The sequence below is a fragment of the Oncorhynchus mykiss genome, chromosome 6 (genome assembly GCF_057628025.1).
Source record: "Oncorhynchus mykiss isolate SJ-2025 chromosome 6, ASM5762802v1, whole genome shotgun sequence".
NCBI lineage: Eukaryota > Metazoa > Chordata > Actinopteri > Salmoniformes > Salmonidae > Oncorhynchus > Oncorhynchus mykiss.
In genome coordinates, this window is record NC_143027.1 from 82,279,963 (window position 1) to 82,347,500 (window position 67,538).

The 67,538-nt window shown below is 43.6% G+C and overlaps 2 protein-coding genes across 4 annotated transcripts in view; both read right to left on the minus strand.

The window, feature by feature from the left end:
• Window positions 1-23,723, minus strand: part of LOC149983130 (uncharacterized) — a 32,729-nt gene extending 9,006 nt beyond the window's left edge. The window contains exons 1-3 of one of the 2 annotated variants that reach the window (XM_090239113.1): window positions 23,082-23,723; window positions 8,813-8,983; window positions 7,582-7,704 (exon numbers count right to left, since the gene is read on the minus strand). In XM_090239113.1, coding sequence (XP_090095239.1) covers window positions 7,582-7,704; window positions 8,813-8,983; window positions 23,082-23,090 — 303 coding nt within the window. In that variant the 5' untranslated portion in view covers window positions 23,091-23,723. Of the gene's footprint in view, window positions 1-7,581; window positions 7,735-8,812; window positions 8,984-23,081 lie in introns of both variants that reach the window. The other variant, XM_090239112.1, reaches the window with a different exon arrangement.
• Window positions 23,724-32,548: 8,825 nt separating this feature from the next.
• On the minus strand, window positions 32,549-58,144 carry LOC110526691 (uncharacterized). Of its 2 annotated transcripts, none has more exons than XM_090239115.1 (8): window positions 57,691-58,144; window positions 45,258-45,428; window positions 44,067-44,189; window positions 37,653-37,757; window positions 37,295-37,393; window positions 36,788-37,126; window positions 36,440-36,532; window positions 32,549-36,333 (listed from the first exon to the last, which is right to left on the minus strand). In XM_090239115.1, exons 1-8 carry the CDS (start codon window positions 57,697-57,699, stop codon window positions 34,630-34,632), a joined length of 2,643 nt encoding a protein of 880 aa, XP_090095241.1. In that variant the 5' UTR covers window positions 57,700-58,144; the 3' UTR covers window positions 32,549-34,629. The 2 variants fall into 2 exon arrangements, with proteins under 2 accessions (XP_090095241.1, XP_090095240.1); XM_090239114.1 differs by having other exon boundaries at window positions 44,067-44,219; window positions 57,691-58,108.
• Between the last annotated feature and the right edge of the window lie 9,394 nt (window positions 58,145-67,538).

A 67,538-nucleotide genomic window follows, 5' to 3' on the forward strand; every position in this document is an offset into this window, starting at 1 on the left:
TCCACCGGCCACTTCCAGGGCTTTCGAATCTCCGGAGCCCAGAATCAATAACCCGCCGTGTTACTCTGGGGAGCCCACTGAATGCCGCTCGTTCCTCACCCAGTGTGATATTGTGTTTTCTCTCCAGCCCAACACTTACTCCAGGAGCACTGCTCGTGTCGCCTACGTCATATCTCTCCTTATTGGACGGGCTCGTGAGTGGGGCACGGCAATCTGGGAGGCAAGGGCTGAGTGTACTAACCAGTATCAGGACTTTAAGGAGGAGATGATACGGGTTTTTGATCGATCTGTTTTTGGGGAGGAGGCTTCCAGGGCCCTGTCTTCCCTATGTCAAGGTAATCGATCCATAACAGACTACTCTATTGAGTTTCGCACTCTTGCTGCCTCCAGTGGCTGGAACGAGCCGGCCTTGCTCGCTCGTCTTCTGGAGGGTCTCCGCGCAGAGGTAAAGGATGAGATTCTCTCCCGGGAGGTTCCTTCCAGCGTGGATTCCTTGATTGAACTCGCTATTCGCATTGAGCGACGGGTTGATCTTCGTCACCGAGCTCGTGGAAAGGAGCTCGCGCTCTCCGTCGCCCCCCTCTCCGCATCACTACCATCTTCCTCTGCCGGCTCGGGTGCTGAGCCCATGCAGCTGGGAGGTATCCGCATCTCGACTAAGGAGAGGGAACGGAGAATCACCAACCGCCTCTGTCTCTATTGCGGTTCCGCTGGTCATTTTGTCACTTCATGTCCAGTAAAAGGCCAGAGCTCGTCAGTAAGCGGAGGGCTACTGGTGAGCGCTACTACTCCTGTCTCTCCTTCAAGATCCTGCACTACCTTGTCGGTCCATCTACGCTGGACCGGTTCGTCAGCTTCCTGCAGTGCCTTAATAGACTCTGGGGCGGAGGGCTGTTTTATGGACGAGACCTGGGCTCGGGAACATGACATTCCTCTCAGACAGTTAAAGGAGCCCACGGCCTTGTTCGCCCTGGATGGTAGTCCTCTCCCCAGGATTCAGCGTGAGACGCTACCTTTAACCCTCACTGTTTCTGGTAATCATAGTGAAACCATTTCTTTTTTAATTTTTCGTTCACCTTTTACACCTGTTGTTTTGGGCCATCCCTGGCTAGTTTGTCATAATCCTTCCATTAATTGGTCTAGTAATTCTATCCTCTCCTGGAACGTCTCTTGTCATGTGAAATGTTTAATGTCTGCTATCCCTCCTGTTTCCTCTGTCTCTTCTTCACAGGAGGAGCCTGGTGATTTGACAGGGGTGCCGGAGGAATATCACGATCTGCGCACGGTGTTCAGTCGGTCCAGGGCCACCTCTCTTCCTCCACACCGGTCGTATGATTGTAGTATTGATCTCCTTCCGGGAACCACCCCCCCCGGGGTAGACTATACTCTCTGTCGGCTCCCGAACGTAAGGCTCTCGAAGATTATTTGTCTGTAGCTCTTGACGCCGGTACCATAGTCCCCTCCTCCTCTCCCGCCGGAGCGGGGGTTTTTTTTGTCAAGAAGAAGGACGGGTCTCTGCGCCCCTGCATAGATTATCGAGGGCTGAATGACATAACAGTGAAGAATCGTTATCCGCTTCCTCTTATGTCTTCAGCCTTCGAGATCCTGCAGGGAGCCAGGTTTTTCACTAAGTTGGACCTTCGTAACGCTTACCATCTCGTGCGCATCAGGGAGGGGGACGAGTGGAAGACGGCGTTTAACACTCCGTTAGGGCACTTTGAATACCGGGTTCTTCCTTTCGGCCTCGCTAACGCTCCAGCTGTCTTTCAGGCATTAGTCAATGATGTCCTGAGAGACATGCTGAACATCTTTGTTTTCGTTTACCTTGACGATATCCTGATTTTTTCACCGTCACTCCAGATTCATGTTCAGCACGTTCGACGTGTCCTCCAGCGCCTTTTAGAGAATTGTCTTTTTGTGAAGGCTGAGAAGTGCACTTTTCATGCCTCCTCCGTCACATTTCTCGGTTCTGTTATTTCCGCTGAAGGCATTAAGATGGATCCCGCTAAGGTCCAAGCTGTCATTGATTGGCCCGTCCCTAAGTCACGCGTCGAGCTGCAGCGCTTTCTCGGCTTCGCGAACTTCTATCGTCGTTTCATCCGTAATTTCGGTCAGGTGGCAGCTCCTCTCACAGCCCTTACTTCTGTCAAGACGTGCTTTAAGTGGTCCGTTTCCGCCCAGGGAGCTTTTGATCTCCTCAAGAATCGTTTTACATCCGCTCCTATCCTTGTTACACCTGACGTCTCTAGACAGTTCGTTGTCGAGGTTGACGCGTCAGAGGTGGGCGTGGGAGCCATTCTTTCTCAGCGCTCCCTCTCTGACGACAAGGTCCACCCATGCGCGTATTTTTCTCATCGCCTGTCGCCGTCGGAACGTAACTATGATGTGGGTAACCGCGAACTGCTCGCCATCCGGTTAGCCCTAGGCGAATGGCGACAGTGGTTGGAGGGGGCGACCGTTCCTTTTGTCGTTTGGACTGACCATAGGAACCTTGAGTACATCCGTTCTGCCAAACGACTTAATGCGCGTCAGGCGCGTTGGGCGCTGTTTTTCGCTCGTTTCGAGTTCGTGATTTCTTATCGTCCGGGCTCTAAGAACACCAAGCCTGATGCTTTGTCTCGTCTCTTCAGTTCTTCAGTAGCCTCCACTGACCCCGAGGGGATTCTCCCTGAGGGGCGTGTTGTCGGGTTGACTGTCTGGGGAATTGAGAGGCAGGTAAAACAAGCGCTCACTCACACTCCGTCGCCGCGCGCTTGTCCTAGGAACCTTCTTTTCGTTCCCGTTCCTACTCGTCTGGCCGTTCTTCAGTGGGCTCACTCTGCCAAGTTAGCCGGCCACCCTGGCGTTCGGGGTACGCTTGCTTCCATTCGCCAGCGTTTTTGGTGGCCCACCCGGGAGCATGACACGCGTCGTTTCGTGGCTGCTTGTTCGGTCTGCGCGCAGACTAAGTCCGGTAACTCTCCTCCTGCCGGCCGTCTCAGGCCGCTTCCTATTCCCTCTCGACCGTGGTCTCACATCGCCTTAGATTTTGTCACCGGACTGCCTTCGTCAGCGGGGAAGACTGTTATTCTTACGGTTGTCGATAGGTTCTCTAAGGCGGCTCATTTCATTCCCCTTGCTAAGCTTCCTTCTGCTAAAGAGACGGCACAAATCATCATCGAGAATGTTTTCAGAATTCATGGCCTTCCGTCAGACGTCGTTTCGGACAGAGGTCCGCAATTCACGTCTCAATTTTGGAGGGAGTTTTGCCGTTTGATTGGGGCTTCAGTCAGTCTCTCTTCCGGCTTTCATCCCCAGTCTAACGGTCAAGCAGAACGGGCCAATCAGACTATTGGTCGCATCTTACGCAGTCTTTCTTTTCGCAACCCTGCGTCTTGGTCAGAACAGCTCCCCTGGGCAGAATACGCCCACAACTCGCTTCCTTCGTCTGCGACCGGGCTATCTCCTTTTCAGAGTAGCCTCGGGTACCAGCCTCCGCTGTTCTCATCTCAGTTCGCCGAGTCCAGCGTCCCCTCCGCTCAGGCTTTTGTCCAACGTTGCGAGCGCACCTGGAAGAGGGTCAGGTCTGCACTTTGCCGTTATAGGACGCAGACTGTGAGGGCTGCTAATAAGCGTAGAACTAAGAGTCCTAGATATTGTCGCGGTCAGAGAGTTTGGCTCTCCACTCAGAACCTTCCCCTTAAGACGGCTTCTCGCAAGTTGACCCCGCGGTTCATTGGTCCGTTCCGTATTTCTCGGGTCATTAATCCCGTCGCAGTTCGACTTCTTCTTCCGCGATACCTTCGTCGCGTCCACCCGGTCTTCCATGTCTCCTGCATCAAGCCCGTCCTTTGCGCCCCCGCTCGTCTTCCCCCCCCCCCCCCCATCCTTGTCGAGGGCGCACCCATCTACAGGGTCCGTAGAATTTTGGACATGCGTCCTCGGGGCCGTGGTCACCAGTACCTCGTTGATTGGGAGGGGTACGGTCCTGAGGAGAGGAGTTGGGTTCCCTCTCGGGACGTGCTGGACCGTGCGCTGATCGAGGATTTCCTCCGTTGCCGCCAGGTTTCCTCCTCGAGTGCGCCAGGAGGCGCTCGGTGAGTGGGGGGGTACTGTCATGTACTGTCATGTTGTGTCTTGTCTCTGTCCTTTCCCTTCACCCTGTCTCCCTCTGCTGGTCGTTGTTAGGTTACCTTTTCTCCCCCGCTTTCCCCCAGCTGTTCCTTGTCTCCTCTTGACTACCTCGTCACCCCTTCTCCCACCTGTTCCCCTTTTCCCTCTGATTAGGTCCCTATATCTCTTTCTGTTTTTGTTCCTGTCCTTGTCGGATTCTTGTTTGTTGTGTTTCATGCCTGAACCAGACTGTCGTCATGTTTGCTGTAACCATGTCTTGTCCTGTCGGAATCTGCCGGTCCGTCTGAGCCTACCTATGTTTGGTAATTAAAGAAGCTCTGTTTAAGTTAATTCGCTTTTGGGTCCTCATTCACGCACCGTAACAATTTTATCAAGTTTATTATGTTTGTTTGCACCCTGCTGACATTTTTGAGTGCATGTCAGATATATTCATACTACATACAGACCAACATAGCCTCCTGACTCTAGGAAGTGTGTCAAAACCCAGTTTAAATCCCAGTACCAGAGTCAGAACCACAGAGAACCTGACGTGTTCAGTGTTTAATGGGAGTGTACAGGCCAGCATATAGTTCAACTCCAAAAGTCTTTCCAAGCTGTTGAGGGCTGCTGCATTAAAATAAAGCTGTGGGCTAAGCAGTCTGACTCACACTCCTCTCCTGCCTGGTCACTGTATTTAGGACAGGGGAAAAAGTGACACACACACACACACACACACACACACACAGACCCCCCTTCCTCTGACATCTGCTCAAGTTGTGGCGTTGGCCAGTCTCCTCATTTGTTAGTAATACATTCTATTTCACCACTTTGGAATCTTCCACATTTCTTGAGACTTTTTCCACTGTCCTTGATCTGGGCCAAGGGGACCTCAGCTCCACCTGCACACATTCATACAGTCCTAAATGCTTTCAATATGAAATAGGCCCTCCTGTATCAGTCCATCCATTCCCTCTTGTATCAGTCCATCCATTCCCTCCTGTATCAGTCCATCCATTCCCTCCTGCATCAGTCCATCCATTCCCTCCTGCATCAGTCCATCCATTCCCTCCTGCATCAGTCCATCCATTCCCTCTTGTATCAGTCCATCCATTCCCTCCTGTATCAGTCCATCCATTCCCTCCTGTATCAGTCCATCCATTCCCTCCTGTATCAGTCCATCCATTCCCTCCTGTATCAGTCCATCCATTCCCTCCTGCATCAGTCCATCCATTCCCTCTTGTATCAGTCCATCCATTCCCTCCTGTATCAGTCCATCCATTCCCTCCTGTATCAGTCCATCCATTCCCTTACCATCTGAAATCTCCAACTTCTCAAATTCAGGGGTTATGATGAAGAGTGACCCAGAACTGTGTGTGTGTGTGTGCATGTGTGTTAATGTGTGTGTGTATCTCATAATCACACAGTCAGTAACACATAGGAGGGACTGGGGCTTTAACCTATAGGAGGGACTGGGGCTTTAACCTATAGGAGGGACTGGGGCTTTAACCCATAGGAGGGACAGGAGCTTTACCCCGATAGCTGGGACTGGGGCTTTAACCCAGAGGAGGGACTGGGGCTTTAACCCATAGGAGGGACTGGGGCTTTAAAGTATAGGAAGGACTGGGGCTTTAACCCATAGGAGGGACTGGGGCTTTAAAGTATAGGAAGGACTGGGGCTTTAACCCATTGGAGGGACTGGGGCTTTAACCCATAGGAGGGACTGGGGCTTTAACTTATAGGAGGGACAGGAGCTTTACCCCGATAGCTGGGACTGGGGCTTTAACCCATAGGAGGGACTGGGGCTTTAACCCAGAGGAGGGACTGGGGCTTTAACCCAGAGGAGGGACTGGGGCTTTAACCCATAGGAGGGACTGGGGCTTTAACCCATAACAGATGCTGGATCTGATCCATTTCCTCTGGTGATGAAGAGTTGAGGCCTACATACCAACCAGGTCTGGTTTAGCAATACACCCCTGTCATCGCTCATGGATTTCGACTGTAGTAAGCACAAGGTTGGGGTCAATTCCATTTCAATTTAGTCTCATTACTTTTGTATTGTGGACAATTGGAATGAAGTAGGATTTTCCGTTTACTTCCTGAATTTAAATGGAATTGACCTGAACCCTGCTGTTTAGCATGTTTGCCTTGAAACCAGGCAGGCAGGCAGACAGACAGACAGACAGAGACAGACAGACAGACAGACAGACAGACAGACAGACAGACAGACAGACAGACAGACTCTTCAAAGACAACCTCTTCTATGGCCGGCCTGTTAGCATACTGCATCCACCTCTGTGAAGCCTCAAGGCCTTGAAAGCCCATAATTACACTCTCTGGCCGCGTTGATAATCACTGAGCAGTGGTGCCACACTGCAGTCTCAGAGAGAGAAAGACCAAACCTGCTGACTTCAAGGGTAAGAGCTTGTCACCTTTCCAAGCGAGAAAATTGTTTTTAAAGTTTTTAAACTTTAACATTTCAGAATCTACAGTTTAGTGTCTAAAGTTTAGTTGAGTGAATTAGCACAAAGCTTTATACACACTGAAGACAAGCTGGAGACTAACTAAGATATTGAATGAAGGGTCTTAGTTATATGATACTTTAGTCCAGACCAGTTTGTCAGTTTCTTTCATACCATGGAGCAGCAAGCTTTGGACCAACTCTGACCTGGAACACCTACTGATTTTTTTCTATTTCACCTCCACTCCCACTTTTCAGAGGTCAACTTGACCTCTTGAATTAAAACAATCACTTGAGAATTGACTAAATCTCTGTGAGCTGACTATCTGACTGACCGGTCAGCATTCTTCCATGGGCCAGCGCCGGTCTACAGATTGGAGGTTGAGAAACACGTTGCCAGGACGACTGACAGTCCAACTCATTTCCCAGATCGCTCTCCTTTGTGTCCGTTAAGAAATAGCTCAAGACAAGCCTTGCTGATGATGACATCACTATGTGACAGCATCTGTCTTCTGAGTTTCAACCATAGAATGTGAGTCAGTAGAACAGACATTTCCATTCAAATTGACATTTGGAATGTTTGAATAATTGATGCATTGCACATGTATGAGGAGCTTTGTCCGTTTGATCAATTTCTCATTCTATGGTTTTCTCATCACAGGCCAACATTACATATGGCTGTTTCATTTACAGTAATGCTCCTGACATAAATGAACCTCTGGGAGTAGACCTGGGTTTTAGCTGTGCTTGATTGAGCTTTCCTGGTACAATGGAAACAATGGAACATTCCCAAAAGTGCAATCCCCGCTCATCTGGCAATCCTGGGTTTCAAATATTATTTGTTTTCTTTCAAAAACGTTAAGAGTTTGATCAAAAACTAGTCTTGGTTTTGATCAAACTCTTAACGTTTTTGAAAGAAAACAAATAATATTTGAAACCCAGGTTTGTCAAGCAAACAGACAGACCTTTTGATTCAGAGATTCAGAGACATGTCTCTCTGCTCGCTTACAAGGTTGTGAAATAGTGCTCACCTTATTCCCTGATTTGGCCGCTCGTATCAACACCAGTCTATTCTTCTTCGTGAAGGCGCTCCTCAACTCGTGACACTTATCGTAGTTTTCCAGGTCCACTTTCTCCAAGTAGGTCGCAAGGTCCTGCACCAAACAGGCAGAACGTTGTTTACTCTAAAGGGCAAATTGCACCTTTAATTAACTGACGTTCTATTCCAGAAGAACGTGTGTGTGTTTAATGTTTATAAATCTGCCAGGTGGAAATTGAAGGACTACTGAGTGTTTATGGAAATAGTTATTAAAAGTGAAAGAGAACAGTACATCATCTGACAGACATGCATACAATGCATTGATACAGGATATCATCTGACAGACATGCATAAAATGCATCGATACAGGATATCATCTGACAGACATGCATAAAATGCATTGATATAGGATATCATCTGACAGACATGCATACAATGCATTGATACAGGATATAATCTGACAGACATGCATAAAATGCATTGATACAGGCTATAATCTGACAGACATGCATAAAATGCATTGATACAGGATATAATCTGACAGACATGCATAAAATGCATTGATACAGGATATCATCTGACAGACATGCATAAAATGCATTGATACAGGCTATAATCTGACAGACATGCATAAAATGCATTGATACAGGATATCATCTGACAGACATGCATAAAATGCATTGATACAGGCTATAATCTGACAGACATGCATAAAATGCATTGATACAGGATATCATCTGACAGACATGCAATAAAATGCATTGATACAGGATATCATAATGAATGTAGTAACATCACAACATTCATTTCAGCAATTGTAGCTTTATGTTTAATATTATTATTATTTTCACTTGTGTCCTGCAGAGTTGGGGTCAATTCTATTCCAATTCCAATACTATTTTTCTAATTGCCTTTCAATAATTATTCTAGGACTGTCTGGGAGTGTTCTGAGTGAGTAGGGGAAAACTGAAAAATTGCTGTTATTGGCAGTGAGGTTTGGAACTCTCCTTCTTATTGGTCTATTAACTCATTTACCACCTGGTGATGTCACCGGGCAGGCCAAGACTCCATCCCAACTAAACAGGCTGATATTTCAGGCGGTCTTTTCAAACAGTCATTATCATAATTTCACAGTATTATTCCAACCTCATAGTGTGTAAATATATCTTAAACACAGGGACATCTGCACTGGGCCTTTAATAGTTTATAGAAATGTAGCGTACCTCATTCTCGTACACCACAAGCTCCGTCCTCTCCACCTGGATGTAGCGGTCCTTATAGCTGGCCAGGAATCTGCCTGAGGCCTTTTTCACCCAACCGGCCTTCCATGTGGACATGGTCTCTTTGGACCTGGTGGGGTCCTCGTTGGGCCTGGTGGGGTCCTCTTTCACTTCCTGGGAGGACAACAGCGGAAGGAAATCAGAGTCGCACACAGCAAACTTACACTCGAGGCTATGTCTCAATACTCTTTCCTCCTTCCCTTCATCATCACTTACAGGTGAGTGAGAGGGCAAAGTGTGTTTCCATTATGTAGGCTATGGTTATAGTATTTCCTGTATGGTATGGTCTGTTCATAATATCAGTGGTTGTTTAGGAAAAGAGACACGGAGGGAGAGCTAGTCATAAGGATTGGAACGTGGCCTAATTAAACCTAAAATGTGTCTAGTAAGTATTAGAGCATGTTTCTCTTCATACTCTTGCTACATTTCTTGTGCTGTGTCTGGCTCAAAACGAAGTGACTTTGTATGAGTTTTGTAAACGCCTGAAACCTGACTTCTCAATAGGCCCCGCTGTGGCACTGCAGAGAGCTGTGACACTCAGTAAGTCCAAGGGCACTGCAAGCTGTAGGAGAACTGACACTATAGTGGTTAATGATGACACTTGAGGCATGTGCAGCTAAGTTAACACCGACAACTCTTATTTAGTAACAGTTAATTACATTTTTACACTCCCGCTACCTCTTCCTCCTCTGCTGCTCTGTTTCTCACCTCAGAAAAACACTTATTTCTAGGCAGTTCGCTCTTTTCTCTCTCTGCTCTCAGGTGTTTTTTCTTAGTATCACATTTCAGCTTAGTATCAGTTTCCTATTCTGTACACTGAGGTCACGTAAGGAGGCCATCTTTTGTCTTTCTGTCTACATTGAGTGGAGCATGTGTACTACATCAAATGACATTACTTGATTTGGGTAAAGATACACTTAAATTAAAAAACAGCACCATACAAATCAACATGCAGAAAGTAGGTATAAAGTATTGTAAAAGTAGTAAACTTCTTCCAAGCGGCTGAAAGAAAAACATCCCCATAATAAAATATTATTTATTTACATCTCAAAACATTTGAAGTTAGGAACTGAAATACAAAAGTGAAATGATCAAATCACAAGGGGTTCTTTGAGTTGTGTTATTCGGAAAAGACTTCCCAGGGTCCGGTTTCCCAAAAGCATGTTACGTAGAGGTCGACCGATTAATCGGAATGGCCGATTAATTAAGGCCGATTTCAAGTTTTCATAACAATCGGAAATTGGTATGTTTGGACACCGACTTGGCTGATTATTATTATTATTTTTTACACCTTTATGTAACTAGGCAAGACAGTTAAGAACACATTCTTATTTTCAATGATGACCTAGGAACAGTGGGTTAACTGCCTTGTTCAGGGGCAGAACGACAGATTTTTACCTTGTCAGCTCTGGGATTCAATCTTGCAACCTTACGGTTAACTAGTCCAACGCTCTAACCACCTGACTCACGAGGAGCCCGCCTGTTACGCGAATGCAGTAAGAAGCCAAGGTAAGTTGCTAGCTAGCATTAAACTTATCTTATAAAAAACAATTAGTCAATCAATCATAATCACTAGTTAACTACACATGGTTAATGATATTACTAGTTTATCTAGTGTGTCCTGCGTTGCATATTAATTGATGCGGTGCGCATTCGCGAAAAAGAACTGTCGTTGCTCCAACGTGTACCTAACCATAAACATCAATGCCTTTCTTAAAATCAATACACAAGTATATATTTTTAAACCTGCATATTTAGTTAATATTGCCTGCTAACATGAATTTATTTTAACTAGGGAAAATGTGTCACTTCTCTTGCAACATAGTCAGGGTATATGCAGCATTTGGGCTGCCAGGCTCGTTGCAAACTGTATGAAGACTATTTCTTCCTAACAAAGACAGCCAAACGGGAGGATGATTTAACAAAAGCGCATTTGCGAAAAAAAGCACAATCGTTGCACGACTGTACCTGACCATAAACATCAATGCCTTTCTTAAAATCAATACACAGAAGTATATATTTTTAAACCTGCATATTTAGCGTAAAGAAATCCAGGATAGCAGGCAATATTAACCAGGTGAAATTGTGTCACTTCTCTTGCGTTCATTGCACACAGAGTCAGGGTATATGCAACCGTTTGGGCCGCCTGGCTTGTTGCAAACTAATTTGCCAGAATTTTACGTAATTATGACATAACATTGAAGGTTGTGCAATGTAACAGCAATATGTAGACTTATGGATGACACCCGTTAGATAAAATACGGTTCCGTATTTCACTGAAAGAATAAACGTTTGGTTTTCGAGACGATAGTTTCCGGACTCGACCATATTAATGACCTAAGGCTCGTATTTCTGTGTGTTATTATGTTATAATTAAGGCAGACTCTATTTTCTGTATACATCAATGATGTTGCTCTTTTTTTTTGTGTGTGAATTTTTTACCCCTTTTTCTCCCCAATTTCGTGCTATGCAATTGTTGTAGTAGCTACTATCTTGTCTCATTGCTACAACTCCCGTACAGGCTCAGGAGAGACGAAGGCTGAATGTCATGCATCCTCCGATACACAACCCAACCAGCCATACTGCTTCTTAACACAGCGTGCATCCAACCCGGACCAATGTGCCGGAAGCTACACCGTGCACCTAGCTCGCACCCATGGCCCGCCACAGGAGTCGCTGGTGCGCGATGAGGCAAGGAGATCCCTACCGACCAATCCCTCCCTAACCCGGACAACGCTAGGCCAATTGTGCGTCGCCCCACGGACCTCCCGGTCGCGGCCGGTTACGACAGAGCCTGGGCGCGAACCCAGGGACTCTGATGGCACAGCTGGCGCTGCAGTACAGCGCCCTTGACCACTGCGCCACCCGGGAGGCCAATGATGTTGCTTTTGCTGCTGGTGATTCTCTGATCCACCTCTACGCAGACGACACCATTCTATATACTTCTGGCCCTTCCTTGGACACTGTGTTAACTAACCTCCAGCCGAGCTTCAATGCCATACAACTCTCCTTCCGTGGCCTCCAAATGCTCTTAAACGCAAATAAAACTAAATGCATGCTATTCAAACGATCACTGCCCGCACCTACCCGCCCGTCCAGCATCACTACTCTGGACGACTCTGACTTAGAATATGTGGACAACTACAAATACCTTTGTGTCTGGTTAGACTGTAAACTCTCCTTCCAGACTCACATTAAGCATCTCCAATCCAAAATGAAATCTAGAATCGGCTTCCTATATCGCAACAAAGCGACAAAGCGAGTGAAGCAAATCCTTCACTCATGCTGCCAAACATACCCTCGTAAAACTGACCATCCTACCGATCCTCGACTTCGGTGATGTCATCTATAAAATAGCCCACAACACTCTACTCAACAAACTGGATGCAGTCTATCACAGTGCCATCCGTTTTGTCACCAAAGCCCCATACACTACCCACCATTGTGACCTGTACACTCTCGTTGGTTGGCCCTCGCATCATACTCCATGCCAAATCCATTGGCTACAGGTTATCTACAAGTCTCTGCTACGTAAAGCCTGGCCTTATCTCAGCTCACTGGTCACCATAGCAGCACCCACTCGTAGCACGCGCTCCAGCAGATATATCTCACTGGTCACCCCCAAAGCCAATTCCTCCTTTGGCCGCCTTTCCTTCCAGTTCTCTGCTGCCAATGACTGAAACGAATTACAAAAATCTCTGAAGCTGGAGACTCACATCTCCCTCACTAGCTTTAAGCACCAGCTGTCAGAGCAGCTCACAGATCACTGCACCTGTACATAGCCCATCTGTAAACAGCCTACCTACCTCATCCCCATACTGGTATTTATTTATTTATCTTGCTCCTTTGCACCCCAGTATCTCTACCTGCACATTCATCTTCTGCCAATCTACCATTCCAGTGTTTAATTGCTATATTGTAATTACTTCGCTACCATGGCCTATTTATTTCCTTAACTTACCTTTTTTGCACTCACTGTATATAGACTTTTTGTTTTCTTTTGTTCTACTGTATTATTGACTGTATGTTTTGTTTATTCCATGTGTAACTCTGTGTTGTATGTGTCGAATTGCTATGCTTTATCTTGGCCAGGTCGCAGTTGCAAATGAGAACTTGTTCTCAACTAGCCTACCTGGTTAAATAAAGGTGAAATAAAAATTAAATAAAAAAGTATATGATTTGATAGAGCAGTCTGACTGAGCGATGGTAGGCAGCAGCAGGCTCGTAAGCATTCATTCAAACAGCACTTTTGTGCGTTTTGCCAGCAGCTCTTCGCCGTGCTTCAAGTATTGTGCTGTTTATGACTTCAAGCCTATCAACTCCCGAGATTAGGCTGGTGTAACCGATGTGAAATGGCTAGCTAGTTTGAAACGCGCTACTACCGTTTCAAACGTCACTCGCTCTGAGACTTGGAGTAGTTGTTCCCCTTGCTCTGCAAGGGCCGCGGCTTTTGTGGAGCGATGGGTAATGCTGCTTCGAGGGTGGCTGTTCTCGATGTGTTCCTGGTTTGAGCCCAGGTAGGAGCGAGGAGAGGGACAGAAGCTATACTGTTACACTGGCAATACTAAAGTGCCTATAAGAACATCCAATAGTCAAAGGTATATGAAATACAAATCGTATAGAGAGAAATAGTCCTATAATTCCTATAATAACTACAACCTAAAACTTCTTACCTGGGAATATTTAAGACTCATGTTAAAAGGAACCACCAGCTTTCATATGTTCTCATGTTCTGAGCAAGGAACTTCAACTTTAGCTTTCTTACATGGCACATATTGCACTTTTACTTTCTTTTCCAAAACTTTGTTTTTGCATCATGAACATGTTTCATTATTTATTTGAGGCTAAATTGATTTTATTGATGTATTCCATTAAGTTAAAATAAGTGTTCATTCAGTATTGTTGTAATTGTCATTATTACAAATAAATGTAAAAAATCTGCCGAATAATCGGTATCGGCTTTTTTTGGTCCTCCAATAATCGGTATAGGTATCGGCGTTGAAAAATCATAGTCGGTCGACCTCTAATCTTAAGGCTAAGTTCATCGTTAGAACCTTCGTAGGAGAATCATTAAATCTTCGAGCTGATCCCAAAAGCATCGTTATTAATGTTGTACTTGAAAAAAACTCTCGCAATCTAATGCCTGCCTCAGAGCAGCTAAGATGCCTTTTTCCCTCCTGTGTCACTTTATACACAGAAGATCCCTGCTAAACATAGAATCACATGGTTTATCCGCCTCTCTATGACCGCTGATAACTTCAGAACAAAGTTGACTACAAATACAAAGTTGCCAATATATAAATATGTGGTTTTCGATGATGAGTTTATAGGATAGCTAGCAACTTGTAAAAAATGACTCATTCGTATAAGTCAGTAGTATTTTAATAGTATGTAAAAAATTATGTTTATGACTGTTGCCGTTTTAGTTAATTCAATGATAATTATTAGGTGGAAGTCGCTAGCTACAGTATAGCCTAGCTTTTAGCTAGCTAGCAAACTAGCTGCTCTGTAAGATAGCTTGACTTGCCAGAAAATTATGGAAACAAGTTGAGGAAAAAGTAACTAAACATGTTTTATTATCAACTGAAACAATATGTTTCTCCTGTCTTGAATGAAAAGGTCATATTTTGCAATCTCCCAAAATAAATGTGATCTCTGCCGAGAGACTAGGCTCTCCTCCATCTTGTCTTGCATTGGTTGTGAAACCCTATGCTCTCCGTCCAGTAGCAGAAAGAGCTTGCATGAAGCGCAATGAAATACGTCACAATGTAAATGGGGCATCAGTATCGACAAATGCCTCAACAACGCACTTAGCAAACGTTCTCTCTGATTGGTGTTTTGGGAAACGTATGTTACATCTTCAGCCATTGTAGGAAATATTCAATGTTAAAACACTTGTAAGCCTAAGTTCCATCACTATCGGGAAACTGGACAGATCTGAAGCAGAATGCCAGGGTTCTGTTCATAAGGGCACACAACAAAAATGTTGTAAAATGTTTTGCTAGGTATTCCATCCGTTTCATTCTGTTTTCTTCCATTTCTTGCTTAATGAACACCACCCTGTTGTTATATGGAGCTGTCCATACGTGGAGATACCAGTCCAGACCAGGGTATTGAGACCTGAGAAAGCTGACTACAGTTCCAGAGGATTACTGTAGAGTAGCTGTAGCACAATGCTTTCTATCACAATGCTTTTCTATGCTACTCAGTTACTACAAAACATAGTATGAAACTTCCAGCACTGAATAAGACTGGATTGCGTTTGTAATATTAACCAATGAAGAAACAACAACGTAAAACTAAAGCTCACAGCACTATCTACCTCAAACTCCTTTAGGAGACACTGCGCAGTGACTGGTCCTCATTTATTACAGAATAAAACACAAACAACTGCAGGTGCCTGTCTAAAACTCCCAGGCACTCCGAATCTATTGGAGGAAATTCCACAGGATGTCTTTTTAAAGGGTCATCGAGCTGTTTTTCCACTTTCACTGCGACAGCACTGGGAAGAGTGGCTCCGCTTTGCACACAGAGGAAAGGTACAGCTGTGAGGAGAGGAAAGGCCTAGAGAGAGAGGGGGAGTGACACAGAGAGGTTAAAGGAGTTAGAAAGAGATGAAGGGAGAAGGTTAGAGGTGATAGAGGAATGAAAGAGGAAGAGAGAGAGAAAGAGGAAGGGAAATACAGAGAAGTGGAGAGAGAGGGAGAGAGAAAGAGAGAAGGAAAGAGAGAGAAAAAGAGAGACAGATAAAAGGCAGTCATTGGTCTTCCACAGTGCATTGTCCAGAAAACAGAAACATGAGAGAGAGGGGACATGGCATGCATCGCTGTCTCTAAGTGAAAGAGGAAAGCACTGATTGGCCTTTGTCTCTCTGACACACACACACACACACACACACACACTGAAGGCCAGGCCAGTGGAAAGTGGAACACATCACAGTGTACTGTACAATGCCTGACAGTACAGCTCACCCCTGCCAATAATGCTGGGTGTGGTGCTGGATACATCTACACTGTTAGAAAAAGGGTTCCAAAATTATTCTTCAGCTGTCCTCATAGGAGAACCCTTTTTGCTTCCAGGTCAAACTATTTTGGGTTTCATGTAGAACCTTCTCTGTAAAGGGTTCTATATGGAACTCAAGGGGATTCTTCCTAGAACCAAAAAGGGTTCTTCAAAGGGTTATCCACTGAGGGAAGCCGAAGAACCATTTTAGGTTCTAGATAGCACCTTTTTTTCTCAGAGTGTACATTATAGAAGAGATATTTTGCACTACAGCAGCTGGCTTGACTCTGTGTCTTCCATTGTGCAGCTTAACATTGGCTAGCATAGTTAGCTAAAGTGAGGGAATGCTGTTAGGTGCAACATTTTAATGGACTCACGTCATACAACATTGTGGCATGTGGCAACATTAGCCATGTTGGCTAGTTAACCAAACTCAACATGCTGGTAAAAGTGCAACAGTCTCTGTTTCCTTGATTGTACAGTTATCATTGTGGCAAGTGGCAACATTAGCCATGTTGGCTAGTTATCCCAACTGAGCTTACTGGTTGGAAGCTCACAGAGCTCTGTGGTGTCGGCCATTGTTGCAAGCAACTTTAGCAGTGTTAGCTAGTTAGCCAAGCTGAACATGCCAGAAGGTGTAACAGTTCCAAACATGGATCTGCTTTTAGCTTTACCACATATCGACTCCCACAGGAAGAGATGCTTGGTTAATCAGTGGACATCCCAAAATGACATCTGATAATGACTGTCGTATGCTAGCATGTAATGACGAGTGTAACATTATGAAGTTGAAGTTTACACGGGTTTGTGCCTCTCTGAGGATGTTTGAAATAAGACGAGCAAATACACAATTAATATAAAACTGTATTGGGCCAAGCTTTGTTATTGTGTCATAAATGGATGTCTTCCAAATTCTCATTTCACATGAGAAAACCTAACCCAAAAACCAAGCCGGAGCCAAATCCAAAACCTCCCTTTTCTTATGCCTTTGCAATATCTGATTCACTTTACAACTCTTTCAACAACCATCCCAAATGGGCTGAGGCCGAGCCCTCATTTCAAGGCCTTAAAAAAGGCACACCTTAGCCGACATGTGTTCCTTATAAAGTCTCCATCTGGGATGAATTGAGTTCCATGCTGCCCTGCCCGGCTTGAACTCACCACACGTCCTAATCAACATCATCTGAGTTAACAAGGTCTCCCCTTTCCACTGGTTGACTTAGCTAGCTATTAGGGGAAGTGGGAGAGAGGAGAGAAGACACCTTAGTTTCCTTTGAGAGAGTGGGGAATAGGGGAAGTGGGAGAGAGGAGAGAAGACACCTTAGTTTCCTTTGAGAGAGTGGGGAATAGGGGAAGTGGGAGAGAGGAGAGAAGACACCTTAGTATCCTTTGAGAGAGTGGGGAATAGGGGAAGTGGGAGAGAGGAGAGAAGACACCTTAGTATCCTTTGAGAGAGTGGGGAATAGGGGAAGTGGGAGAGAGGAGAGAAGACACCTTAGCATCCTTTGAGAGAGTGGGGAATAGGGGAAGTGGGAGAGAGGAGAGAAGACACCTTAGTATCCTTTGAGAGAGTGGGGAATAGGGGAAGTGGGAGAGGTGTACTTTAACTATATGCACATCATAACAAGACTGTATATAGACATAATATGACACTTGACATTGTATTTATTCGCTTGGAACCTTCGTGAGTGTAATTTTTTATGTTAATTTTATTTGTATTGTTTATTTCACTTTTGTTTATCTATTTCACTTGCTTTGGCAATGTAAAAATATGTTTCCAGTGTCAATAAAACCCCTTAAATTGAATTGAGAGAGCGGGGTAGAGGTGAGAGAGGGAGGGAGAGGTGAGAGAGGGAGGGAGGGAGAGGTGAGAGAGGGGGGAATAGGAGAGACGTAGAGCTCTCAAAGATACTAACAAACAAGAGGAAGTCCCAAAGAAATACCCTATTGCACACACACACACACACACACACACACACACACACACACACACACACACACACACACACACACACACACACACACACACACACACACACACACACACACACACACACACACGTATCAACAACACCATCAGAGTTTCAGAGGGAACTCAGTCACACACACTTACTCACACACAACCATTGTGCAGCACAAGTCCAAATGCCGGGAAACGACGGTCAGAAATTGACTATTGTGCAGCACAAGGCTGAGCGGTGGTCAAAGAGGGTTAATTGTTTTCCTCACATAATGTGCAAGTCTGTTTCCTCAGACTGTGGTCCAGCAGGCTGACACACACCATGGCCATGCTTCCAGCAACAGCAGAACGTGACTGACAATTACAGAAGAAGTGTCGAAGAAGTGTTGGTGTCAGTGATACTGAGCCAAAAGAACCTCCCCACTGGGCACAGACGTCAGTTCAACGTCTAAGTTTGATTTACATTAGGTTGAGAAATGCCCTTACGTTGATGACTTTTTGCAAATCCAATCAGTTCATTCAACGTCATCACATTGACTTTTTTGGTTGAAATGAGGTGGAAACAACGTTGATTGAACAGTTTTTGCCCAATGGGTAGGTAGTGTTTATTGTGTGTGTGTGTGTGTGTGTGTGTGTGTGTGTGTGTGTGTGTGTGTGTGTGTGTGTGTGTGTGTGTGTGTGAGAGAGAGAGAGGGGGGGGGGACAGAAAGAAAGATAAAGTGAGGGGTTGAGAAAAACAGACAGAGAAAGAGTCAGAGATAGAAAGATAGAGTGAAGTGAGAGGATGAGGGGAGAGAGGGGAGGGGTCAGTGACAGAGTGCTAAAACAGCTGCTTGTGTATAACAGGCAGCTAGCCAGGCAGTGGCCTTCACTGAGCCGCCAGACACTGTCCAGCCACACCGGTGTATATAAACCCGGCCCACGAGGAATGGCCTGTCAACCTATTGCTGTGACTCAGAGGACTAGAATGAAGTTGCCCATAGACACTGATCTGAGGACAGTTTTGAGTTTTAAACCCTAATGATTAAGGTGAAATGTGTGGGTAGGGTAAGCTGATCCTAGATCTGCTATAGGAAATGTCTACCAAGAGAGACTGCACAGACACACAGCTGAACCCTTTCCGCCAGTCCTACCTAATAGGGTCTTTCATTTACCAATTAAGATCACATTAGTATAGCTACATATAGGGCATTCAGTGTGGTTAGTCCAGCTGTTCATATAGTTATACTGATGTGAAAACATAGTGATGGCTGACTTGATTTCCTCTCAGGGCTAGTTTCCAGGCCTAGTCCAGGACTAACAGGTCAGTTTCCATTAAACTGGCCCTTGGTCTTTACAATAAACCTTTGGAAACAATCCATGTATAGCTTGAAAATATGGTTAACACTATAAGTCATTCTTATGGACTGTTAGTCTTGGAATTCATAGTCCATCTGAATATGAGAGTGGTTCCATTTCTCCAGCCTCATCCCTCAGTTTACCAAACCAAGTGGCAGGGTCAGGCTGGTCAAATGACAGGTTGTACCTTTAACACTTCTGGGGGTGTTGGGTCAATATTTCATGTTTATGAACGTGCCCTGATTTGTTATGGGACTGCCAGGCACCCCTGTAGTATAAACCTTGACTGCATGGTGGTCCTTATCTCACCCCTGCACTCTGGTTATTAATGTAAGACTACACTAACACTACACTAACACTACACTACTGTAATAGGATAGTGCTGCTAAGGGCTAAACCTCTGTGTGCAAGGGGTTTTCTGAGGTCATTAAGAACATTTTCTTTTAAAATCAATTGCTCCACGTCAATTGTGACACAGTTGTTTAAATCAATGTTTATGTAGCTGAGAGAAGCTCCTAGAAGTACCATACCTTGCTGGGCATAGTACTTTTTTTGACCATGAATTTACATTCCATACTACTTCATCTCCCGTGACTCAGCATCTAGACTGAGAGAATCTGCCAGGACTGACTGGGATGTGGGAGATAACAGCAGCATTAGTGACTCAGCATCTAGACTGAGAGAATCTGCCAGGACTGACTGGGATGTGGGAGATAACAGCAGCATTAGTGACTCAGCATCTAGACTGAGAGAATCTGCCAGGACTGACTGGGATGTGGGAGATAACAGCAGCATTAGTGACTCAGCATCTAGACTGAGAGAATCTGCCAGGACTGACTGGGATGTGGGAGATAACAGCAGCATTAGTGACTCAGCATCTAGACTGAGAGAATCTGCCAGGACTGACTGGGATGTGGGAGATAACAGCAGCATTAGTGACTCAGCATCTAGACTGAGAGAATCTGCCAGGACTGACTGGGATGTGGGAGATAACAGCAGCATTAGTGACTCAGCATCTAGACTGAGAGAATCTGCCAGGACTGACTGGGATGTGGGAGATAACAGCAGCATTAGTGACTCAGCATCTAGACTGAGAGAATCTGCCAGGACTGACTGGGATGTGGGAGATAACAGCAGCATTAGTGACTCAGCATCTAGACTGAGAGAATCTGCCAGGACTGACTGGGATGTGGGAGATAACAGCAGCATTAGTGACTCAGCATCTAGACTGAGAGAATCTGCCAGGACTGACTGGGATGTGGGAGATAACAGCAGCATTAGTGACTCAGCATCTAGACTGAGAGAATCTGCCAGGACTGACTGGGATGTGGGAGATAACAGCAGCATTAGTGACTCAGCATCTAGACTGAGAGAATCTGCCAGGAATGACTGGGATGTGGGAGATAACAGCAGCATTAGTGACTCAGCATCTAGACTGAGAGAATCTGCCAGGACTGACTGGGATGTGGGAGATAACAGCAGCATTAGTGACTCAGCATCTAGACTGAGAGAATCTGCCAGGACTGACTGGGATGTGGGAGATAACAGCAGCATTAGTGACTCAGCATCTAGACTGAGAGAATCTGCCAGAACTGACTGGGATGTGGGAGATAACAGCAGCATTAGTGACTCAGCATCTAGACTGAGAGAATCTGCCAGGACTGACTGGGATGTGGGAGATAACAGCAGCATTAGTTCCGTTTTAAGGGTTTTGTCACTGGTTATTTGGACGTATCAGGATTGGGTGAAGGCGGTGCATAAACCGCGTCATCTTGAGAGCTTCGTGCCTGTGCCCACATGGGGGGGGGGGGGGGGGCTTTGGCTGAGAGTTTCTTGTTGCAAGGTGGAGATTTCGTTTCTGCCAGAACTCACAATTTGTAGGAACACAGAAGTTAACCATGCAGCTGACTTCTGGGTTAACAGAGATTATAGGCTACTATGACAAGAGTTTCACTGCATCGCAAGCGCGCGCGCGCGCGTGTGTGTGTGTGTGTGTGTTTGCACCAGCGTATGTATATGTGTGTGTGTGTGTGTGTGTGTGTGTGTGTGTGTGTGTGTGTGTGTGTGTGCGTCTGTGTGCGTTTGCACCAGTGTGTGTATATGTGTGTGTGCAAAAAGTTGCAAAGTAGCCAATTTTGATTGATTTACTGTTTTACTGCTCTGTTCGACTTCCTCATTCTAGTAGCAGCTTCCGGAAACTCGCCTCAATGTCATCTACGGCTTGCAACTTTGAGCTGCTATATGAGTTGTTGCACATACAGTAGGCCTGTTTATCCCATAAAGACATCTTTAAAACACACAGGTCACTGCTTGTCAGTTCAGGCCTACTCTTTTTAACGTCAGTACATTCAAACAAAAGAAGGGAAAATAGGCCTCCAGATGAAGTTTTAAAAGCAGTACATCTTCTTCTGTTCTAACTAGCCTATTTAGGATGTAGGATCATTCAGGATAGGACGAGAGCCTTACATATCAGGTGACTCAGTAGTTCTTTCAGTCTGACCCAAGCTGCATTGCATCCCCAGACAACACTGCGGTGTCAGGCCTACTGACCATGGTTGTAGGTATGGTGACTTTGTTCACATTCAATAACTGATTTGAGATCAGCTCTCCATAACACATAGGCCTACCCCAACATATTCATTAAGAGCTTGACCCAAGAGCTGACACTGGATCAGTTACTGTACCGGAGGGGTAGGCTACAGTTTATCTAAACAGTAGGCAATAATGTAGGGTCAGGGTTGGGTTACATGTTATCGGTTTGAAAAGAACTGTAACTGTAATCAGATACTTTACCAGTAAAACTATTGTAATACGATTACAGATAGTTTTGAAAAACTAGATGATTACATCTTGGATTAAATTCAGAAAGGATGTTTGTTTTCTCAATGACATTCAAATGCATTGCAATGCATCAAAGCATTGAAAAAACGCGCAAGTTTAAATTTGTTCCACCAGAGCAAGTCTGACCACAAGTTCAGAGACCACTATGATGACACACCAAATGCGTTTGATGGATCATTTTTGTCTTCTTCCAATGCCTCTCAGATTATGTTACTGAATTTGGTTAATCCAAAAATGATGTTACTGATTATAATTTTGGACAGGTAACTAGTACTGTTTTTTTATATTTATTTTTGATTGAACCTTTATTTAACTAGGCAAGTCAGTTAAGAACAAATTCTTATTTACAATGATGACCTACAACCGCGAAACCCGGATGATACTGGGCCAATTGTGTACCACCCTACTGTAACCGATTACATTTAGAAAGTAACCTACCTAACCCTGTAGGCTAAAATGTATCCACATAGCTACAATGTAGTTATTACAATGTAAAAATACAGTTATTAACCCCTCCTCCTCCTCCCCTAACATCTCCATGGCTACAGGGGCAGCAGCCAGCAACGGAGGGGTGAGAGAAACCACTGTAAATGCCCCAGTAGCAGTAGTAAGCTACCGTTGAAAGCAGCAGGTTGTCAGGTGCGTGGCTTTATCAGCTCCTGGCACCTGAGTTTGAACTGTGAAAAGTACGATGCGTTGTTGGAGCCTGTTGACGCATAGCATATCAGTTTGATGAAACACAAATTATTATTTTCTTCGCCGATACTTCAACAGGCTATATGTAGTGTGTAGTGTCCATCCAATAAACTGCGGATTGTTTTATATCTAGGCTACATTGCTCGTTTAACTCTTTTTTTTCTGACCTTGAATGATGATGAGTTTGAGACTACTTTCCTACCCCTCCGTGAGTGTTTAGATTGACCTATGTCGCCACTGAGAAAATGTAAGAATCTTTACTAAGGTTAAACTTTCATTAGACCTGTAGCCTTTATTTAATTTAAAACCAACCATAGCCGACCGAGATTCCACCAATGCCGCCCATCAGAACAATGCAATAGACTGAATACTCACGTCTTCCATGATAAAAACGAATATCCGTTATACTATGTGTGGAGGAATAACACTCGAAGGCGGCCGTTATTCTTGACAAAAAGTCAGTATTTCACTTATTTTAGACAGCAACCAACTATTATCCAACATGACTCGAATATGAGGAAGAAAATAAGGAACTGTAAAAGTTTGGACGCGGAACGGTCTTGTCTTTTTCTTTCCTCTTTCGACGCGTTCGACTCAGCTACGAAACAAGTTTGAAGAAAAAGTTTGGTTTCCGGTAAGTCCCTGAATGCCTCAGCGCGTCGATAGACAGGGTATGTCAATCGAACTGAATCCCTTAGGCGCAGTGAAGGCCGTAACAAATTGACGTAGGCTAGCCATTTTCTCAAGTGTTCACGCAGTGCAAATGTGAGTGAGCGCCTTTAAACTTCGCACTGTCTCTGTCACCAACACAGTAACCTATTGTATAACTGTGAGAAGTAAGCTTGTCCTTTGACACAATGAATGACGCCATAAAACCATCGTCCTGAACTCATGATAAAAACACAGCACTGCAAGACCAATAAAACAGATTGTATAACGCATTCCTATACAGGCGGAATAAAACACATGGAACTGTATCCTTTTTGTCATCCTCATTTGTTTGTTTTTATGAATATCAAACTACACCCACTATCCCACTGTGTTTGTCCTTAATGAAAACAATTGCACATGTCAACATTTCTGAATAGGCCTAGCCTACACTGAATCAGATGTGGTCATCACTGTAATAAAACAACAGGTTGTATGTAATAAAATGACACGTTGTTTGACGAATTACTTGACATTATGCCCTTTAACGTTCCCTGTCACGCTAACGTTTTCATTCAACCTAGAGCTGTACCACTGTGGGTTGGATAAACAGTGGATTAATTATAAACTCCAAACTTGTCTCTTCTTACTTCCTGATAGGTGTGGTGGCTGTTATTGGTTAGAGGGGATGTATTGTCTGTCACAACACTGAGCTATAAAAAACGGAGCTCCCCTGGGCGGGGCTGCAGTTTACTCTAAATGAACAGTTATCTTGCATAATTCATTTCTCAATGCTTATAGCTTAAAATAAATACATGTATTTCATGTGAAGCTGTGTGTGTGTCATACATATTGTGTGTGTGTATGTGTGTGTGTATGTGAGTGGGGGGTATGTGTGTGTGTATGTGAGTGGGGGTATGTGTGTGTGTATGTGAGTGGGGGGTATGTGTGTGTGTGTATGTGAGTGGGGGGTATGTGTGTGTGTGTATGTGAGTGGGGGGTATGTGTGTGTGTATGTGAGTGGGGGTATGTGTATGTGTATGTGAGTGGGGGGTATGTGTGTGTGTATGTGAGTGGGGGGTATGTGTGTCTGTGTATGTGAGTGGGGGGTATGTGTGTGTGTATGTGAGTGGGGGTATGTGTGTGTGTATGTGAGTGGGGGTATGTGTGTGTGTGTATGTGAGTGGGGGGTATGTGTGTGTGTATGTGAGTGGGGGGTATGTGTGTGTGTATGTGTGTGGGGGGTATGTGTGTGTGTGTATGTGAGTGGGGGGTATGTGTGTGTGTATGTGAGTGGGGGGTATGTGTGTGTATGTGAGTGGGGGTATGTGTGTGTGTGTATGTGAGTGGGGGGTATGTGTGTGTGTATGTGAGTGGGGGTATGTGTGTGTGTATGTGAGTGGGGGGTATGTGTGTGTGTATGTGAGTGGGGGGTATGTGTGTGTGTGTATGTGAGTGGGGGGTATGTGTGTGTGTATGTGACTGGGGGTATGTGTGTGTGTATGTGAGTGGGGGTATGTGTGTGTGTGTATGTGAGTGGGGGGTATGTGTGTGTGTATGTGAGTGGGGGGTATGTGTGTGTGTATGTGAGTGGGGGGTATGTGTGTGTGTGTATGTGAGTGGGGGGTATGTGTGTGTGTATGTGAGTGGGGGGTATGTGTGTGTGTATGTGAGTGGGGGTATGTGCACCCATGCATATGTGGTGCACATAAAATGTATGGTCACATTTATGTTTATGTATTTTCTTTGTATTGGGGAAGAATGCTTTAACTGAAATGTCAGTCCTCCAAGGTTTCGCGATGCCTTTATACACCTGTTGGCCAGTCGGGGGCAGTGAGACATGTTTACTTCACACTGGAACTTTTTAAAATGTTCTATTCTTATTTCTCCTTTATTTAACCAGGTAGGCTAGATTACCTTTATTTAACCAGGTAGGCTAGATCACCTTTATTTAACCAGGTAGGCTAGTTGAGAATACCTTTTATTTAACCAGGTAGGCTAGTTGAGAACACCTTTATTTTAACCAGGTAGGCTAGTTGAGAACACCTTTATTTAACCAGGTAGGCTAGTTGAGAACAAGTTCTCATTTACCACTGCGACCTGGCCAAGATAAAGCAAAGCAGTTCAACACAAACAACAGAGTTACACATGGAATAAACAAACATACAGTCAATAATACAGTAGAAAAAGTCTATATACAGCATGTGCAAATGAGGTAAGATAAGGGAGGTAAAGCAATAAATAGGCCATGGTGGCGAAGTAATTACAATATTGCAATTAAACACTGGAGTGATAGATGTGCAGAAGAGGAATGTGCATGTCGAGAGACTGGGGTGCAAAGGAGCAAGATAAATAAATAAATACAGTATGGGGATGAGGTAGTTGGATGGGCTATTTACAGATGGGCTATGTACAGGTGCAGTGATCTGTGAGCTGCTCTGACAGCTGGTGCTTAAAGTTAGTGAGGGAGATATGAGTCTCCAGCTTCAGTGATTTTTGCAGTTCATTCCAGTCATTGGCAGCAGAGAACTGGAAGGAAAGGCGGCCAAAAGAGGAATTAGCTTTGGGGGTGACCAGTGAAATATACCTGCTGGAGCGCGTGCTACGGGTGGGTGCTGCTATGGTGACCAGTGAGCTGAGATAAGGCCAGGCTTTACCTAGCAAAGACATGTAGATGACCTGGAGCCAGTGGGTATGGCGAAGAGTATGAAGCGAGAGCCAGCCAACGAGAGCATACAGGTCGCAGTGGTGGGTAGTATATGGGGCTTTAGGGACAAAACGGATGGCACTGTGATAGACTGCATCTAATTTGTTGAGTAGAGAGTTGGAGACTATTTTGTAAATGACATCGCCGAAGTCGATGGTCAGTTTTACGAGGGTATGTTTGGCAGCATGAGTGAAGGATGCTTTGTTGCGAAATAGGAAGCCAATTCTCGATTTAATTTTGGATTGGAGATGCTTAATGTGAGTCTGGAAGGAGAGGTTACAGTCTCCTAGCCAGACACCTAGGTATTTGTAGTTGTCCACAAATCAGAACCGTCCAGAGTAGTGATGCTGGACGGGCGGGTAGGTGCGGACAGCGATCGGTTGAAGAGCATGCATTTTGTTTTACTTGCATTTAAGAGCAGTTGGAGACCACGGAAGGAGAGTTGTATGGCGTTGAAGCGCGTCTGGAGGTTAGTTAACACAGTGTCCAAAGAAGGGCCAGAAGTATACAAAATGGTGTCATCTGCGTAGAGGTAGATCAGAGAATCACCAGCAGCAAGAGCTACATCATTGATGTATACAGAGAAGAGAGTCGGCCCGAGAATTGAACCCTGTGGCACCCCCATAGAGACTGCCAGACTATATGTGATCCCGCACCTGTGTGTTCTCATAATTGAAAGAACCTTTGAAAGGGATGCCATGTTCTCCTGTTTCATCATTTATCCTGTGTTACAGGTCAGTAAAGTGTCAAAATAAACAGAATACCACAATATCGTTTTGTAACTTGCCTGTTGAAGACAGAAAATGCATGTAGAGTGTAACATTAAATGATGTGGCGGTGCATTCCTGTGATCTAGAAATAAACTAATTGTTAACTCCTGAACATTTTAATTTTGAAAAAGACACTCCTGACAACATCCTAAGGGTTTAGAGAATGTAATGTTGTAACTGTGATGATTGCTAGCTTCGGTTAGCGCTATGCTAGCTTGTTCAGTCATTTTCCAATTATTAGCATGAATGTAATTTGCAATAGTCTTGTCTTTCTATTAACCCTTTTTAAACTGGGTGAATGTATTTTGAGCATGGGTATAAAGTATCTTCCAATGAGTTATACCAGTCTTTAAAGGCTTTCATGTTTTAGAGTCTCCTATGGGGCTTTAGTGGGCAACAGTCAACTACATAATCATAACATAAACAGGTGAATTAAAGTTAAGAGTAAATGTGTTTGGGGTATAAATGTAAATAATTTTAGGATGTGAATTGGATTGTAATATAATATTTTTGATGTTTATGAAAAACTATGTCAGGGATTTATGAGACAAATTATTAAATACACTTTAAACAAAAAACAAAAAAAATATTGAAATACAATGAAAAGACAGAAAAAGACGATTTGCACTTGAGAGAATTTTGAATAAAATAATTGAGGGAACCTTTGAAAGAGAAGCCACTCTCTCCTGTTTCATCATTTATCCTGTGTTACAGGAACTATTATCTGCTGCATCAGTCCCAAAACTGGGACCTGTAACACTTATGTGTTTCTGTGTTTCTCTCTCTCTGTGTGTGTGTGTGTATGTGTGTGTGTCTGTGTGTGTGTGTGTGTGTGTGTGTGTGTGTGTGTGTGTGTGTGTGTGTGTGTGTGTGTGTACATGCATGCATGTGTGTGTACGTGCTGTTACAGTTACATGCAGTGAGGCAGATTAGAAACTAAACTACACTGACATTTAATTGAACATCACCTTATTTCGAGGAAGAGGAAGTGGTGAATGGTGCATAAGGCATGCTTTCTCATTAGTGGTCCAATGTTTGCTCAATAAAGTCTGAGCACCCAAGAAGAAGACCTTGTTGGTCACATGGCCTATTTCTACTTCTAATGAAAGTATCCTTGAGCAGGGTCTCTCTCTTTCCCTTTTTTCTTACACTTTTCTCCCACTTTGAAGCTTCTTCCACTCTTCAACTCATGCACAGGACTTTATCAGGACAAGTTACACATCCACCTCTACTATCTTACCAACAACCACAACCAATATCCATCATAAAAATGAGTTTCTTCGTACATGCACAATATTTAGTGGTAGCAGTGAGAGTCATAATCAAAACAAGTAGAAACACTTGTTTAGTGAAGGCTGCATGAAGAGTGAAATGTGTAACCAAAAAGGTCATTTTTATCTATGAGCCCAGTCGCCTGTAAAACCCAACCACAGTCCTACACTCAAACACTGCTGTGAGTCTGCCCAACATGTGCCTGCATCACCAGTGAAGCACCACCCTCAGGCAGTCTTTGGGAAGTGCATTGATTTAACTCAAGCTCTCTGTCTGGTCTGGACTGGAGTAATCTGAGGGAAAAGTAGGATCGGACACTGCTCTTAGTTCAGTTGTGAGTTATCTCCCCTAATGGTTAATGAGGATAGGATCTGACAAGCATAGATGATCCTAGATCTGTGATGTGCCTAAGTCACAGGAGGTTGGTGACACCTTATTTGGGGAGGACGGGCTTGTGGTAATGGCTGGAGGGGAATGAGTGGAATGGTATCAAATACATGGTTTCCATTGGCTCCATTCCAGCTATTATTATGAAGCATTCTCCTCTCAGCAGCCTCCACTGGCCAAGTGTACCTCTAACCATAACGCTGTGTCTCAGCCAATTTCCCCAACATTAATGTGTTCACTGTCTGCTTCAAAGTCAGTGGGAGCTATCCAAATAGCTACCGAGGTAATATGGAAAATAACAAAGTACAGTGTATTCGGAAAGTATTCAGACCTCTTGACTTCTTCCACATTTTGTACAGCCTTATTCTAAAATTGATTACATAGTTTTTCCCCCTCATCAATCTACACACAATACCCCATAATGACATCACAATACCCCATAATGACATCACAATACCCCATAATGACATCACAATACCCCATAATGACAAAGCAAAACTGTTTTTTTCTTTTTGCACATGTATAAAAAATATTTAAAAAATATCACATTTACATACAGTGTCTTGCGAAAGTATTCGGCCCCCTTGAACTTTGCGACCTTTTGCCACATTTCAGGCTTCAAACATAAAGATATAAAACTGTATTTTTATTTTTTTTGTGAAGAATCAACAACAAGTGGGACACAATCATGAAGTGGAACGACATTTATTGGATATTTCAAACTTTTTTAACAAATCAAAAACTGAAAAATTGGGCGTGCAAAATTATTCAGCCCCCTTAAGTTAATACTTTGTAGCGCCACCTTTTGCTGCGATTACAGCTGTAAGTCGCTTGGGGTATGTCTCTATCAGTTTTGCACATCGAGAGACTGACATTTTTTTCCATTCCACCTTGCAAAACAGCTCGAGCTCAGTGAGGTTGGATGGAGAGCATTTGTGAACAGCAGTTTTCAGTTCTTTCCACAGATTCTCGATTGGATTCAGGTCTGGACTTTGACTCGGCCATTCTAACACCTGGATATGTTTATTTTTGAACCATTCCATTGTAGATTTTGCTTTATGTTTTGGATCATTGTCTTGTTGGAAGACAAATCTCCGTCCCAGTCTCAGGTCTTTTGCAGACTCCATCAGGTTTTCTTCTTATTATTTGGCTCCATCCATCTTCCCATCAATTTTAACCATCTTCCCTGTCCCTGCTGAAGAAAAGCAGGCCCAAACCATGATGCTGCCACCACCATGTTTGACAGTGGGGATGGTGTGTTCAGCTGTGTTGCTTTTACGCCAAACATAACGTTTTGCATTGTTGCCAAAAAGTTCCATTTTGGTTTCATCTGACCAGAGCACCTTCTTCCACATGTTTGGTGTGTCTCCCAGGTGGCTTGTGGCAAACTTTAAACAACACTTTCTTATGGATATCTTTAAGAAATGGCTTTCTTCTTGCCACTCTTCCATAAAGGCCAGATTTGTGCAATATCCGACTGATTGTTGTCCTATGGACAGAGTCTCCCACCTCAGCTGTAGATCTCTGCAGTTCATCCAGAGTGATCATGGGCCTCTTGGCTGCATCTCTGATCAGTCTTCTCCTTGTATGAGCTGAAAGTTTAGAGGGACGGCCAGGTCTTGGTAGATTTGCAGTGGTCTGATACTCCTTCCATTTCAATATTATCGCTTGCAAAGTGCTCCTTGGGATGTTTAAAGCTTGGGAAATCTTTTTGTATCCAAATCCGGCTTTAAACTTCTTCACAACAGTATCTCGGACCTGCCTGGTGTGTTCCTTGTTCTTCATGATGCTCTCTGCGCTTTTAACGGACCTCTGAGACTATCACAGTGCAGGTGCATTTATACGGAGACTTGATTACACACAGGTGGATTGTATTTATCATCATTAGTCATTTAGGTCAACATTGGATCATTCAGAGATCCTCACTGAACTTCTGGAGAGAGTTTGCTGCACTGAAAGTAAAGGGGCTGAATAATTTTGCCGCCCAATTTTTCAGTTTTTGATTTGTTAAAAAAGTTTGAAATATCCAATAAATGTCGTTCCACTTCATGATTGTGTCCCACTTGTTGTTGATTCTTCACAAAAAAATACAGTTTTATATCTTTATGTTTGAAGCCTGAAATGTGGCAAAAGGTCGCAAAGTTCAAGGGGGCCGAATACTTTCGCAAGGCACTGTACAACACAACATTACTGGGGCTAGGTGAGAGTAGATACAACACAACATTACTGGGGCTAGGTGAGGGTAGATACAACACAACATTACTGGGGCTAGGTGAGAGTAGATACAACACAACATTACTGGGGCTAGGTGAGACTAGATACAACACAACATTACTGGGGCTAGGTGAGAGTAGATACAACACAACATTACTGGGGCTAGGTGAGGGTAGATACAACACAACATTACTGGGGCTAGGTGAGAGTAGATACAACACAACATTACTGGGGCTAGGTGAGAGTAGATACAACACAACATTACTGGGGCTAGGTGAGAGTAGATACAACACAACATTACTGGGGCTAGGTGAGGGTAGATACAACACAACATTACTGGGGCTAGGTGAGGGTAGATACAACACAACATTACTGGGGCTAGGTGAGGGTAGATACAACACAACATTACTGGGGCTAGGTGAGAGTAGATACAACACAACATTACTGGGGCTAGGTGAGACTAGATACAACACAACATTACTGGGGCTAGGTGAGAGTAGATACAACACAACATTACTGGGGCTAGGTGAGACTAGATACAACACAACATTACTGGGGCTAGGTGAGAGTAGATACAACACAACATTACTGGGGCTAGGTGAGACTAGATACAACACAACATTACTGGGGCTAGGTGAGAGTAGATACAGGCATCATAGGTTCTGTACTCACTTTTACAGTAGCTCAGTAATCATACCGCCTACACTCTCAGAAAAAAGGGTTCCAAAAGGGTTCTTTGGCTGTCCCATAGATAACTCTTTTTTTGTTCCAGGTAGAACTCTTTGGGTTCTTCTGGGAAAGGGTTCTACATGGAACCCAATAGGGTTCTACCTGGAATCAAAAGGGTTCTTTGGCTGTCCCATAGATAACTCTTTTTTTGTTCCAGGTAGAACTCTTTGGGTTCTTCTGGGAAAGGGTTCTACATGGAACCCAATAGGGTTCTACCTGGAATCAAAAGGGTTCTTTCTGGAACCTAAAATGGTTCTTCAAAGGGTTCTCTTATTGGGACAGCAGAAGAACCCTTTTAGGTTCTAGATTTCTTTCTAAGAGTGTAATTCCTATTTTGCAATGTGCAGTCTGAAACCTTTTGTGAAATGGCATATAAACCTAGCCTGATTGGTATTTTCCAGAACAGAGTTAAGGTTCACATTTGCTATGCATTTGGAACTGGTGAAAAGTTTGCACCTGTTTTTATTAGATGAAACACCAAAGCTACAACAGCCAACTGTCTTCATTTATACTTGATAAATGATTCACTTTCTGAACCTTTATTCTTACCTTTTCATTTAACCTTTTATGTCCAATTCCCTATGGTAAACTTACTGTGCAATATTGATACCTGATGTAAAGTGCAAATGTTGAATAAATGGGGCCCTTAGCGGTCAGAAGGGAAGCTTGTAAAATAGGTGTGTTGTCAAATTTGATGTACATCCTGCCATTGAGATTTGGACTGGCAGAGCTTGTCTCAGACATTTTATAAAAGCCCTGAATATTATTTTAACACTTGGAAGTAGTTATTCAAGACAATTAACTTCTCAAGAAAATTATATTTTCATGAACTCCATAAACACAACCCACCTCATACATGATTACTACAACTACATAAACACAACCCACCTCATACATGATTACTACAACTCCATAAACACAACCCACCTCATACATGATTACTACAACTACATAAACACAACCCACCTCATACATGATTACTACAACTACAGTGCCTTGCGAAAGTATTCGGCCCCCTTGAACTTTGCGACCTTTTGCCACATTTCAGGCTTCAAACATAAAGATATAAAACTGTATTTTTTTGTGAAGAATCAACAACAAGTGGGACACAATCGTGAAGTGGAACAACATTTATTGGATATTTCAAACTTTTTTAACAAATCAAAAACTGAAAAATTGGGCGTGCAAAATTATTCAGCCCCCTTAAGTTAATACTTTGTAGCGCCACCTTTTGCTGCGATTACAGCTGTAAGTCGCTTGGGGTATGTCTCTATCAGTTTTGCACATCGAGAGACTGAAATTTTTTCCCATTCCTCCTTGCAAAACAGCTCGAGCTCAGTGAGGTTGGATGGAGAGCATTTGTGAACAGCAGTTTTCAGTTCTTTCCACAGATTCTCGATTGGATTCAGGTCTGGACTTTGACTTGGCCATTCTAACACCTGGATATGTTTATTTTTTAACCATTCCATTGTAGATTTTGCTTTATGTTTTGGATCATTGTCTTGTTGGAAGACAAATCTCCGTCCCAGTCTCAGGTCTTTTGCAGACTCCATCAGGTTTTCTTCCAGAATGGTCCTGTATTTGGCTCCATCCATCTTCCCATCAATTTTAACCATCTTCCCTGTCCATGCTGAAGAAAATCAGGCCCAAACCATGATGCTGCCACCACCATGTTTGACAGTGGGGATGGTGTGTTCAGCTGTGTTGCTTTTACGCCAAACATAACGTTTTGCATTGTTGCCAAAAAGTTCAATTTTGGTTTCATCTGACCAGAGCACCTTCTTCCACATGTTTGGTGTGTCTCCCAGGTGGCTTGTGGCAAACTTTACCCGACACTTTTTATGGATATCTTTAAGAAATGGCTTTCTTCTTGCCACTCTTCCATAAAGGCCAGATTTGTGCAATATACGACTGATTGTTGTCCTATGGACAGAGTCTCCCACCTCAGCTGTAGATCTCTGCAGTTCATCCAGAGTGATCATGGGCCTCTTGGCTGCATCTCTGATCAGTCTTCTCCTTGTATGAGCTGAAAGTTTAGAGGGACGGCCAGGTCTTGGTAGATTTGCAGTGGTCTGATACTCCTTCCATTTCAATATTATCGCTTGCACAGTGCTCCTTGGGATGTTTAAAGCTTGGGAAATCTTTTTGTATCTAAATCCGGCTTTAAACTTCTTCACAACAGTATCTCGGACCTGCCTGGTGTGTTCCTTGTTCTTCATGATGCTCTCTGCGCTTTTAACGGACCTCTGAGACTATCACAGTGCAGGTGCATTTATACAGAGACTTGATTACACACAGGTGGATTGTATTTATCATCATTAGTCATTTAGGTCAACATTGGATCATTCAGAGATCCTCACTGAACTTCTGGAGAGAGTTTGCTGCACTGAAAGTAAAGGGGCTGAATAATTTTGCACGCCCAATTTTTCAGTTTTTGATTTGTTAAAAAAGTTTTAAATATCCAATAAATGTTGTTCCACTTCATGATTGTGTCCCACTTGTTGTTGATTCTTCACAAAAAAATACAGTTTTATATCTTTATGTTTGAAGCCTGAAATGTGGCAAAAGGTCGCAAAGTTCAAGGGGGCCGAATACTTTCGCAAGGCACTGTACATAAACACAACCCACCTCATACATGATTACTACAACTACATAAACATGATTACTACAACTACATAAACATGATTACTACAACTACATAAACATGATTACTACAACTACATAAACATGATTACTACAACTACATAAACATGATTACTTCAAATGTCATCATGGTTTGATTGGCAAGGATTACAGAGGAAACCAATCTGTATCCATTCAAAACGTGGATTACAAAAAGTTGCAAGCTCTTCCGACATCCCCTAAGACTTAGGTCATTTTGAAGCATCCTTAAACGTATCATTAAAAAGTTTGATCGGGGGTTGTAAGTATTCAAGTAAATATCCTTGGGAAAGTGATGATGATCAATGTGGAATGTAAAAATACATTTTTAAGTACAAAAAGTACAATCAACCTCCATTTGCAGGAGAAAAGTGAAAGTTGAAAAAATTGCACTTAGCTAAATCTCAGCAGAACACTTGCATAAATATGCTGCATAGTCAGCCAGAATAAGAAAACACCTGTCGTCCTTCCAAGCTACTACTTTCCATCACCCTTAATCAATACATTTTCCCTAATTCTCCTTCATATTTAACAATCACCAGCTGTTTCTCTTGGCAGTATTCTCAGAATGTTTTGAGTCTTTTATACGCTTGGCCTGCCTGAGGAACTGGTCTGCTTTCCTCAGCTTCTCCATGGCTCTGGCTAGCAGCTCCTCCGGCGACCTGTCCTCCAGGCTATTGCCCCCCGCTAGGGCCGAGTTCTGCCCAACCTCGGTGCTCCCTTTGGGGACGACGCTCCCCAGGAGCTCCTCTGTATTTTCCAGCTTCAGGGCCACTTCATTTTCAAGATCTGTTAAGTTTTGAGGACCCACGGTGGCCTTTGTCACGGCCACGTCTGTGATTGGCTGTTTAATGTTTTCACCCAATGAGGCCTCAGAGAGGAGATCCCCCAAAGAGGTGGACATGAGCTTGGCTAAGGGTTTGAAGGGGATGGGGGGACAATGGGAGGCCTGACTGACCCTCACCTGGAGGAAGGTGGAGTGTAGGCCAGAGTGATTGTCCTGGGGGGTCTGGGTCGTAGAAGGGCAGTCCTCCACAGTGCTGGGTCCCAAGCTGCCGGGGGTTTCCGTGTCTCCGTCTTGACTCTCATCCATCAGCGCGTCCAGGCCAGCTTGGCTGCCCATTAGGGCAGCGGTGGAGGCTGCCAAAGTGTCCCTGCTCTCTGACCAATCTTCATCGACATCGATGTCCGAGTGTTGGCCGCTGTCGACTGACTTTTCCTCTTCACGCTCACTCTTCTTTTCCGGGGAGAGGTGGCAGGACACGGGGCTGGAGCAGGAGCTGTCTGGCTCAGGGTCACTCAGAGAGAGAACTACGACTGGGAACTCAGACATAGTCTCAACGACCACAGGAACTTTCAGGTCCTCTGTTTCTTCAGTCGGACTGGTTGTGGTCACCACGGCTGGTGTTGGTGAAGTGATAGAGTTGAGTTTCTCTCTTGGTGTGGTGGTGATGATGATGTTCTTGGTTTTGTCTGTCGCTTGGCTCTTAGGCTCACTTAGGTGGACGTCTTGAGCCACCACCACTGCTTTGGGAGGAGGGAGGACGACAGGCTTCTTCTTTGTGGGAGGTCCGGGAGGGCCAGGGCTCTTTTTGATTGGCTCCGGTGTCTGAACTGACGGCGTTACTGTGAGTTGGGAAGACTTCATTGTCTGAGGTTCTTCATTGGGGGATATATCCACTCCACCACTAGGGGCAGACTCTTGTTCTTGAGCCATGGGCTTGGCAACTTTCTGCGTCTCTTCTTCTATGGTGGTGGTGGTGGTGACCTCTGGGTGGTCAGTCACAGAGGTTTCAACTTTGACCTCTAGTGGGGTCATGGGTGTTGTAAGCTGAGAGGAAGGAGACTCCTCCTCATCCTCAGCCCCCTCAAGGATACTGCTTTGTTGAACGTCAGATACAATTGTTTCAGAACCCTCTTCCTCCTTCTCCTCTACTTCATCCTCTTCACCTTTCTTCCTCATCCCACTAGCCTCCTCTGTACTCTCCTGCACGGCTGTCTGAGTGGGCTTCTTGTCTTTGGATGGTGGGGTGGGCGGCCTATGTTCCTGGCTGGATTGGGAGGCCTCGGCCAGGTTGTCTGTGGAGCCGCCGATTGGTTTGCCGGGAGGGGTGGGCGGTGGTGCTGACTCGAAGCCCTGCTCTGGGCTGCCCTCAGGGCTGGTGTTCCTGGGGGGTTGGTCTCCGGCTGGAGCAGTGGGCTTGGCCTCTTTGGAGGGTGGCATGGGCGTCTTCAGGACCTTGGAATCAAATCAAATGTTATTTACTTAACATCTTTCATATGGTTGTTACAACACATTGTAAAATACATGGAAAGAAGAGGGTAAAACAACAAATGATAAGCACCTTTTTCTCAGGGCTGGTCTCCCCAGGTGGTTGGTCCTCGGCAGACACTGTGGGCTTGGCCTCTTTGGAGGGCGGCATAGGAGGCTTCAGGACCTGGACAAATGAATTACAATGTTTGTGTGTGCGTGTGCGTGTGCGTGTGTTCACCACAGACGTGTGTGTGGATGCGTTTGTACATGCGTACCACAGGAGGTTGGTGGCACCTTAATTGGGGAGGACGGGCTCTGGAGTGGAATGAGTGGAATAGTATCAAATATAGCCATTATTATGAGCCGTCCTCCCCTCAGCAGCCTCCACTGATACGCATGTGCATGTGAAACAGAAACTATAATGTTTTAAAAATGCAACCTTTTTCTCTGGGCTTCTGTCAGTGCTAGTCTCATCAGGGAGTTGGTCCCCTGCAGAAGCAGCAGCCGTCTCGGCCTCTTTGGAGGGCGGCATGGGGGGCTTCAGGACCTTCTGGGGACTGGGCTCCGTTTCAGATGGCAGACCTTCGTCAGGGCTCTGGGTGGTCTGACACTCCTCTGGGGCCTCGCTGGGTTTGGACGTGGGGGGCATGGGGGGCTTCACAGACTTTTTGGGAGTCTCAGTGGTGTCTGTGGTGATCTGGTGTGTCCCGTTGGGGATGCTGGCATCCACCACGTCCAGGTCATGCCGGAGAATGCCGTCTGATGAGACGTTGGCAACCTGGAAGATGAGGGGAGGGGTTTAACAGCCATCTTATTCCAATGAATTCTATAAACACATAGTACAACATGATGCATTTAGCAGCATCACACACTAGCACTAAGCACTATGTTGCAGATAACACACACACACACACACACACACACACACACACAGACACACACACACCTCTTTCATGTGTATCCTGGTCGGTGGTCTTCTGTTACGGTTTCCTTTCGGCCTTGTGCGTGTTGCGTGCTCCAACTGACTGGTCTCATCTACCTTCACCTGGGACAAAACAAAAAGGAATGGTTTGATATTGGAGCACTGGAACACAAATGTCGAACACCACTGGTTTCTAGGGGTTCCAAACATGTCTTGTTCCTGGGATTGTAATAAAGATAGTGCTTATACTAACCTGGTCCTAGATCATGTTTGGAATGACCATAGGAGTTGGCAAGACAACACAAACCGATCTGGGACCAGGCTATGCGTATACCACACTGGTTACGAAACATGCTTTTCAGCATTAAGGAAAACACTTCACCTCGTCAAATATCTTATTCTTTGCTCTGTTGATGCCGTCACTAAAGGCCTTAATCCAAGCCTCCTTCTCCTCCAGGTTCTGAGCCTGGAACTTGACATCATGGACCTGGGAACCAGGAGAACACAGAGCTTAGAACATTAGAACAAAGGCACAGAACCTGGAGAGCTGTCAATCATTCCTTAATTACTATTAAACCTAGAATGAAAAGAAAACACTGTCACTAACCAAGGTGCTGTAATCAAACAGCAAACGCCAAAGAATGTATATTAATTGTGCCATTTAGTTCTCCGCCTAAACAACTTGGATTCCACCACTGACGTAATAATTAGAAACAGTGAATTATGAATACATTGCTGAGTGCCAACCTTAGAATAGCGCTGGATATAACTACATAATCCAATACTACACAATTCCTATCAAACATTTTCAACAGAGAATTCTTGCTGTCAAATAAATGTCAAAACCAGGAAAGAGGAAAAAAACAGATCGACAAAACCACTGTTCAAAACTAGGGCCAGAGTGGAGAATAGAATTTAGATTAAGGATCATAAAGGTCTGAATCTACAAAACCACTGTTCAAAACTAGGGCCAGGAAGGAGAATAGAATTTAGATTAAGGATCAGAAAGGTCTGAATCTACAAAACCACTGTACAAAACTAGGGCCAGAATGGAGAATAGAATTTAGATTAAGGATCAGAAAGGTCTGAATCTACAAAACCACTGTTCAAAACTAGGGCCAGAGTGGAGAATAGAATTTAGATTAAGGATCATAAAGGTCTGAATCTACAAAACCACTGTACAAAACTAGGGCCAGAGTGGAGAATAGAATTTAGATTAAGGATCAGAAAGGTCTGAATCTACAAAACCACTGTTCAAAACTAGGGCCAGAATGGAGAATAGAATTTAGATTAAGGATCATAAAGGTCTGAATCTACAAAACCACTGTTCAAAACTAGGGCCAGAATGGAGAATAGAATTTAGATTAAGGATCATAAAGGTCTGAATCTACAAAACCACTGTTCAAAACTAGGGCCAGGAAGGAGAATAGAATTTAGATTAAGGATCAGAAAGGTCTGAATCTACAAAACCACTGTTCAAAACTAGGGCCAGAGTGGAGAATAGAATTTAGATTAAGGATCATAAAGGTCTGAATCTACAAAACCACTGTACAAAACTAGGGCCAGAGTGGAGAATAGAATTTAGATTAAGGATCATAAAGGTCTGAATCTACAAAACCACTGTACAAAACTAGGGCCAGAATGGAGAATAGAATTTAGATTAAGGATCATAAAGGTCTGAATCTACAAAACCACTGTTCAAAACTAGGGCCAGGAAGGAGAATAGAATTTAGATTAAGGATCAGAAAGGTCTGAATCTACAAAACCACTGTTCAAAACTAGGGCCAGAGTGGAGAATAGAATTTAGATTAAGGATCAGAAAGGTCTGAATCTACAAAACCACTGTACAAAACAGTCCCACAGTGGAGTTAAGAAACTAGGGTCAGTATGGAGAATAGAATTGAGATTACGTACCAGAAAGGGCTGAATCTAATAAACCACTGTACAAAACTGTGGAGTTAAGAAACTAGGGCCAGGGTGGAGAATAGAATTGAGATTACGTACCAGAAAGGGCTGAATCTAAGAAACCACTGTACAAAACTGCGGAGTTAAGAAACTAGGGCCAGGGTGGAGAATAGAATAGAAAATAATCAAATATGTAAGAATAGGACAGAAAGGACATACATTCTATTCTATTCAGAGCACTGAGTACAACAGATTAGAGCGAGAAACTAAAAGCTCTGCCTCGGTGGCAGTTCTGGGACATGCACTGGCTGAACTAGTCTGAAGACCATCTTTGTTCCTTTTGACATACCTTCTACTGAGGCCAAGCCAGAGAGCTAAACAGGGTTACCAGGGAGGGAGTGCAGGGGCATCCAAGTAGCTCTTAACATCCTGGTCAAACCCTCTCTGTCCATTCACACTGAACGACAACAGCGCCAACTCAAAACTACAATACTGTATCTTTAGAAGCTAAACTACAAATAGCTTTTAAAGCGCCATAAAACAGCTGTGTAAATGCAATGCATCACAGAACATGCAAATATCCACAGCTTTGAGCAGAAATTATGACAAATGTTTTACATAGACGTTTCTTTGTTAGTGTTTGTGGACTTTGGAGTCTGTATTACAGGGGTGTCTGTTGTGAATGTTAAATAGGTTTCTACTTTCTACGGGCCAAAAGCTGACTGTTGTTCCATCCAGACCTGGGTTCAACTACTATTTGAAATATTTAAAATAATTTGAGCCGTTTGAGTCGGCCTGGTGCAGAGTGCCAGGTGGGAAGGGTTTGCTCTTCACTATTGGTTCCATGGCAACAGGCAATGGAACCAAGCACATATAAAATATTTGAAAGTATTTCAAATAGAATTTGAACCCAGGTCTGGTTCCATCCGCTCAGCATTGAGCTCTCTGCTGTTTCAGGTGACCCGGTGACCAGACAGAGACCGAAATAAAAGTTGGCAAACCAAATGCGTGGAAAGCCCTTTGGTTTGTCTTGAGAGTGCTAGGGCCAGCACAACCAACTGCTTACTTCACACAATTCTCCCTGATAAAAACCTCCTCCCTAAAGAAACCAAAACCAAACAGGAAACTAGAGTGCACAAAAACAATAAGTAGGTTGCATCCTGGAATATGTTGATTTAAGAAATACACAAATACTAAAGTGTCTCCCGGGACAGTGTGGGTGTGTGTATGTATGTGTGTGTGTGTGTGTATGTATGTGTGTGTGTGTGTGTGTGTGTGTGTGTGTGTGTGTGTGTGTGTGTGTGTGTGTGTGTGTGTGTGTGTGTGTATGTGTGTGTGTGTGTGTGTGTGTGTGTGTGTGTGTGTGTGTGTGTGTGTGTGTGTGTGTGTGTGTGTGTGTGTGGTGGGGGGGGGGGGGGCGGTGGCAGTGGGACAAATATTTCGCACCATAACAACAAATGCGTCGAACCACAGCAAGCATTATTAACGCGTCTCCTTAGTTTCATTATCTTCAGGGTTCCCCACTGACTAAATCTTCCAGCGACATAATGAAAGTTCACAGATGTTTACTTTTGTTCCTCTTTGTTTGTTTTTGTAAAAACTTTATTTATACAGCCTATTGTTCAAGTGGTGTGCTTGGTGTTCATGAAGGAGGTGTGGCATCCGGTGTCTTGCTAGGGCCCAGTATATGTAAGACCCGTGTAGTGATGCTTAACAACGTCTATCTAGCCTCCAAAACCAACCCCAGCAGAATTACATGTAGACATTCTCTATTGTCTGGTGCAGTGTGGGACTTTCTCTATTTTATCAAGTTTATTATGTTTGTTTGCACCCTGCTGACATTTTTGAGTGCATGTCAGATATATTCATACTACATACAGACCAACATAGCCTCCTGACTCTAGGAAGTGTGTCAAAACCCAGTTTAAATCCCAGTACCAGAGTCAGAACCACAGAGAACCTGACGTGTTCAGTGTTTAATGGGAGTGTATGTTGAGGGCTGCTGCATTAAAATAAAGCTGTGGGCTAAGCAGTCTGACTCACACTCCTCTCCTGCCTGGTCACTGTATTTAGGACAGGGGAAAAAGTGACACACACACACACACACACACACACACACAGACCCCCCTTCCTCTGACATCTGCTCAAGTTGTGGCGTTGGCCAGTCTCCTCATTTGTTAGTAATACATTCTATTTCACCACTTTGGAATCTTCCACATTTCTTGAGACTTTTTCCACTGTCCTTGATCTGGGCCAAGGGGACCTCAGCTCCACCTGCACACATTCATACAGTCCTAAATGCTTTCAATATGAAATAGGCCCTCCTGTATCAGTCCATCCATTCCCTCTTGTATCAGTCCATCCATTCCCTCCTGTATCAGTCCATCCATTCCCTCCTGCATCAGTCCATCCATTCCCTCCTGCATCAGTCCATCCATTCCCTCCTGCATCAGTCCATCCATTCCCTCTTGTATCAGTCCATCCATTCCATCCTGTATCAGTCCATCCATTCCCTCCTGTATCAGTCCATCCATTCCCTCCTGTATCAGTCCATCCATTCCCTCCTGTATCAGTCCATCCATTCCCTCCTGCATCAGTCCATCCATTCCCTCTTGTATCAGTCCATCCATTCCCTCCTGTATCAGTCCATCCATTCCCTCCTGTATCAGTCCATCCATTCCCTTACCATCTGAAATCTCCAACTTCTCAAATTCAGGGGTTATGATGAAGAGTGACCCAGAACTGTGTGTGTGTGTGTGCATGTGTGTTAATGTGTGTGTGTATCTCATAATCACAGTCAGTAACACATAGGAGGGACTGGGGCTTTAACCTATAGGAGGGACTGGGGCTTTAACTTATAGGAGGGACTGGGGCTTTAACCCATAGGAGGGACAGGAGCTTTACCCCGATAGCTGGGACTGGGACTTTAACCCAGAGGAGGGACTGGGGCTTTAACCCATAGGAGGGACTGGGGCTTTAAAGTATAGGAAGGACTGGGGCTTTAACCCATAGGAGGGACTGGGGCTTTAAAGTATAGGAAGGACTGGGGCTTTAACCCATTGGAGGGACTGGGGCTTTAACCCATAGGAGGGACTGGGGCTTTAACTTATAGGAGGGACAGGAGCTTTACCCCGATAGCTGGGACTGGGGCTTTAACCCATAGGAGGGACTGGGGCTTTAACCCAGAGGAGGGACTGGGGCTTTAACCCAGAGGAGGGACTGGGGCTTTAACCCATAGGAGGGACTGGGGCTTTAACCCATAACAGATGCTGGATCTGATCCATTTCCTCTGGTGATGAAGAGTTGAGGCCTACATACCAACCAGGTCTGGTTTAGCAATACACCCCTGTCATCGCTCATGGATTTCGACTGTAGTAAGCACAAGGTTGGGGTCAATTCCATTTCAATTTAGTCTCATTACTTTTGTATTGTGGACAATTGGAATGAAGTAGGATTTTCCGTTTACTTCCTGAATTTAAATGGAATTGACCTGAACCCTGCTGTTTAGCATGTTTGCCTTGAAACCAGGCAGGCAGGCAGACAGACAGACAGACAGAGACAGACAGACAGACAGACAGACAGACAGACAGACAGACAGACAGACAGACAGACAGACAGACAGACAGACAGACAGACAGACTCTTCAAAGACAACCTCTTCTATGGCCGGCCTGTTAGCATACTGCATCCACCTCTGTGAAGCCTCAAGGCCTTGAAAGCCCATAATTACACTCTCTGGCCGCGTTGATAATCACTGAGCAGTGGTGCCACACTGCAGTCTCAGAGAGAGAAAGACCAAACCTGCTGACTTCAAGGGTAAGAGCTTGTCACCTTTCCAAGCGAGAAAATTGTTTTTAAAGTTTTTAAACTTTAACATTTCAGAATCTACAGTTTAGTGTCTAAAGTTTAGTTGAGTGAATGAGCACAAAGCTTTATACACACTGAAGACAAGCTGGAGACTAACTAAGATATTGAATGAAGGGTCTTAGTTATATGATACTTTAGTCCAGACCAGTTTGTCAGTTTCTTTCATACCATGGAGCAGCAAGCTTTGGACCAACTCTGACCTGGAACACCTACTGATTTTTTTCTATTTCACCTCCACTCCCACTTTTCAGAGGTCAACTTGACCTCTTGAATTAAAACAATCACTTGAGAATTGACTAAATCTCTGTGAGCTGACTATCTGACTGACCGGTCAGCATTCTTCCATGGGCCAGCGCCGGTCTACAGATTGGAGGTTGAGAAACACGTTGCCAGGACGACTGACAGTCCAACTCATTTCCCAGATCGCTCTCCTTTGTGTCCGTTAAGAAATAGCTCAAGACAAGCCTTGCTGATGATGACATCACTATGTGACAGCATCTGTCTTCTGAGTTTCAACCATAGAATGTGAGTCAGTAGAACAGACATTTCCATTCAAATTGACATTTGGAATGTTTGAATAATTGATGCATTGCACATGTATGAGGAGCTTTGTCCGTTTGATCAATTTCTCATTCTATGGTTTTCTCATCACAGGCCAACATTACATATGGCTGTTTCATTTACAGTAATGCTCCTGACATAAATGAACCTCTGGGAGTAGACCTGGGTTTTAGCTGTGCTTGATTGAGCTTTCCTGGTACAATGGAAACAATGGACCATTCCCAAAAGTGCAATCCCCGCTCATCTGGCAATCCTGGGTTTCAAATATCATTTGTTTTCTTTCAAAAACGTTAAGAGTTTGATCGAAAACCAGCCTTGGTTTTCGATCAAACTCTTAACGTTTTTGAAAGAAAACAAATAATATTTGAAACCCAGGTTTGTCAAGCAAACAGACAGACCTTTTGATTCAGAGATTCAGAGACATGTCTCTCTGCTCGCTTACAAGGTTGTGAAATAGTGCTCACCTTATTCCCTGATTTGGCCGCTCGTATCAACACCAGTCTATTCTTCTTCGTGAAGGCGCTCCTCAACTCGTGACACTTATCGTAGTTTTCCAGGTCCACTTTCTCCAAGTAGGTCGCAAGGTCCTGCACCAAACAGGCAGAACGTTGTTTACTCTAAAGGGCAAATTGCACCTTTAATTAACTGACGTTCTATTCCAGAAGAACGTGTGTGTGTTTAATGTTTATAAATCTGCCAGGTGGAAATTGAAGGACTACTGAGTGTTTATGGAAATAGTTATTAAAAGTGAAAGAGAACAGTACATCATCTGACAGACATGCATACAATGCATTGATACAGGATATCATCTGACAGACATGCATAAAATGCATTGATACAGGATATCATCTGACAGACATGCATAAAATGCATTGATATAGGATATCATCTGACAGACATGCATAAAATGCATTGATACAGGATATCATCTGACAGACATGCATAAAATGCATTGATACAGGCTATAATCTGACAGACATGCATAAAATGCATTGATACAGGCTATAATCTGACAGACATGCATAAAATGCATTGATACAGGATATAATCTGACAGACATGCATAAAATGCATTGATACAGGCTATAATCTGACAGACATGCATAAAATGCATTGATACAGGCTATAATCTGACAGACATGCATAAAATGCATTGATACAGGATATCATCTGACAGACATGCAATAAAATGCATTGATACAGGATATCATAATGAATGTAGTAACATCACAACATTCATTTCAGCAAATGTAGCTTTATGTTTAATATTATTATTATTTTCACTTGTGTCCTGCAGAGTTGGGGTCAATTCTATTCCAATTCCAATACTATTTTTCTAATTGCCTTTCAATAATTATTCTAGGACTGTCTGGGAGTGTTCTGAGTGAGTAGGGGAAAACTGAAAAATTGCTGTTATTGGCAGTGAGGTTTGGAACTCTCCTTCTTATTGGTCTATTAACTCATTTACCACCTGGTGATGTCACCAGGCAGGCCAAGACTCCATCCCAACTAAACAGGCTGATATTTCAGGCGGTCTTTTCAAACAGTCATTATCATAATTTCACAGTATTATTCCAACCTCATAGTGTGTAAATATATCTTAAACACAGGGACATCTGCACTGGGCCTTTAATAGTTTATAGAAATGTAGCGTACCTCATTCTCGTACACCACAAGCTCCGTCCTCTCCACCTGGATGTAGCGGTCCTTATAGCTGGCCAGGAATCTGCCTGAGGCCTTTTTCACCCAACCGGCCTTCCATGTGGACATGGTCTCTTTGGACCTGGCGGGGTCCTCGTTGGGCCTGGTGGGGTCCTCTTTCACTTCCTGGGAGGACAACAGCGGAAGGAAATCAGAGTCGCACACAGCAAACTTACACTCGAGGCTATGTCTCAATACTCTTTCCTCCTTCCCTTCATCATCACTTACAGGTGAGTGAGAGGGCAAAGTGTGTTTCCATTATGTAGGCTATGGTTATAGTATTTCCTGTATGGTATGGTCTGTTCATAATATCAGTGGTTGTTTAGGAAAAGAGACACGGAGGGAGAGCTAGTCATAAGGATTGGAACGTGGCCTAATTAAACCTAAAATGTGTCTAGTAAGTATTAGAGCATGTTTCTCTTCATACTCTTGCTACATTTCTTGTGCTGTGTCTGGCTCAAAACGAAGTGACTTTGTATGAGTTTTGTAAACGCCTGAAACCTGACTTCTCAATAGGCCCCGCTGTGGCACTGCAGAGAGCTGTGACACTCAGTAAGTCCAAGGGCACTGCAAGCTGTAGGAGAACTGACACTATAGTGGTTAATGATGACACTTGAGGCATGTGCAGCTAAGTTAACACCGACAACTCTTATTTAGTAACAGTTAATTACATTTTTACACTCCCGCTACCTCTTCCTCCTCTGCTGCTCTGTTTCTCACCTCAGAAAAACACTTATTTCTAGGCAGTTCGCTCTTTTCTCTCTCTGCTCTCAGGTGTTTTTTCTTAGTATCACATTTCAGCTTAGTATCAGTTTCCTATTCTGTACACTGAGGTCACGTAAGGAGGCCATCTTTTGTCTTTCTGTCTACATTGAGTGGAGCATGTGTACTACATCAAATGACATTACTTGATTTGGGTAAAGATACACTTAAATTAAAAAACAGCACCATACAAATCAACATGCAGAAAGTAGGTATAAAGTATTGTAAAAGTAGTAAACTTCTTCCAAGCAGCTGAAAGAAAAACATCCCCATAATAAAATATGATTTATTTACATCTCAAAACATTTGAAGTTAGGAACTGAAATACAAAAGTGAAATGATCAAATCACAAGGGGTTCTTTGAGTTGTGTTATTCGGAAAAGACTTCCCAGGGTCCAGTTTCCCAAAAGCATGTTACGTAGAGGTTGACCGATTAATCGGAATGGCCGATTAATTAAGGCCGATTTCAAGTTTTCATAACAATCGGAAATTGGTATGTTTGGACACCGACTTGGCTGATTATTATTTTATTTTTTTACACCTTTATGTAACTAGGCAAGACAGTTAAGAACACATTCTTATTTTCAATGACGGCCTAGGAACATTGGGTTAACTGGCTTGTTCAGGGGTAGAACAACATATTTTTACCTTGTCAGCTCTGGGATTCAATCTTGCAACCTTACGGTTAACTAGTCCAACGCTCTAACCACCTGACTTACATTGCACTCCACGAGGAGCCTGCCTGTTACGCGAATGCAGTAAGAAGCCAAGGTAAGTTGCTAGCTAGCATTAAACTTATCTTATAAAAAACAATTAGTCAATCAATCATAATCACTAGTTAACTACACATGGTTAATGATATTACTAGTTTATCTAGCGTGTCCTGCATTGCATATTAATTGATGCGGTGCGCATTCGCGAAAAAGAACTGTCGTTGCTCCAACGTGTACCTAACCATAAACATCAATGCCTTTCTTAAAATCAATACACAGAAGTATATATTTTTAAACCTGCATATTTAGCGTAAAGAAATCCAGGATAGCAGGCAATATTAAGCAGGTGAAATTGTGTCACTTCTCTTGCGTTCATTGCACACAGAGTCAGGGTATATGCAACCGTTTGGGCCGCCTGGCTTGTTGCAAACTAATTTGCCAGAATTTTACGGAATTATGACATAACATTGAAGGTTGTGCAATGTAACAGCAATATGTAGACTTAGGGATGACACCCGTTATATAAAATACGGAACGGTTCCGTATTTCACTGAAAGAATAAACGTTTGGTTTTCGAGATGATAGTTTCCGGACTCGACCATATTAATGACCTAAGGCTCGTATTTCTGTGTGTTATTATGTTATAATTAAGGCAGACTCTATTTTCTGTATACATCAATGATGTTGCTCTTGCTGCTGGTGATTCTCTGATCCACCTCTACGCAGACGAAACCATTCTATATACTTCTGGCCCCTCCTTGGACACTGTGTTAACTAACCTCCAGACGAGCTTCAATGCCATACAACTCTCCTTCCGTGGCCTCCAACTGCTCTTAAACACAAATAAAACTAAATGCATGCTATTCAAACGATCACTGCCCGCAACTGCCCGCCCGTCCAGCATCACTACTCTGGACGACTCTGACTTAGAATATGTGGACAACTACAAATACCTTTGTGTCTGGTTAGACTGTAAACTCTCCTTCCAGACTCACATTAAGCATCTCCAATCCAAAATTAAATCTAGAATTGGCTTCCTATATCGCAACAAAGCATCCTTCACTCATGCTGCCAAACATACCCTCGTAAAACTGACCATCCTACCGATCCTCGACTTCGGTGATGTCATCTATAAAATAGCCCCCAACACTCTACTCAACAAACTGGATGCAGTCTATCACAGTGCCATCCGTTTTGTCACCAAAGCCCTATACACTACCCACCATTGCGACCTGTACACTCTCGTTGGTTGGCCCTCGCATCATACTCGTCGCCAAATCCACTGGCTACAGGTTATCTACAAGTCTCTGCTAGGTAAAGCCCCGCCTTATCTCAGCTCACTGGTCACCATAGCAGCACCAACTCGTAGCACGCGCTCCAGCAGATATATCTCACTGGTCACCCCCAAAGCCAATTCCTCCTTTGGCCGCCTTTCCTTCCAGTTCTCTGCTGCCAATGACTGGAACGAATTGCAAAAATCTCTGAAGCTGGAGACTCACATCTCCCTCACTAGCTTTAAGCACCAGCTGTCAGAGCAGCTTACAGATCACTGCACCTGTACATAGCCCATCTGTAAACAGCCCATCGATCTACCTACCTCATCCCCATACTGGTATTTATTTATTTATTTTGCTCCTTTGCACCCCAGTATCTCTACCTGCACATTCATCTTCTGCCAATCTACCATTCCAGTGTTTAATTGCTATATTGTAATCACTTCGCCACCATGGCCTATTTATTTCCTTAACTTACCTCATTTGCACTCACTGTATATAGACTTTTTGTTTTCTTTTGTTCTACTGTATCATTGACTGTATGTTTTGTTTATTCCATGTGTAACTCGGTGTTGTATGTGTCGAATTGCTATGCTTTATCTTGGCCAGGTCGCAGTTGCAAATGAGAACTTGTTCTCAACTAGCCTACCTGGTTAAATAAAGGTGAAATAAAAATAAAATAAAAAAAGTCTATGATTTGATAGAGGAGTCTGACTGAGCGGTGGTAGGCACCAGCAGGCTCGTAAGCATTCATTCAGACAGCACTTTCGTGCGTTTTGCCAGCAGCTCTTCGCAATGCTTCAAGCATTGTGCTGTTTATGACTTCAAGCCTATCAACTCCCGAGATTAGGCTGGTGTAACCGATGTCAAATGGCTAGCTAGTTTGAAACGCGCTAATACCGTTTCAAACGTCACTCGCTCTGAGACTTGGAGTAGTTGTTCCCCTTGCTCTGCAAAGGCCGCGGCTTTTGTGGAGTGATGGGTAATGCTGCTTCGAGGGTGGCTGTTCTCGTTGTGTTCCTGGTTCGAGCCCAGGGAGGAGCGAGGAGAGGGACAGAAGCTATACTGTTACACTGGCAATACTAAAGTGCCTATAAGAACATCCAATAGTCAAAGGTATATGAAATACAAATGGTAAAGAGAGAAATAGTCCTATAATTCCTATAATAACTACAACCTAAAACTTCTTACCTGGGAATATTTAAGACTCATGTTAAAAGGAACCACCAGCTTTCATATGTTCTCATGTTCTGAGCAAGGAACTTAAACTTTAGCTTTCTTACATGGCACATATTGCACTTTCTTTTCCAAAACGTTGTTTTTGCATTATTTAAACCAAATTGAACATGTTTCATTATTTATTTGAGGCTAAATTGGTTTTATTGATGTATTCAATTAAGTTAAAATAAGTGTTCATTCAGTATTGTTGTAATTGTCATTATTACAAATAAATGTAAAAAATCTGCCGATTAATCGGTATCGGCTTTTTTTGGTCCTCCAATAATCGGTATAGGTATCGGCGTTGAAAAATCATAGTCGGTCGACCTCTAATCTTAAGGCTAAGTTCATCGTTAGAACCTTCGTAGGAGAATCATTAAATCTTCGAGCTGATCCCAAAACCATCGTTATTAATGTTGTACTTGAAAAAAACGCTCGCAATCTAATGCCTGCCTCAGAGCAGCTAAGATGCCTTTTTCCCTCCTGTTGTCACTTTATACACAGAAGATCCCTGCTAAACATAGAATCACATGGTTTATCCGCCTCTCTATGACCGCTGATAACTTCAGAACAAAGTTGACTACAAATACAAAGTTGCCAATATATAAATATGTGGTTTTCGATGATGAGTTTATAGGATAGCTAGCAACTTGTAAAAAATTACTCATTCGTATAAGTCAGTAGTATTTTAATAGTATGTAAAACTTATGTTTATGACGGTTGCCGTTTTAGTTAATTCAATGATAATTATTAGGTGGAAGTCGCTAGCTACAGTATAGTAGCTTTTAGCTAGCTAGCTAACTAGCTGCTCTGTAAGATAGCTTGACTTGCTAGAAAATTATGGAAACAAGTTGAGGAAAAGGTAACTAAACATGTTTTATTATCAACTGAAACAATATGTTTCTCCTGTATTGAATGAAAAGATCATATTTTGCAATCTCCCAAAATAAATGTGATCTCTGCCGAGAGACTAGGCTCTCCTCCATCTTGTCTTGCATTGGTTGTGAAACCCTATGCTCTCCGTCCAGTAGCAGAAAGAGCTTGCATGAAGCGCAATGAAATACGTCACAATGTAAATGGGGCATCAGTATCGACAAATGCCTCAACAACGCACTTAGCAAACGTTCTCTCTGATTGGTGTTTTGGGAAACGTATGTTACATCTTCAGCCAATGTAGGAAATATTCAATGTTAAAACACTTGTAAGCCTAAGTTCCATCACTATCGGGAAACTGGACAGATCTGAAGCAGAATGCCAGGGTTCTGTTCATAAGGGCACACAACAAAAATGTTGTAAAATGTTTTGCTAGGTATTCCATCCGTTTCATTCTGTTTTCTTCCATTTCTTGCTTAATGAACACCCCCCTGTTGTTATATGGAGCTGTCCATACGTGGAGATACCAGTCCAGACCAGGGTATTGAGACCTGAGAAAGCTGACTACTGAGTAGCTGTAGCACAATGCCTTTCTATCACAATGCTTTTCTATGCTACTCAGTTACTACAAAACATAGTATGAAACTTCCAGCACTGAATAAGACTGGATTGCGTTTGTAATATTAACCAATGAAGAAACAACAACGTAAAACTAAAGCTCACAGCACTATCTACCTCAAACTCCTTTAGGAGACACTGCACAGCAAATTGACTGGTCCTCATTTATTACAGAATAAAACACAAACAACTGCAGGTGCCTGTCTAAAACTCCCAGGCACTCCGAATCTATTGGAGGAAATTCCACAGGATGTCTTTTTAAAGGGTCATCGAGCTGTTTTTCCACTTTCACTGCGACAGCACTGGGAAGAGTGGCTCCGCTTTGCACACAGAGGAAAGGTACAGCTGTGAGGAGAGGAAAGGCCTAGAGAGAGAGGGGGAGTGACACAGAGAGGTTAAAGGAGTTAGAAAGAGATGAAGGGAGAAGGTTAGAGGTGATAGAGGAATGAAAGAGGAAGAGAGAGAGAAAGAGGAATGGAAATACAGAGAAGTGGAGAGAGAGGGAGAGAGAAAGAGAGAAGGAAAGAGAGAGAAAAAGAGAGACAGATAAAAGGCAGTCATTGGTCTTCCACAGTGCATTGTCCACAAAACAGAGACATGAGAGAGAGGGGACATGGCATGCATCGCTGTCTCTAAGTGAAAGAGGAAAGCACTGATTGGCCTTTGTCTCTCTGACACACACACACACACACACACACACACACACACTGAAGGCCAGGCCAGTGGAAAGTGGAACACATCCCAGTGTACTGTACAATGCCTGACAGTACAGCTCACCCCTGCCAATAATGCTGGGTGTGGTGCTGGATACATCTACACTGTTAGAAAAAGGGTTCCAAAATTATTCTTCAGCTGTCCTCATAGGAGAACCCTTTTTGCTTCCAGGTCAAACTATTTTGGGTTTCATGTAGAACCTTCTCTGTAAAGGGTTCTATATGGAACTCAAGGGGATTCTTCCTGGAACCAAAAAGGGTTCTTCAAAGGGTTATCCACTGAGGGAAGCCGAAGAACCATTTTAGGTTCTAGATAGCACCTTTTTTTCTCAGAGTGTACATTATAGAAGAGATATTTTGCACTACAGCAGCTGGCTTGACTCTGTGTCTTCCATTATGCAGCTTAACATTGGCTAGCATAGTTAGCTAAAGTGAGGGAATGCTGTTAGGTGCAACATTTTAATGGACTCGCGTCATACAACATTGTGGCATGTGGCAACATTAGCCATGTTGGCTAGTTAACCAAACTCAACATGCTGGTAAAAGTGCAACAGTCTCTGTTTCCTTGATTGTACAGTTATCATTGTGGCAAGTGGCAACATTAGCCATGTTGGCTAGTTATCCCAACTGAGCTTACTGGTTGGAAGCTCACAGAGCTCTGTGGTGTCGGCCATTGTTGCAAGCAACTTTAGCAGTGTTAGCTAGTTAGCCAAGCTGAACATGCCAGAAGGTGTAACAGTTCCAAACATGGATCTGCTTTTAGCTTTACCACATATCGACTCCCACAGGAAGAGATGCTTGGTTAATCAGTGGACATCCCAAAATGACATCTGATAATGACTGTCGTATGCTAGCATGTAATGACGAGTGTAACATTATGAAGTTGAAGTTTACACGGGTTTGTGCCTCTCTGAGGATGTTTGAAATAAGACGAGCAAATACACAATTAATATAAAACTGTATTGGGCCAAGCTTTGTTATTGTGTCATAAATGGATGTCTTCCAAATTCTCATTTCACATGAGAAAACCTAACCCAAAAACCAAGCCGGAGCCAAATCCAAAACCTCCCTTTTCTTATGCCTTTGCAATATCTGATTCACTTTACAACTCTTTCAACAACCATCCCAAATGGGCTGAGGCCGAGCCCTCATTTCAAGGCCTTAAAAAAGGCACACCTTAGCCGACATGTGTTCCTTATAAAGTCTCCATCTGGGATGAATTGAGTTCCATGCTGCCCTGCCCGGCTTGAACTCACCACACGTCCTAATCAACATCATCTGAGTTAACAAGGTCTCCCCTTTCCACTGGTTGACTTAGCTAGCTATTAGGGGAAGTGGGAGAGAGGAGAGAAGACACCTTAGTTTCCTTTGAGAGAGTGGGGAATAGGGGAAGTGGGAGAGAGGAGAGAAGACACCTTAGTTTCCTTTGAGAGAGTGGGGAATAGGGGAAGTGGGAGAGAGGAGAGAAGACACCTTAGTATCCTTTGAGAGAGTGGGGAATAGGGGAAGTGGGAGAGAGGAGAGAAGACACCTTAGTATCCTTTGAGAGAGTGGGGAATAGGGGAAGTGGGAGAGAGGAGAGAAGACACCTTAGTATCCTTTGAGAGAGTGGGGAATAGGGGAAGTGGGAGAGAGGAGAGAAGACACCTTAGTATCCTTTGAGAGAGTGGGGAATAGGGGAAGTGGGAGAGGTGTACTTTAACTATATGCACATCATAACAAGACTGTATATAGACATAATATGACACTTGACATTGTATTTATTCGCTTGGAACCTTCGTGAGTGTAATTTTTTATGTTAATTTTATTTGTATTGTTTATTTCACTTTTGTTTATCTATTTCACTTGCTTTGGCAATGTAAAAATATGTTTCCAGTCAATAAAAAAATGTCAATAAAACCCCAGTCAATAAAACCCCTTAAATTGAATTGAGAGAGCGGGGTAGAGGTGAGAGAGGGAGGGAGAGGTGAGAGAGGGAGGGAGAGGTGAGAGAGGGGGGAATAGGAGAGACGTAGAGCTCTCAAAGATACTAACAAACAAGAGGAAGTCCCAAAGAAATACTCTATTGCACACACACACACACACACACACACACACACACACACACACACACACACACACACACACACACACACACACACACACACACATATCAACAGCACCATCAGAGTTTCAGAGGGAACTCAGTCACACACACTTACTCACACACAACCATTGTGCAGCACAAGTCCAAATGCCGGGAAACGACGGTCAGAAATTGACTATTGTGCAGCACAAGGCTGAGCGGTGGTCAAAGAGGGTTAATTGTTTTCCTCACATAATGTGCAAGTCTGTTTCCTCAGACTGTGGTCCAGCAGGCTGACACACACCATGGCCATGCTTCCAGCAACAGCAGAACGTGACTGACAATTACAGAAGAAGTGTCGAAGAAGTGTTGGTGTCAGTGATACTGAGCCAAAAGAACCTCCCCACTGGGCACAGACGTCAGTTCAACGTCTAAGTTTGATTTACATTAGGTTGAGAAATGCCCTTACGTTGATGACTTTTTGCAAATCCAATCAGTTCATTCAACGTCATCACATTGACTTTTTTTGGTTGAAATGAGGTGGAAACAACATTGATTGAACAGTTTTTGCCCAATGGGTAGGTAGTGTTTATTGTATGTGTGTGTGTGTGTGTGTGTGTGTGTGAGAGAGAGAGAGGGGGGGGGGACAGAAAGAAAGATAAAGTGAGGGGTTGAGAAAAACAGACAGAGAAAGAGTCAGAGATAGAAAGATAGAGTGAAGTGAGAGGATGAGGGGAGGGGAGAGGGGAGAGAGGGGAGGGGTCAGTGACAGAGTGCTAAAACAGCTGGTTGTGTATAACAGGCAGCTAGCCAGGCAGTGGCCTTCACTGAGCCGCCAGACACTGTCCAGCCACACCGGTGTATATAAACCCGGCCCACGAGGAATGGCCTGTCAACCTATTGCTGTGACTCAGAGGACTAGAATGAAGTTGCCCATAGACACTGATCTGAGGACAGTTTTGAGTTTTAAACCCTAATGATTAAGGTGAAATGTGTGGGTAGGGTAAGCTGATCCTAGATCTGCTATAGGAAATGTCTACCAAGAGAGACTGCACAGACACACAGCTGAAGCCTTTCCGCCAGTCCTACCTAGTAGGGTCTTTCATTTACCAATTAAGATCACATTAGTATAGCTACATATAGGGCATTCAGTGTGGTTAGTCCAGCTGTTCATATAGTTATACTGATGTGAAAACATAGTGATGGCTGACTTGATTTCCTCTCAGGGCTAGTTTCCAGGCCTAGTCCAGGACTAACAGGTCAGATTCCATTAAACTGGCCCTTGGTCTTTACAATAAACCTTTGGAAACAAACCATGTATAGCTTGAAAATATGGTTAACACTATAAGTCATTCTTATGGACTGTTAGTCTTGGAATTCATAGTCCATCTGAATATGAGAGTGGTTCCATTTCTCCGGTCTCATCCCTCAGTTTACCAAACCAAGTGGCAGGGTCAGGCTGGTCAAATGACAGGTTGTACCTTTAACACTTCTGGGGGTGTTGGGTCAATATTTCATGTTTATGAACGTGCCCTGATTTGTTATGGGACTGCCAGGCACCCCTGTAGTATAAACCTTGACTGCATGGTGGTCCTTATCTCACCCCTGCACTCTGGTTATTAATGTAAGACTACACTAACACTACACTAACACTACACTACTGTAATAGGATAGTGCTGCTAAGGGCTAAACCTCTGTGTGCAAGGGGTTTTCTGAGGTCATTAAGAACATTTTCTTTTAAAATCAATTGCTCCACGTCAATTGTGACACAGTTGTTTAAATCAATGTTTATGTAGCTGAGAGAAGCTCCTAGAAGTACCATACCTTGCTGGGCATAGTACTTTTTTTGACCATGAATTTACATTCCATTCTACTTCATCTCCCGTGACTCAGCATCTAGACTGAGAGAATCTGCCAGGACTGACTGGGATGTGGGAGATAACAGCAGCATTAGTGACTCAGCATCTAGACTGAGAGAATCTGCCAGGACTGACTGGGATGTGGGAGATAACAGCAGCATTAGTTCCGTTTTAAGGGTTTTGTCACTGGTTATTTGGACGTATCAGGATTGGGTGAAGGCGGTGCATAAACCGCGTCATCTTGAGAGCTTCGTGCCTGTGCCCACATGGGGTGGAGGGGGGGGGGGGGGGGGGGGGGCTTTGGCTGAGAGTTTCTTGTTGCAAGGTGGAGACTTCGTTTCTGCCAGAACTCACAATTTGTAGGAACACAGAAGTTAACCATGCAGCTGACTTCTGGGTTAACAGAGATTATAGGCTACTATGACAAGAGTTTCACTGCATCACGCGCATGTGTGTGTGTGTGTGTGTATGTGTGTTTGCACCAGCGTATGTATATGTGTGTGTGTGTGTGTACACGTGTGTGTGTGTGTGTGTGTGTGTGTGTGTGTGTGTGTGCGTGTGCGTGTGCGTTTGCACCAGCGTGTGTATATGTGTGTGTGCAAAAAGTTGCAAAGTAGCCAATTTTGATTGATTTACTGTTTTACTGCTCTGTTCGACTTCCTCATTCTAGTAGCAGCTTCCGGAAACTCGCCTCAATGTCATCTACGGCTTGCAACTTTGAGCTGCTATATGAGTTGTTGCACATACAGTAGGCCTGTTTATCCCATAAAGACATGTTTAAAACACACAGGTCACTGCTTGTCAGTTCAGGCCTACTCTTTTTAACGTCAGTACATTCAAACAAAAGAAGGGAAAATAGGCCTCCAGATGAAGTTTTAGAAGCAGTACATCTTCTTCTGTTCTAACTAGCCTATTTAGGATGTAGGATCATTCAGGATAGGACGAGAGCCTTACATATCAGGTGACTCAGTAGTTCTTTCAGTCTGACCCAAGCTGCATTGCATCCCCAGACAACACTGCGGTGTCAGGCCTACTGACCATGGTTGTAGGTATGGTGACTTTGTTCACATTCAATAACTGATTTGAGATCAGCTCTCCATAACACATAACATATCAGGGTTGGGTTACATGTTATCGGTTTGAAAAGAACTGTAACTGTAATCAGATACTTTACCAGTAAAACTATTGTAATACGATTACAGATAGTTTTGAAAAACTAGATGATTACATCTTGGATTAAATTCAGAAAGGATGTTTGTTTTCTCAATGACATTCAAATGCATTGCAATGCATCAAAGCATTGAAAAAAAGCGCAAGTTTAAATTTGTTCCACCAGAGCAAGTCTGACCACAAGTTCAGAGACCACTATGATGACACACCAAATGCGTTTGATGGATCATTTTTGTCTTCTTCCAATGCCTCTCAGATTATGTTACTGAATTTGGTTAATCCAAAAATTATGTTACTGATTATAATTTTGGACAGGTAACTAGTACTGTTTTTTTATATTTATTTTTGATTGAACCTTTATTTAACTAGGCAAGTCAGTTAAGAACAAATTCTTATTTACAATGATGACCTACAACCGCGAAACCCGGATGATACTGGGCCAATTGTGTACCACCCTACTGTAACCGATTACATTTAGAAAGTAACCTACCTAACCCTGTAGGCTAAAATGTATCCACATAGCTACAATGTAGTTATTACAATGTAAAAATACAGTTATTAACCCCTCCTCCTCCTCCCCTAACATCTCCATGGCTACAGGGGCAGCAGCCAGCAACGGAGGGGTGAGAGAAACCACTGTAAATGCCCCAGTAGCAGTAGTAAGCTACCGTTGAAAGCAGCAGGTTGTCAGGTGCGTGGCTTTATCAGCTCCTGGCACCTGAGTTTGAACTGTGAAAAGTACGATGCGTTGTTGGAGCCTGTTGACGCATAGCATATCAGTTTGATGAAACACAAATTATTATTTTCTTCGCCGATACTTCAACAGGCTATATGTAGTGTGTAGTGTCCATCCAATAAACTGCGGATTGTTTTATATCTAGGCTACATTGCTCGTTTAACTCTTTTTTTTCTGACCTTGAATGATGATGAGTTTGAGACTACTTTCCTACCCCTCCGTGAGTGTTTAGATTGACCTATGTCGCCACTGAGAAAATGTAAGAATCTTTACTAAGGTTAAACTTTCATTAGACCTGTAGCCTTTATTTAATTTAAAACCAACCATAGCCGACCGAGATTCCACCAATGCCGCCCATCACAACAATGCAATAGACTGAATACTCACGTCTTCCATGATAAAAACGAATATCCGTTATACTATGTGTGGAGGAATAACACTCGAAGGCGGCCGTTATTCTTGACAAAAAGTCAGTATTTCACTTCTTTTAGACAGCAACCAACTATTATCCAACATGACTCGAATATGAGGAAGAAAATAAGGAACTGTAAAAGTTTGGACGCGGAACGGTCTTGTCTTTTTCTTTCCTCTTTCGACGCGTTCGACTCAGCTACGAAACAAGTTTGAAGAAAAAGTTTGGTTTCCGGTAAGTCCCTGAATGCCTCAGCGCGTCGATAGACAGGGTATGTCAATCGAACTGAATCCCTTAGGCGCAGTGAAGGCCGTAACAAATTGACGTAGGCTAGCCATTTTCTCAAGTGTTCACGCAGTGCAAATGTGAGTGAGCGCCTTTAAACTTCGCACTGTCTCTGTCACCAACACAGTAACCTATTGTATAACTGTGAGAAGTAAGCTTGTCCTTTGACACAATGAATGACGCCATAAAACCATCGTCCTGAACTCATGATAAAAACACAGCACTGCAAGACCAATAAAACAGATTGTATAACGCATTCCTATACAGGCGGAATAAAACACATGGAACTGTATCCTTTTTGTCATCCTCATTTGTTTGTTTTTATGAATATCAAACTACACCCACTATCCCACTGTGTTTGTCCTTAATGAAAACAATTGCACATGTCAACATTTCTGAATAGGCCTAGCCTACACTGAATCAGATGTGGTCATCACTGTAATAAAACAACAGGTTGTATGTAATAAAATGACACGTTGTTTGACGAATTACTTGACATTATGCCCTTTAACGTTCCCTGTCACGCTAACGTTTTCATTCAACCTAGAGCTGTACCACTGTGGGTTGGATAAACAGTGGATTAATTATAAACTCCAAACTTGTCTCTTCTTACTTCCTGATAGGTGTGGTGGCTGTTATTGGTTAGAGGGGATGTATTGTCTGTCACAACACTGAGCTATAAAAAACGGAGCTCCCCTGGGCGGGGCTGCAGTTTACTCTAAATGAACAGTTCTCTTGCATAATTCATTTCTCAATGCTTATAGCTTAAAATAAATACATGTATTTCATGTGAAGCTGTGTGTGTGTCATACATATTGTGTGTGTGTATGTGTGTGTGTATGTGAGTGGGGGGTATGTGTGTGTGTGTGTATGTGAGTGGGGGGTAAGTGTGTGTGTATGTGAGTGGGGGGTATGTGTGTGTGTATGTGAGTGGGGGGTATGTGTGTGTGTATGTGAGTGGGGGGTATGTGTGTGTGTGTATTTGAGTGGGGGGTATGTGTGTGTGTATGTGAGTGGGGGTATGTGTGTGTGTGTATGTGAGTGGGGGGTATGTGTGTGTGTATGTGAGTGGGGGTATGTGTGTGTGTATGTGAGTGGGGGGTATGTGTGTGTGTGTATGTGAGTGAGTGGGGGGTATGTGTGTGTGTGTATGTGAGTGGGAGGTATGTGTGTGTGTGTATGTGAGTGGGGGGTATGTGTGTGTGTATGTGAGTGGGGGTATGTGTGTGTGTATGTGAGTGGGGGGTATGTGTGTGTGTATGTGAGTGGGGGGTATGTGTGTGTGTGTATGTGAGTGGGGGGTATGTGTGTGTGTATGTGAGTGTGTATGTGAGTGGGGGGTATGTGTGTGTGTATGTGAGTGGGGGGTATGTGTGTGTGTATGTGAGTGGGGGGTATGTGTGTGTGTATGTGAGTGGGGGTATGTGTGTGTGTATGTGAGTGTGTATGTGAGTGGGGGGTATGTGTGTGTGTATGTGAGTGGGGGGTATGTGTGTGTGTGTATGTGAGTGGGGGGTATGTGTGTGTGTATGTGAGTGAGTGGGGGGTATGTGTGTGTGTATGTGAGTGTGTATGTGAGTGGGGGGTATGTGTGTGTGTATGTGAGTGGGGGGTATGTGTGTGTGTATGTGAGTGGGGGGTATGTGTGTGTGTATGTGAGTGGGGGGTATGTGTGTGTGTATGTGAGTGGGGCTATGTGTGTGTGTATGTGAGTGGGGGGTATGTGTGTGTGTGTATGTGAGTGGGGGGTATGTGTGTGTGTATGTGAGTGGGGGGTATGTGTGTGTGTATGTGAGTGTGTATGTGAGTGGGGGGTATGTGTGTGTGTGTGTGTATGTGAGTGGGGGGTATGTGTGTGTGTATGTGAGTGGGGGGTATGTGTGTGTGTATGTGAGTGGGGGGTATGTGTGTGTGTATGTGAGTGTGTATGTGAGTGGGGGGTATGTGTGTGTGTGTGTGTATGTGAGTGGGGGGTATGTGTGTGTGTATGTGAGTGGGGGGTATGTGTGTGTGTATGTGAGTGGGGGGTATGTGTGTGTGTATGTGAGTGGGGGTATGTGTGTGTGTATGTGAGTGGGGGTATGTGTGTGTGTATGTGAGTGGGGGTATGTGTGTGTGTATGTGAGTGGGGGTATGTGTGTGTGTATGTGAGTGGGGGTATGTGTGTGTGTATGTGAGTGGGGGGTATGTGTGTGTGTATGTGAGTGGGGGGTATGTGTGTGTGTATGTGAGTGGGGGGTATGTGTGTGTGTATGTGAGTGGGGGGTATGTGTGTGTGTATGTGAGTGGGGGTATGTGTGTGTGTATGTGAGTGGGGGTATGTGTGTGTGTATGTGAGTGGGGGTATGTGTGTGTGTATGTGAGTGGGGGTATGTGTGTGTGTATGTGAGTGGGGGTATGTGTGTGTGTATGTGAGTGGGGGGTATGTGTGTGTGTATGTGAGTGTGTATGTGAGTGGGGGGTATGTGTGTGTGTATGTGAGTGGGGGTATGTGTGTGTGTATGTGAGTGGGGGGTATGTGTGTGTGTATGTGAGTGTGTATGTGAGTGGGGGGTATGTGTGTGTGTATGTGAGTGGGGGTATGTGCACCCATGCATATGTGGTGCACATAAAATGTATGGTCACATTTATGTTTATGTATTTTCTTTGTATTGGGGAAGAATGCTTTAACTGAAATGTCAGTCCTCCAAGGTTTCGCGATGCCTTTATACACCTGTTGGCCAGTCGGGGGCAGTGAGACATGTTTACTTCACACTGGGACTTTTTTAAATGTTCTATTCTTATTTCACCTTTATTTAACCAGGTAGGCTAGATTACCTTTATTTAACCAGGTAGGCTAGATCACCTTTATTTAACAAGGTAGGCTAGTTGAGAACACCTTTTATTTAACCAGGTAGGCTAGTTGAGAACACCTTTATTTTAACCAGGTAGGCTAGTTGAGAACACCTTTATTTAACCAGGTAGGCTAGTTGAGAACAAGTTCTCATTTACCACTGCGATCTGGCCGAGATAAAGCAAAGCAGTTCAACACAAACAACAGAGTTACACATGGAATAAACAAACATACAGTCAATAATACAGTAGAAAAAGTCTATATACAGCATGTGCACATGAGGTAAGATAAGGGAGGTAAAGCAAGTAATTACAATATTGCAATTAAACACTGGAGTGATAGATGTGCAGAAGAGGAATGTGCATGTCGAGATACTGGGGTGCAAAGGAGCAAGATAAATAAATAAATACAGTATGGGGATGAGGTAGTTGGATGGGCTATTTACAGATGGGCTATGTACAGGTGCAGTGATCTGTGAGCTGCTCTGACAGCTGGTGCTTAAAGTTAGTGAGGGAGATATGAGTCTCCAGCTTCAGTGATATTTGCAGTTCGTTCCAGTCATTGGCAGCAGAGAACTGGAAGGAAAGGCGGCCAAAAGAGGAATTAGCTTTGGGGGTGACCAGTGAAATATACCTGCTGGAGCGCGTGCTACTGGTGGGTGCTGCTATGGTGACCAGTGAGCTGAGATAAGGCCAGGCTTTACCTAGCAAAGACATGGAGATGACCTGGAGCCAGTGGGTTTGGCGACGAGTATGAAGCGAGAGCCAGCCAACGAGAGCATACAGGTCGCAGTGGTGGGTAGTATATGGGGCTTTAGGGACAAAACGGATGGCACTGTGATAGACTGCATCCAATTTGTTGAGTAGAGAGTTGGAGGCTATTTTGTAAATGACATCGCCGAAGTCGATGGTCAGTTTTACGAGGGTATGTTTGGCAGCATGAGTGAAGGATGCTTTGTTGCGAAATAGGAAGCCAATTCTCAATTTAATTTTGGATTGGAGATGCTTAATGTGAGTCTGGAAGGAGAGGTTACAGTCTCCTAGCCAGACACCTAGGTATTTGTAGTTGTCCACAAATCAGAACCGTCCAGAGTAGTGATGCTGGACGGGCGGGTAGGTGCGGACAGCGATCGGTTGAAGAGCATGCATTTAGTTTTACTTGCATTTAAGAGCAGTTGGAGACCACGGAAGGAGAGTTGCATGGCGTTGAAGCGCGTCTGGAGGTTAGTTAACACAGTGTCCAAAGAAGGGCCAGAAGTATACAAAATGGTGTCATCTGCGTAGAGGTAGATCAGAGAATCACCAGCAGCAAGAGCTACATCATTGATGTATACAGAGAAGAGAGTCGGCCCGAGAATTGAACCCTGTGGCACCCCCATAGAGACTGCCAGACTATATGTGATCCCGCACCTGTGTGTTCTCATAATTGAAAGAACCTTTGAAAGGGATGCCATGTTCTCCTGTTTCATCATTTATCCTGTGTTACAGGTCAGTAAAGTGTCAAAATAAACAGAATACCACAATATCGTTTTGTAGCTTGCCTGTTGAAGACAGAAAATGCATGTCGAGTGTAACATTAAATTATGTGGCGGTGCATTCCTGTGATCTAGAAATAAACTAATTGTTAACTCCTGAACATTTTTATTTTTGAAAAAGACACTCCTGACAACATCCTAAGGGTTTAGAGAATGTAATGTTGTAACTGTGATGATTGCTAGCTTCGGTTAGCGCTATGCTAGCTTGTTCAGTCATTTTCCAATTATTAGCATGAATGTAATTTGCAATAGTCTTGTCTTTCTATTAACCCTTTTTAAACTGGGTGAATGTATTTTGAGCATGGGTATAAAGTATCTTCCAATGAGTTATACCAGTCTTTAAAGGCTTTCATGTTTTAGAGTCTCCTATGGGGCTTTAGTGGGCAACAGTCAACTACATAATCATAACATAAACAGGTGAATTAAAGTTAAGAGTAAATGTGTTTGGGGTATAAATGTAAAGAATTTTAGGATGTGAATTGGATTGTAATATAATATTTTTGATGTTTATGAAATACTATGTCAGGGATTTATGAGACAAATTATTAAATACACTTTAAACAAAAAACAAAAAAAACATTGAAATACAATGAAAAGACAGAAAAAGACGATTTGCACTTGAGAGAATTTTGAATAAAATAATTGAGGGAACCTTTGAAAGAGAAGCCACTCTCTCCTGTTTCATCATTTATCCTGTGTTACAGGAACTATTATCTGCTGCATCAGTCCCAAAACTGGGACCTGTAACACTTATGTGTTTCTGTGTTTCTCTCTCTCTGTGTGTGTGTGTGTATGTGTGTGTGTCTGTGTGTGTGTGTGTGTGTGTGTGTGTGTGTGTGTGTGTGTGTGTGTGTGTGTGTGTGTACATGCATGCATGTGTGTGTACGTGCTGTTACAGTTACATGCAGTGAGGCAGATTAGAAACTAAACTACACTGACATTTAATTGAACATCACCTTATTTCGAGGAAGAGGAAGTGGTGAATGGTGCATAAGGCATGCTTTCTCATTAGTGGTCCAATGTTTGCTCAATAAAGTCTGAGCACCCAAGAAGAAGACCTTGTTGGTCACATGGCCTATTTCTACTTCTAATGAAAGTATCCTTGAGCAGGGTCTCTCTCTTTCCCTTTTTTCTTACACTTTTCTCCCACTTTGAAGCTTCTTCCACTCTTCAACTCATGCACAGGACTTTATCAGGACAAGTTACACATCCACCTCTACTATCTTACCAACAACCACAACCAATATCCATCATAAAAATGAGTTTCTTCGTACATGCACAATATTTAGTGGTAGCAGTGAGAGTCATAATCAAAACAAGTAGAAACACTTGTTTAGTGAAGGCTGCATGAAGAGTGAAATGTGTAACCAAAAAGGTCATTTTTATCTATGAGCCCAGTCGCCTGTAAAACCCAACCACAGTCCTACACTCAAACACTGCTGTGAGTCTGCCCAACATGTGCCTGCATCACCAGTGAAGCACCACCCTCAGGCAGTCTTTGGGAAGTGCATTGATTTAACTCAAGCTCTCTGTCTGGTCTGGACTGGAGTAATCTGAGGGAAAAGTAGGATCGGACACTGCTCTTAGTTCAGTTGTGAGTTATCTCCCCTAATGGTTAATGAGGATAGGATCTGACAAGCATAGATGATCCTAGATCTGTGATGTGCCTAAGTCACAGGAGGTTGGTGACACCTTATTTGGGGAGGACGGGCTTGTGGTAATGGCTGGAGGGGAATGAGTGGAATGGTATCAAATACATGGTTTCCATTGGCTCCATTCCAGCTATTATTATGAAGCATTCTCCTCTCAGCAGCCTCCACTGGCCAAGTGTACCTCTAACCATAACGCTGTGTCTCAGCCAATTTCCCCAACATTAATGTGTTCACTGTCTGCTTCAAAGTCAGTGGGAGCTATCCAAATAGCTACCGAGGTAATATGGAAAATAACAAAGTACAGTGTATTCGGAAAGTATTCAGACCTCTTGACTTCTTCCACATTTTGTACAGCCTTATTCTAAAATTGATTACATAGTTTTTCCCCCTCATCAATCTACACACAATACCCCATAATGACATCACAATACCCCATAATGACATCACAATACCCCATAATGACATCACAATACCCCATAATGACAAAGCAAAACTGTTTTTTTCTTTTTGCACATGTATAAAAAATATTTAAAAAATATCACATTTACATACAGTGTCTTGCGAAAGTATTCGGCCCCCTTGAACTTTGCGACCTTTTTCCACATTTCAGGCTTCAAACATAAAGATATAAAACTGTATTTTTTTTTTTTTTGTGAAGAATCAACAACAAGTGGGACACAATCATGAAGTGGAACGACATTTATTGGATATTTCAAACTTTTTTAACAAATCAAAAACTGAAAAATTGGGCGTGCAAAATTATTCAGCCCCCTTAAGTTAATACTTTGTAGCGCCACCTTTTGCTGCGATTACAGCTGTAAGTCGCTTGGGGTATGTCTCTATCAGTTTTGCACATCGAGAGACTGACATTTTTTCCCATTCCTCCTTGCAAAACAGCTCGAGCTCAGTGAGGTTGGATGGAGAGCATTTGTGAACAGCAGTTTTCAGTTCTTTCCACAGATTCTCGATTGGATTCAGGTCTGGACTTTGACTTGGCCATTCTAACACCTGGATATGTTTATTTTTGAACCATTCCATTGTAGATTTTGCTTTATGTTTTGGATCATTGTCTTGTTGGAAGACAAATCTCCGTCCCAGTCTCAGGTCTTTTGCAGACTCCATCAGGTTTTCTTCTTATTATTTGGCTCCATCCATCTTCCCATCAATTTTAACCATCTTCCCTGTCCCTGCTGAAGAAAAGCAGGCCCAAACCATGATGCTGCCACCACCATGTTTGACAGTGGGGATGGTGTGTTCAGGGTGATGAGCTGTGTTGCTTTACGCCAAACATAACGTTTTGCATTGTTGCCAAAAAGTTCAATTTTGGTTTCATCTGACCAGAGCACCTTCTTCCACATGTTTGGTGTGTCTCCCAGGTGGCTTGTGGCAAACTTTAAACGACACGTTTTATGGATATCTTTAAGAAATGGCTTTCTTCTTGCCACTCTTCCATAAAGGCCAGATTTGTGCAATATACGACTGATTGTTGTCCTATGGACAGAGTCTCCCACCTCAGCTGTAGATCTCTGCAGTTCATCCAGAGTGATCATGGGCCTCTTGGCTGCATCTCTGATCAGTCTTCTCCTTGTATGAGCTGAAAGTTTAGAGGGACGGCCAGGTCTTGGTAGATTTGCAGTGGTCTGATACTCCTTCCATTTCAATATTATCGCTTGCACAGTGCTCCTTGGGATGTTTAAAGCTTGGGAAATCTTTTTGTATCCAAATCCGGCTTTAAACTTCTTCACAACAGTATCTCGGACCTGCCTGGTGTGTTCCTTGTTCTTCATGATGCTCTCTGCGCTTTTGACGGAACTCTGAGACTATCACAGTGCAGGTGCATTTATAGGGTATGACTCTACAAGTTTGGCACACCTGTATTTGAGGAGTCTCTCCCATTCTTCTCTGCAGATCCTCTCAAGATCTCAAGATCTCAAGATCTCTCAGATCTCAGATCCTCTCAAGCTCTGTCAGGTTGGATGGGGAGCGTTGCTGCACAGCTATTTTCAGGTCTCTCCAGAGATGTTCAATTGGCTCTGGCTGGGCCACTCAAGGACATTCAGAGACTTGTCCCAAAGCCACTCTTGCATTGTCTTGGCTGTGTGCTTAGGGTCGTGAACCTTCACCCTAGTCTGAAGTCCTGAGCGCTCTGGAGCAGGTTTTCATCAAAGATCTCTCTGTACTTTGCTCCGTTCATCTTTCCCTTGATCCTGACTAGTCTCCCAGTCCCAGCTGCTAAAAAACATCCCCACAGCATGATGCCGCCACCACCATGCTTCACCGTATCTTGGTTTCGTCAGACCAGAGAATCTTGTTTCTCATGGTCTGAGAGTCCTTTAAGTACCTTTTGGCAAACTCCAAGTGGGAGTTTTACTGAGGAGTCGCTTCCATCTGGCCTAATTGGTGAAATGCTGCAAAGATGGTTGTCCTTCTGGAAGATTCTCCCATCTCCACAGAGGAAGTCTGGAGCTCTGTCCGAGTGATCATCGGGTTCTTGGTCCTTCCTTGACCAAGGCCTTTCTCCCTCAATTGCTCAGGTTGGCTGGGTGGCCAGCTCTAGGAAGATTCTTGGTGGTATCAAAATTCTTCCATTTAAGAATGATGGAGGCTACTGTTTTCTTGGGGACTTTCAATGCTGCAGAAATGTTTGGGTACCCATCCTTAGATCTGTGCACCGACACAATCCAGCCTCGGAGCTCTACGAACAATTCCTTCGACATGGCTTGGTTTTTGTTCTGACATGCACTGTCAACTGGCGTGTGCCTTTCCAAATCATGTCCAATCAATTGAATTTACCACGGGTGGACTCCAATCAAGTTGTAGAAACATTACAAGGATTATCAATGGAAACAGGATGCACCTGAGCTCAATTTCAAGAGTCATAGGAAAGGGTCTGAATACTTATGTAAATAAGATATTTAAAATATATATATATATATATATATATACATTTTCAAAAATTTTGAAAAACCTGTTTTCGCTTTGTCATTATGGGATATTGTATGTAGATTGATGACAATTATTTATTGAATAATTTTAGAATAAGGCTGTAACATAACAATGTTGAAAAAGTCAAGGGTTCTTAATACTTTCCGAATGCACTGTAGTTCCTTCAAAATATGTTTCCGATATAATGTTTTGTATTTACTCACTCAATTTCCTGTTTGTTTCATGACCAAAGTGTAGGGTGAATGACCCTAGACACTGATCTTGGCTCAGATTTCCCCATTAATGATTAAGTTTAGGAATGGGGGAGGGGAAGCTGATCCTAGATCTGTACCTAGGGGAAACTTCTCCCAGGAGCCATGACCAACCAAATGTATGTAATGTACAGACAGATTTGTAAAGACCTGTACAGTCAGATTTGAATCACAGTCTTTCTTACACATGTCCCACCATCGTCTCCTGCTATGGTGTCCCACTGGTTGGACCAATGATATTATGAAAGCTTGGGACTATAAGGTTTTAAAAGATGATTCTGACATAATTGGCTTTATATTTTCAAACCCTCATTGGTTTGAA

Excerpts from the sequence above, each read along its gene's own strand:
- LOC110526691 (XM_090239114.1), bottom strand. Across the intron at positions 37,394-37,652 it reads AGAATAAGATATTTGACGAG|GTGAAGGTAGATGAGACCAG; the intron begins GTGAAGTGTTTT and ends GTTTTGTCCCAG. Across the intron at positions 36,334-36,439 it reads AGACCAGCCCTGAGAAAAAG|GTCCTGAAGACGCCCATGCC; the intron begins GTGCTTATCATT and ends TTTGATTCCAAG.